Source organism: Salvia miltiorrhiza, chromosome 2 (assembly GCF_028751815.1).
Source record: "Salvia miltiorrhiza cultivar Shanhuang (shh) chromosome 2, IMPLAD_Smil_shh, whole genome shotgun sequence".
Classification (NCBI taxonomy): domain Eukaryota; kingdom Viridiplantae; phylum Streptophyta; class Magnoliopsida; order Lamiales; family Lamiaceae; genus Salvia; species Salvia miltiorrhiza.
The window spans coordinates 47,500,679-47,572,767 of NC_080388.1; the positions used below are offsets into that span (position 1 = coordinate 47,500,679).

Below are 72,089 nucleotides of genomic sequence, written 5' to 3' on the forward strand. Positions count from 1 at the left end.
TGACGTGTTCCGGCCAAGTGTCATGTCAGTAGTACACGTGGAATTAAAATATAAAAGAAAAATAAATATAGAAAACACTTCATCTTTAGATATTTCAAAACTACACCTTCTTCATCACACGTAATTCTTCTATCGTCTTCAATCTTACCTCCGATCAACACAGCACCACGACTCCTCCTCCGTCGCTTCCTTCTCCACCGTCGATTCCTCCCTCCCCCGCCATCTCCTCCGTTGATTAATCCCTCCGTCGCTATCTTCCTCGCCCCGCTTGAAAAAGAATCTCGGCCGTCACTCCCCGCCATATACAATTGCTCAAATCTCTCGCCGTCACTCCCCGCCAGCAGGGGGCAGTTCGAGTGGTTTCTGCGAAACCCTTTTGTGCTTCTCACTTTATCTTTGCTCTTAAGGGTGCGTATGGATTCTTTCTGTAAAAATATTGGTTTCATGTTATTGTTCACTGATGTTTTGTGCGAATTTTGGTGTTTCTTGAAAGATTGAATTTTGTGTTCTTATTATGTTTGTGTTCAGATTCAGCTTTAATTAGCTGCATTCCCTATTGATTCTGAATATATGTTTGGAGTTGTTCAAATGCCACTAATTCGTTTAATTAGGGAGTAAAGGATTTACACACAAATCAAACCAAAGCCTAGATAAAGGGAACAAAATCCAAATATACATAAAGCAAACTTCAAATTCTGCAGAAGAGCCATACAATTCGAATTGGCAACCCTCTCTGGCATTTGGCTTGAGGAGCTTCTGTCTGAACCATGAGGGTATTTACAGTCCTTTCCATATTTGCACCCCCTTGATGTTAGATAATACTGTATATTGCATCAGATAAGAAATTTACAGGAAATGGATAGAGAATGACAAAAGGAGAAAAATCTATGATCCGATAATAAATAGATAAAAAATTATGCAGGAGTTTATTCGAACAAGGGCTTTGTCTTGGTAACTAGATGAAAAGACTCAAACCATCACACTATATCTACTGTCCATTTGCTCACTCCTTTGAGTATTGGTGAAATTATGTTTTGCCGTGTTTGATTTGGTGGATTATTGGTGAAATCTGTTATGCCATGTTTGATTTGAGTTAGGGTTCATTCGTGAGGAAGAAGAGGCGTGATTTCTATATTTATTTTTCTTTTATTTTTTAATTCCACGTGTACTACTGATATGGCACTTGGCCGCAACACATCATTTACCGATAGCCGGAAAATTTTTGCGGGCCATAAACGAGAAGAAAATGAAACGATGGGTATTGTTTTGTAATTATGTTTAGGGTTGAATATATTTGAGAAAAACTGATATTTACCCTTTAAATTAATAGTGCGTACCCATCTTCCAAAAATCTTAAAACCGAATAAATTTACAAGCTACAACGCCTTCAAACAATCCATTAAAATCCCAAAAATTAATACTCGCCATCTTCAACGGTATCATCAAACACAAAAGTTCCAAAACCCTAATCACAATTCGCTTAATTAATCAACTTTGTTTATATAGATCAGTAAAAACCCTAGCAATTTCTCTTCATCGCGTTCATTTTCCATGTTTGAGTGTTCTATCGTATTGGTTGAAGCAACTATATGAATGTATGTTTGGCAAAATCAAGCTATAAAAGTTGTTGAGGATATTCTCATATAAGATAAATCAGAAATTATTTGATTTAAAAGAGTAGTAGTTGGAAATGAGATGATAGACAATAGAGAGGCGAAGAAAGAGTGAGCTCTAATTTGTGTGTGGTTGGGATAAAATGGCGTTGATATCCTGCGATATAGCCTTGGCATCCTTAGCAATGCCAGCCAGCCCTGCCCTCGCAAATCCAGCACAGTAAACACCGTTTTCTCCTTTCCAATGATTTGGAGGTTTCTCCTTCGGCATTCCATCTTCACCAAAAACCCCTCCCTCATCATCCTACACATCATGCATTAATTAATTATAGTATAAGAGAGAGAGAGAGAGAAAGAGAGAGAGACCGTTTTAATGTCACACTATTTTTTTTTATATTTTCTTTTTTTGAAATTAAGATCAGTAATGGTTCCCCATTTCCCCCTTGGTGACTTGAACCCCCAAGCTGTTGGTTGGAGGGGAAGTGTCTTACCAACTGAATTGCACTTCATTATCTGATCACTTGTGTGTACACACAGTGTACTACACTCAATTTTCAAATAATTAATTGTTGCTATTAAATTAAAAATTAATTATAATAGAACCAATCCTAATATATATTTATCAACTAAAAAATTAAACTTTAATTTTTTATAAATCTTAATTATAAAATAAGCAGCCATAATAAATAAAATTATTAATTAAAAATAAAAATTAAGCACTAATTGGATATAATCAATTCTAATATAACAATTGCAAAATTAAATACAACACAGAAGTTAAAATTGATGGAGAAACAGTGGGACACCATAACTTGGGATAGAGGATCGTCTCAAGTGGTCTTGTCACTAGTTAATATACTCTCCTGTTGTTTATTAAGTGTTCTATTTTAATATTTTCTTTATTTTATAATATGTATCTCATTTCAAAATTTGAGAATATAATCATAATATTTTTTCTATTTTATTTTTATTTAATATTTATTAGAACATAGTAATTAATTGTACATATGCATTTATTATGATACTTAATAAAATTACAAATGTAAATTTCTTATTTTATTGATTGTGTAATTTGACGGCTGGAAACACGTAATAAAAAAATGGAGGAAGTATAGTTTTGAAGAAAATTTATATGCATTCGAATGTACAGTGCATTTACCTATAATTAGGATTCACAATCCCAATTAAGATATATTAATCTTTACTAATACTTTGTTAGAGTTTATTATGATAATTAGAATATTTGTGTTTTGATTAGTAATTGTTTGTACCTGCAGCCATGTCCTGACGGTGCTCTTGTAACCAGTGGCGAAAACGATGGCGTCGAAGCTTTGAGTGCGCCCGTCACTGAACGTAACTTGGTTTCCTTCCACCATCTTGATGGATGGGAACACCTGCAAAATGTGTTGTTACGTTTTCTATACAACTAATCAAATTTATATATCACAACAAAAACTTGGAAAATGGAGAATTTGGTGTCGATGTGTCATTAATTTATAATTTTGGTTTGAGGGAAAGATGAACATAACATGAAGCTTAGTTATTTTTTAAAGGAAAAATATATATGTAAAAAAATAATTGATGCTTAAGTTAATTACTTCAAAAGGAACAATTTCATTTTTCTCTAGAAGGGATATAATAATTATCAACAATAAGATTTATAGAAATCTTGAGGGAAATTGAGTGGATTCTTTAATAAAAACATATAATATATTTGATTTTCTAAAAAAGAAGCATATAACTTGCATTTTTCTATGAATCATTGGATCGGAAATGCTCCCTCCGTCCACGAAAGAACTTCATATCTTTCCTTTTTGGGACGTACACAAAAAAACTTACTACCTATTTTTGGACTATACCTACCATTATACTTACTTACTTTTCACTTTTTCACAACCCTCAATATTAATTATAACACATTTTCATCACTCCCAATACACTTAACAACTTTTTCTCTACTCTCAATACACTCAACAACATTTTCTTAAAATTCGTGTCACCCCCTCCTAGGAAGTTCTTTCATGGACGAAGGTAGTAAATTTTATGTTAGAATTAGTTACTTATTATTCTAATTTCAGGCACATTTGCATTTATGGAATAAATTTATTGTGTCCCACTATTAATTTCACTATATTATAACTATTTATTAATTACAAAAAATATATCTCGAATACTCCTCCATCTTAAAATAAGTGTCATATTGTAGAGTTTTTTTTTGGGGGGGGGGGGGTCCTCTTTTAAGTGTCATTGTGGAATTTTAGAGTAAAATTAAGCTAAATTTTCAATTCTACCCATGTCCTTAATATTAGAATTAAATGTATTGTCTTCATTTCTTTCCCACTTCATCTTAAAATTAGGAAATATAATTTAGGGTATGCATGTAAGATTATATGGCATATGACACTAATTAATATTTATGTCACTAATTAATATTTATGTCACTAAAAGTTGGAATTTAAAATAATTATATGCCCTATTTTTGAATTAATGAATCCTAATAATCAATTAAGATTAACTAAAAAATTAGAAAGTATATATATAAGAAAATCCTAATTAGATTAGTGAATCTTAGTTTATTATCTTAACCTTGTGTTAAAATATAGTACTAATAAATTAAAATTGATGAAAAATTATTAAAGTGTATAAAAAATGGAAGAACAAACACATTGGGGTGGGGGGAGCAAAATGTATGATTTTATGTGTGTCGACTTATGCATGCAGCACATAGTGTATATATACTTGGATTTCTCCTGCTTTAATTTTGGCGATGGTTCCGACATCGATGACGGCGGATCTCCCAGTTGCCATTTTTAGAAAGAAAGGCCCCTCCTTGGGCCTCCGAATGCCATATTTGGAAAGATTACCATGTTTCATATTACCTAGAAACACTACCAGGTTATCCACCAGATTCAGCGGCAGATACGAAAGTAATGTCATGCCCAACCTTACCAAATTCTCACTAAGCACGTGCACCTGCAATAATTAAACCAATCCAATATTAATCCCCTCCAAATTCCAATCCCTAATTCAAGAAAACAAGATTTATATGTCTGTTGGTTTAGTTGCACAGTGATTAATGTTTTTGATTAAAAATCTCAAGTTTAAGTTCGAATTAACCGTGACGCTGGATGAGATCTGGTGCTTGATAAATTTTTGTGTGTCATCGTGTCCCACTATATTATCTATTATTTTAATAATATTTTGTATTAAAGTACTATTTTATTTTCAAAAATTTATGTCCTAATTTTGAATTTCTCAACTTTAATAATGAATTATTAATTAATAAAAATAAATGATTGAAAAATATTTATATACTCTATAACTAGATGGAATGAACCCTAGTTAGTAATAATAAAATTAAATTATACTCCTACTATAAGTTAAAATAAAATAGAAAAAAAATAATAAAAAAAAATTGAAAGTAGAATACAAAATAATGTGGAGTAGTACATTAAATCTCAAGTGTCATCTCCGCATTTTAAAATTATTTGTTTGTCCGAGAAAGAAAAAAGAAAAAAACATTTATGACACAATCTCACCGGACTCCGAATGACGACCGACGTCCGGGCACCCCAGTTGGCCAAATCGAGCGCGATCTCCATGCCGGAATTCCCGCTTCCGACCACCAGCACCTCCCTCTCCTCGAACCTCTCCCCATTCTCGTACATGCTGGAATGCAGCACCTCCCCTTTGAAGGAGTGGAGCCCTTGCAGCGGCGGGATAAAACCCTCGCTGTTCTCCCCCGTGGCCACCACGAGGAACTCCGCCACGTACCTCTCCGTGGCCCCGGAGCGGCCGTTCCGGGCCACCACGACCCATTTCCCGCTCTGGAGCGAAGCGGACACGACGCTGCGGCAGCAGAGTGGGCTGACCCCGAAGCGGGCCACGTAGTCGTCGAGGTAGCGGATGAAGGCGTTTCTGGGGATGAAGGTCGGGGAATTGGGCGGGAAGGGCATGTGGGGGAGCTGGCAGAACTCCTTGGCCAGGTGGAGCTTCAGCCGCTCGTAGGCTCTCTTCCGCCACAGCGAGGCGGCGCAGTCTTCTCGCTCCAGCACAATGTTGGCTATGTTTTGGAGGTTTAGGCATGCCGAGGTTGCTAAGCCTGCGGGGCCTGCGCCCACGATCACCACTCTGCTTTTCTGCTCCATTTCACTCTCTTTTTAATTTCTTGGTGTGATCAGCTATGGCGGAAGGGCTTCCGATTTATAGGAGGGGAAAAGCATGGAGTGACAAAACCGATTGCGGAAATCAGGTTACAAGGGATCGGTGCGGCATTAAATTTTATTCAACAAACTTGTAATTTGGAGATCAGGCTTGAGATTTTTTGTTTCTCGATATCTTCTATGTTGCAAACTATATTACATTTTCTTCTACACGTTTAATTTCATATGTCGCAATTCGTGTTTGGAAGGTTGTTACTATAAACGAAAAGAAAAAGGAAAAAAGCTTGACATACAAAATGTACGGCGGCTTCGAAAATTTTAGGATCCAGATTCGGAAAAAAGTTTATATGAAAAATATACCGTCACTACCAAAAATTGAAATACGGAGGGAGATTCGAATTGGGATAATAATTGTGGAATAGAGGAGATCTCAATTTTGTTTTGTATTAATTATAGGCTCTACTTGTGTGAGAACCAAATAAAACCGTTAAATTAATCTTCTATTCAGAGCGTAATCTATCTCTTAAATTTGTAATCATGACATAGTCGAACTCGAACACACCAATTAAAGCGATATATAGAATTGAGTAACTAATTGATCGCTTTTTTTTCGTCTTTTGATAGTTTTAGTAAATGTATGGTGGCTTGGAAAATTTTGATATATGGAAGGAGACCCGAATTGGGATAACACTTGTCAATCGGAAGACTTCGTTTTTGTTTTCTTGTTTTCTTTTTTTCTAGATTAATCATAAGTTGCACGTGCATCCAAACCAGACAAAACACGTGAAATCTTCTATTTCAGAGCGCTGCGTTTTTAATCATGACGTAGTCCGACGCACCAATCAAAGCGATATATAGAATTGAGTAATCAATTGGTCGCTTTTATCCGTCTTTTGATGGTTATGGTAAATGTATGGCGGCTTGGAAAAATTTGACATATGGAAGGAAATCTGAATTGGGATAACACTTGTGAACTGGAGGACTTCGTCTTGTTTTCATTTTTTCTTCATTCTATATCATAGGCTCCACGTGTATCAAAACCGGATAAAGCACGTGAAATCTTCTATTTCAGAGCACGATTTTGTCCAAAGACGTGACTTATCTCACGATTGGAGCAAGGTCGACGAATGAGAAGCTGAGCATTCTAGAAGAGATATACAAAAAACCACCAACGACAAACAATGTACATCTGATAAGATATTTATTTACTCTGAGTATGGCAAATGGTACACTGGTGCAACAACATCTAAATGAGTTTCACAATTGAGCTCGGTTGAGATCAAGTTCGATGAAGAACTACATGTCCTAATAATACTTTCTTCTGTGCCAGAGAGTTGGACTAAAACGGCGATTGCAGTTATTGCCCAGGAGGTTAAACTGCGATATGACTATGTTCAAGATATGATAATTGGTGAAGAAATTCGCAAGAAGGAATCTTGATCTAGTTCGGGGTCAACATTAAATGTGGAGAGCACGGCCAGAGCGATAGGAAGCAGAACCAGGGTAGGTCAAAGCAAGAGGAAATAGTCAATCCAATAAGAATAAGAGTTCAATCCAGTGCTGAAATTAGGATAAATATGGACACTACAAAACTCAGTGTCCAGCACCGAAGAAAGATAAGACGTAGGAGATGTGTTGGTCTTGAGTGTAAGCAGTCTGTTGGAGTCGTGGGAGCTAGACTCTGGAACATCGTTCCATTCGTGCAGTAACGTTGGAATAATGGAAAATTATGTTTCTGGCGATTGTGGAAAAGTCTTCCTTGTTGACGACGAGCCTCTGGAAATCTTAAGAAAATGAGACGTGCGAGTTAGTACCTCCAACAGATCGGTGCTAAAGTTGAATGAAGTCAGATACATTCCTGGCTTGAAGAGGAACTTATTTTCGATCGAACAAGTTAATGTTGAAGGATATACAATGACGTTTGGCTACAGCAGTTGGAAAATTAGCATATGAGCTATGATTGTAGATCGAGGAGAAGAGAAAGGTATGTTGTACGGTACAACGAACTTTAAAGATTGCATTAATATTGCAGAAGTAGTGAACGATGCAGATTTGTGGCATTGCCGGCTTGGCCACGTAAGTGAAATGGAGGAAGGAGATGTGTTCAAAGGGTAGGTTGTCTGGCTTGAAAACTGTTGAAGTTGGCCTGTATGAGGACTGAGTACTCGAAAAATAGAAGAGGTCATTTTCTCGAGAGACGGCAGAACCTTGAAGAAACAGAAGTTGGAGTTGGTCCTTGGTAATCTACAGGGACCAGCGCCTATGAAATCCCTAGCCGAATCAGAGTATTACATGACCTTCATTGATGATTCCACACAAAAGGTATGAATTTTTATTTCTCAAAACTAAATCAACATATTTGATGCCTTTAGGAAGTGGAAAACCCTTGTAGAAACTGGAATAGGGCTGAAAGTGAAATATCTGTCGTCTGATAATGGAGGAGAGTATACCGCAAGTTCAAAGAGTATAGTGTCGAGAATGGGATTCGCATAGAAAAAATCGTGAAAGGAACTCCCCAGTAGAACGGTGTTGCTGAACAGATAAATAGAACGTTGAATGAGTGAGCAAGATACATAAGATTGAAAAGCGACTACCCAAGATATTCTGGGCAGATGCAGTAAACACAACTGCATTCCTAATCAATAGAGGTCATCAGTTTCGTTGTAGAATCGGATAAATGAAGAAGTTTGGACCAGAAAAGAGGTAATCTTGTCTTTCCTATGCATTTTGTTTGTGTTTCTTATGCTCATGTCAATTCTATTGATAGAAGTAAGTTAGATGTGAAGTCTGTTAAGTGCGCGTGTTCATTGGTTATAGTGGTAATGAGTTCAGTTTCAAGCTCTTAGATAAGTAGAAACTGAAAGGTTATCTGTAGTCGAGATGTTGTTTTCAATTAACAAGTGATGTACAAGGACAGATTGGAGGCATCGAGTTCTGGAAATTATGGCTCTAAAGTGGTCAAGTTAGACATCTCAAACTTGAGTGGGAGCAAAGAGAGTCAGAATGTACAAGAGGCTGTTAAAGAAGCGCCAAGGACATGAACATCGAATACTCTACTGCTAATAGAGCCTAGAGAGCGACGAGCGCCTAATAGGTATTCGCCCTCTAACTTTTACTTATTATTTACTGACGGTGGTGAGCCTAAGTGCTATGCAGAGGCAAGACATGGAAGTAATTCGAAGGTGGAAAAATTGTCATGGATCATGAGTTAGCCTCTCTTCTTCTAAATGGCATTTGGCAACTCGTTGAGCTCCCAAATTGGAAGAAAGCCTTACACTGCAAGTGGGTCTACAGAATAAAGATTGAAGTTGGTGGTAGCAAGCGCTAGGCTCGACTAGTTGTCAAAGGGTTTAAGCAGCACCACTATATTAATTATACTGATGTGTTTACCCCTGTTGTGAAACTAACTAGTATTCATATGATGTTGAATATGATGGTTGCAGAAAAGTTGTTACATATATAGATGTAAAGACAACATTCCTTCATGGAGACTTGGAAGAGGATTTATATATAACACTGCATAAGGGATTTGTATTTAAAGGGGAGGAAATGTTTGTATGTAAATTAAATAAGAGCTTGTATGGGTTGAAGCAAGCTCCAAAACAGGGGTATAAGAAGTTTGACAGTTTCATGATTGAGATTGGTTATAACAAATGTTATGTTGACCACTATTGCTACTTTACGAGGTTCGACAAAAGCTATCTTATCCCGTTGTATACGTTGATGATATGTAGATTGTAGGATCCGATTTAACGGAGATGGATAAGTTGAAAAAGCAAAACAAAATTTGGGTATAAGAATCGAGCGGAACAAGTTGGCAGGGAAGTTATATCTTTCGCAGGCCAAATACATTCATAAGATGTTGGAAAAACTTAACATAAAGGATTCGAAGCATGTGAGTATCCCATTGGGTAGTCACTTCAAGCTTTCAAAGAAGGATTCGCCAACTAGCAAGAAGGATCATGCCCAAATGAAGAATGTTCCATGTGCTTTAGCAACTGGTAGAACCATGTATGTCATGATATGCACGAGACCGAATATTGCGCATGCTGTGGGAGTTGTGAGCTGGTTCATGGGTGATCGGGCCAAGCAACATTGATTTATATATTGGTCTCGTTTACTCAAGAGTTGATTGATTTGAACCTATTTGTTAATTTTGTAATCTTAGGATTTTATGCTCGAATTGATTAATAAGTGGACAAAAATGGAGACAGAATTGAACTGAGTGTCCTGAACAAGAATTGAAGTTCATCTCGATACGAGTTCGTGGGCGAAAACGGATCTAAAATCAGACTTCAAACAAAAGAGACGAACCAAAGTAAAAAGATTGTGCAATGCAGCGGCATAGCACACAACGCTCACCGAAGAGGCTGCGCCCGCCTCCTTCAGAGGCCATGGGGTGTCCACGGCGGCCGCCGTCTGGCTGCCACCACCGCCCCTTTACCATATATATATATATATATAAAGGGAAGGGCTACCGTGAAAATACTTTTTAAAATAAAAATAAAATATTTTTTAATGTACGAATTTTATGTAGAACACGTATGAATTCATCCAACAAGGTTACGAATCAACCGTAGATCTTGATAATCTAAGGCTGAAAATTGTTTATATTTTATATTTTAAGAAGTGTTTTTATTTTAGCCCTCCCCTATATATATATATATAGAGAGAGAGAGAGAGGTTAAAGAAATAACCATAAATAAAAAAAGAACAGAGAACCATTTTCAGCCATTCGATCATCAAGATCTACGGTGGATGCATCATCTTGTTGGATGAATATAGAACCTGGGTTCGAATCATGAAGGGAGCATTTTTTTAAATTTTTTTAATGCATTAATTTTAACAGCGAATGCATTAATTTTTACAGTGAATGCATTAGATTTTATGGTTCTCCCATTCTCACAAGTAATGTAGTTCTCTCTAGAACCACACCCTATATATATATATATATATATATATAGGGTTAGTATCTAGTGAGAATTTAATATTTTGTGACACCTAAGAACCATCCTACACCATTGATCTTGTTCAATCCAAAGGCTGGAATAATTAGTTTTTCAATTAAAAACGCTTCCCATTTCTTAATTGTTTCTGCCGGATTGAGTGAATAAGGATATTTTAGTAATTTGAAGATGCACCAAATCAGATGATTCAATTAATGATTTGACAAAATCTCTTAATTACCCTATAGAAGATTTACTCTCTCTTTTAACTTTTCTCATTCACCCATCTCTCCATCGCTACTCTTTTGTCTTCTCTCTTTCATAAATCTTCCATTGAAGAACACTCAATTGTATAAGATTTCTTTGGTCATTGATTTTCGGAGTTCTTCGGCGAACATCGGCGGGGTGAGAATCTTGGAATAAGAATGTGTGAATAATTTATTGTTTAGTATGTTATTCATTACCTTACTGGTGTAATTCTCTTTGAACAAGAAAAAATGGATATTTGTGTTTTTTTAAGTTTTGATATGTTTTATTTTTTGCGGTGTGACGTTTTTTTTTTTTTTTTTACTGAATATCAAACATATGATAGTATATGTTCATATTTTGGTGCGCCCCTCCAGTTTATTGCCTCGCACCTCTAGTTTATTGCCTTCTTGTTTGCTAGTTTTTTTTTTTTTTTTTGATTAATAAGATTTGTTCATAAACATAAAGAAAATGCTATTGAACATACAATTTGAGTTCGTGAACAATCCAATTTGTGTGTGAATATGACAATCTTTGTGCATTTCGGTCTTTGTCGCTGTGATTAGTGTGTGTAATTCTACATACTATTGTTCATGTAATATAAGTATTGTTCATGAAAGTTGCATTGTTCATGCCATTTGTTCGTGTGAATATTTTAAGTATCACTAAATACAACATTGTTCATGCATGTCTGTTGTTCGTGTGAATATTTTAAGTATTATTAACTACAACATTATTCATGTCACTTGTTCGTGTGAATATTTGAAGTATTACTGAATTTAACTTTGTTCATATCTTTGTTTGGATATGAACATGACAAGTGTCTACGGGTAGTTGGTATGCTCATGTATGTTTTATGTGAATGTTTTAAGCATTACTACATATAACTTTGTTCATGTATTTTGTTGGATATGAACATAGCAACTGTTTAAGAAATGTGGCATTGTTCATGTTTGTTGTTTCTTGTTCATATCACAGCAAGACCACCAAATCCAGAAATCATCTTGCAAAATAAGTTAATATAGGCAGAGTAGAAAGGTATGTATTAAGTAACTCGATGAGTGAATACACTTTGTATTTTGCAAAACTAACTTATGAATATTTCCATCTACAAAGTGGAGGAATATAATGCTACAAAAGGCAAAGTTATATCGTGCATACATGGCTAAGAAAGCAAGACTTGAAGCATGTATTTTTTTGGACTTTTTTTTTGTTAATGGTAACATTTTTGGAAGGTTAATCATCATGTGAACATAATTCTTATTCTATGAACAGGAGACGGTTCGACTAGAAGCAAACATGATATCGTTAAAGATCCTAAGGATGGAGGTGGAGAGGCTGCGACTGCTGAAATGATGTGAGAGGAGGACTGCTGAAATGTGCATCTACACATTATCGCGAGTTGTGCAAGAATAGTAACTTCAAGGCTAATTATGTCTTGCTTAGATGAGACAATTCAGGAATATGAACAAGTTATAGACTTTCAACAAATATTATATTATATGTCATATTTCAATAGACCACAGATTCATGATTACATTTGATAATTGGAATCCAAATTTATGCATTTTCATTGTTCTACTTTGCTGACATATGTTTATGTAAATTTATATGTGCAAATATTTGGTTATATATGCACTGTCATTCAACAATAACAATTAATTGACAAGTAAATAATTTTTAAAGTTTTATAAATGATGTGCCATTTTCAAAAGTCATAATAACACAATGAATGAACACACAGTAGTTATACGCAAAACATGATATAATGTTGTTGAATATATGGAAAACATACATGAACAAAAAATATGTTCATTGATTGAAAAATGTTTGTTCATAATATAATATAGTCATGAATAAAAGGATATGCCAACAGTACACAATGCACACACACGACCTGTAATGTCAAAACTGTTCAAACCACAAAATAAGGTAATGAATAAAAACATAACTTCGTCGAACATTTACCTATTGTATGATCAACACTCACATGTAGAAAAAACATAAACAAAAACATAACTTTTCCTAACATTTAACTAGTATATGATAAACATTCATATGTAGAAAAAATATGAACAAGAATATAACTTCATCTAACATTTATCTATTATATGATTAAAACTAATATGTAGAAAACGCACATTGAAAGGTATGATGCGTATCGAACATTGAAAAATAAATTAGAAATAAATTCGAGAACTCTCCTTAATTCAACATTATTTATGTCAACAATTCTGACCACAAGATAATGAATAGAAAAATCAGTAGACGTAGGAACATAAATTTTAGTATAAATGGTGAATGTTGATGGAACTTCTCACGTGAGTAAAGATTAGATGTGATTTGGTCAAAATCATAATTTCCCTAATTAAAAGATATGTGAATGCATGATTTTAGGATAGTCACGGTTACTTGATTAGATAAAATGACTACATTATCCTTTATACCGAAAATAACACATGAATACTTCAATGGATTTGAGCCGTTAGATAGATCAAATCTATGGCTTTGATTTGTTCTTAGGTGTCACAAAAATATGGAGTTCTCACAGGACCCTCCCTCTATATATATATATATATATATATATATATATAGAGAGAGAGAGAGAGAGAGAAGGGTTCAACAGAGAAGCTAAATATTGTGGAGAATAGAGAATTCGCAAAATAAAAACGAACAGATCTATAGTTTTAATGAACAGATCAATGTACCGCATGAACAACAATTTGCCCCGGGTTCGAATCCTGCTGGTGGCGAGTTTTTCTATATTTTTATTAAATACGTCTGTTCATTACTTATGTTGATCTGTTCGTAAAATATATAGATTTGTTCGTTCTCTCGAAAAAGATAATTTTCTGTTGAACTCAACCATATATATATATATATATATATATATATATAGGGGGCGGTTATTCAATAAACCACCCTTATTTTAAGAATTACGAACCAACAAAAATGCATGAATTTTATGTATAACACGCATGAATAAACTGTATAAAGGCATGAATTGCGAAAAATAATTTTTTGCTACCTTTGGGATTCGAACTCAGGACCATGAATTTATCCAACAAGGTGATGAATCAACCGTAGATCTTGATGATCTAAGGGTTGAAAATGGTTCCTAATTTATATTTTAAGAAGCGTTCTTATTTTAGCCTTCCCCTATATATATCATCAAGATCTACGGTTGATTCATCACCTTGTTGGATAAATTCATGGTCCTGAGTTCGAATCCCAAAGGTAGCAAAAAATTATTTTTCGCAATTCATGCCTTTATACAGTTTATTCATGCGTGTTATACATAAAATTCATGCATTTTTGTTGGCTCGTAATTCTTAAAATAAGGGTGGTTTATTGAATAACCGCCCCCTATATATATATATATATATATATATATATATATATATATATATATATATAGGGAGAGGTTCAGGAAAGAACCATAAATAAAAAAAGAACGGAGAACCATTTTCAGCCATTCGATCATCAAGATCTACGGTGGATACATCATCTTGTTGGATGAATGCAAATCCTGGGTTCGAATCCTGAAGGGAGCAATTTTTTTATTTTTTTGAGTGCATTAATTTTAACAGCGAATGCATTAATTTTTACAGTAAATGCATTAGATTTGATGGTTCTCCCGTTCTCACAAATAATGTAGTTCTCTCTAGAACCACACCCTATATATATATATATATATATATATATATATATATATATATATATATATATAGGGGAAGGCTAAAATAAGAACGCTTCTTAAAATATAAATTAGGAACCATTTTCAGCCCTTAGATCATCAAGATCTACGGTTGATTGATCACCTTGTTGGATAAATTCATGGTCCTGAGTTCGAATCCCAAAGGTAGCAAAAAATTATTTTTCGCAATTCGTACCTTTATACAGTTTATTCATGCGTGTTATACATAAAATTCATGCATTTTTACTGGTTCGTAATTTTTAAAATAAGGGTGGTTTATTGAATAACCGCTCCCTATATATATATATATATATATATATATATATATATATATATATATATATATATATATATTGCGAGTCAATTCAATTGGTGTTTTAAGTTGAGTCACAAAGCATGTTGAGTTGAAGTATCATAACATTTGTCACCTATTAAAAAAAAGACCTTACAACTAATGAGGAGGATATTGTGAAGTGAGAATACAATTGACATGTTCACTAAAGTAGTGACCTTAAAGAAATTGAACCTATGCATAGCTTCAATTGGCCTTGGAACTTGAAAATGAGCCTATAGGCGATGCTAGGCGGATACGGAAGGAGAACAAGAATAAGAAGATATGGATACTTGGAGTTGAGTCTCTAAGTGGGAGATTGTTGGAATATTGAAGTTTTTTCAGCTGATGTATAATCCGTTAATTAGGTCCGAATGATTAGAGTTTAATTACTCCTATTATAAATAGTTGTGTTTTCTCTGTATCTTGTATCTAAAATATCATAGTGAAAAACCTGGTTTGATATCGCCCCCGAATGTAATTACATATCGTAATGAATTAGATAAACAATTCTCGTGTATTCTTTTAATTGCTTTCATGATTTTTGCTTGTGTTATTTCCTAAGAAATTGAACCGGCCAAATTTTTGTTCAAATCAAACCGAACTTCACTTTAGTTACAATTCAGTTATCAATTATTTTATAATGAAAATTATTACTCAAAATAGCCAAAAGCTATAATAAATCAAAATAAATTCAACATCAAACAAATAAATATGAGATGTAATTTAACATATTAAATATCTTAGCATTTACTCCATTTGACCACAAAAACTAGTCCTAGAAGGGGACAACACGAATTAAAAATGGTTAATGTATTGTGATGGAGAAAGAGTCTCACTTAAAAAGTACTTCATACGTTCCAACTTTTAGTATCCAATTTTCTTGTTTTGGTCATCCCATATTTTAGTATCTATTTCTATTTTTAGTAAAATTATCGAGACCCTTGCTCCACTCTTATTATTTTGAATTTCCATTTTAGTGTCATAAGTGCCAAAATGACCATTTTACTTGGTTTTATTTTGAATTTCCATTGGCACTTTTGGCACTAATAGTGCCAAAAGTGCCAATGGAAATTCAAAATAAAAGTGCCAAAAGTGCCAACGGAAATCCAAAATAAAACCAAAGTAAAATCTTGGCACTTATGGCACTAATAGTGCCATAAGTGCCTAACCCGACTCGGCACGCGACTCGCGTGCCTGATCCTACCTGGTCCGCCTCATTAAGGATAAAAACGTCCAAATCAATAAAAATGACCAAATTTTATGTTTTTTCAATGTGTGACCATAAATTGTGTTTTATGCTTCATTTTGGCTACTTCAAAATTTTACTCTATATATATATATATACAGTACTAGATCGAAAATAGTTATTTGGAGAAACTATTCTATATATAAAGTTTGGTAATAAACATTTGAAAATTAAGCATACAACCAAATAAGAATTTTGAGATCAAGTAGTACATATAACTACTGACAATTTAAAGACGGGTTCATGTGCGAGTTAAATGATAATTGTTTTTTTTTTTTGGAAGGGGAGGTAATTAAATGATAAATGTTATAAAACTTATAAACTCATCTAATTTAATTGTTAGGATATAAAAATTAATTAAAATATGAGAAGTCCAAAAAAAGAATCTTTTTAGGATTGAGCTTCTCAAATCTTAGCCTAGTCAATTGAGTCGAATGTTTTAAGTCAAACAATAGATTAATTGATTTAATTCGACATTCAAAGTTCAAGAGAATTTGTCAAAAGAACGTTTTACGTAGTATTAAACATAAAAAATTACTCCCCTCCGTCCCACTTAAATTGACACACATGTCTTTTTTGTTTATCCCACTTAAATTGGCACTTTCTTAAAATAGTATATAGTTCTTATTTTCTCTACACACATAAAATAAGTGGATCTTACATACTTTACACTCTTAACCATGTATTCTTAATCTTCGTAGCCCAACTCAAAAGTGTCAATTAATTAAGTGGGACGGAAGTAGTAATAACTATTTATCAATTAATATTTAAAGTGTTTAATTAGTGATTCACTAGGAGATATCTGAATTCATTCCGAGCCAAAACAGTCCACCACGAAATAGGGAGGAATTTCATGCACCTGATTTATGTTGGTAAGAATATTTTGGTTCGTAGCTACACATGTCACAGACTTCACCACATATGCATCACCAGAATACATCTATCAGTTACAACTTTATTTTGTTGCTCTTTTTTTATTTATAAGGAAGAATGCATGAAGGTATATATGACATATGCATTGTGACGAAGGGATTGCGAAAATCAGCAGGTTACAATGGATCGGTGCCGCATTGAATTTTGTTAAACAAAGTTAAATTTTGAGATCAAGTTCCGATTTTCATTTGATGTTGCAGTTTATGTACTTCAATTTATAGAAAAAATAAAATAAATCAAACTTAGATTTTTATATAATTTGTATTAGCGACGCTAATAATAATTTTTTAGGTATTAAAATCAAAATAAATGTATAAAAACAAAAAAATGCTATTGGTAGACTAAACAAGAATTATGCTCACGAATAATGTTCACGAATGTTCAAATCCTATGACTGATATTAATTTATTCAAATTTATCGTGTAAAATTAAGTAAAATAACAAATAACCAACTACTCTAGAGCTCAACTTTGTAGCATTTTCCTAATTAAGTTTATCATTCCTATTACAACGAATAGCAATTTGAACTTAGCAAATGCGTATCAATACCTCATCCGCTCTTGCTCTTTGTTGAAATCTTCTTGCATTCCTTTCAAGCAAGATGTGATACAGTGTAGTAGCAGCAGCAACACGATACATCAATTGTTTCTCTGTCTTTGATCCACATTAACTGTGTCTAGCATGTACACTTTTTCATTTTCTCAGCTTCTAATGCTTCCATTAATCAAACCACACCATGTCATGATCTGACTCCAAACTCGAACAGAATAGCAACATGTAAAGAACATATATATTTTTAAATCTCGATCTGCTTGTCAATTTTTTTGAAGCAATCATACTTTTTTTTATATAAATTACACAAGAAAATAAAAAAAAATTAAAGATCGCACGATGGTGAAATCAAACTCAGGACCTCATGCTATCGACATTAACCACCTACCGCTAGACCAACACACACTAAGATTTGTTCATTTATATTAACCATTTTCTAAAAACGAACATCGAGAGATATGCTGTCATCGATGTCGGAATCGTTGCCAAAAGAAAAATAGGAGATCGATATCCAAGTATGTGTATGTTATGTATTTTACTTTAGTATTCCTAGCTCCCCTTTATAAAGGTGAGTAACTATGGTACAAATCTCAATTTCTTTCTTCCACAATTCAAAAGAGGAGAACAAAAAAAAGAAAAAAAGAAAAAACATTTTCTTATTATTTGGAGGAAATATATATTTCTTTATTCACCAACTCAAAAAGAAAAAGGAAAAAAAAAAAGGAAAAAACATTTCTTATTATTTGGAGGAAAATGACTATCCTAATTGGAAAGACAATACTAATCATATGTGCAGTGGCGGATTTAGAGGTGCTTAAAAAAAAAGAGGAGAAAAACATTTTCTTATTATTTGGAGGAAAGATTTCTTTATTCACCAACTCAAAAAAGAAAAAAAGGAAAATACACTTTCTTATTATTTAAAGAAAAATGACTATCCTAATTTGAAAGACGATACTATATATGCAGTAGGATTCAGAGGTACTGTTAAGGTCAGCTGAAGGCTGAAGCACCCCCAAACTAATATTTTCTAATCTTTTATTATATTTCTTATTTAAAAAAAATATTTTATTGTAATACCCGTGCTTTTGATGACGTGTTTAATTGCTTAAGTTTGAGTAATTAGGGTATAGATCCCTTGTTTGATTACTTTGTAAAGAGATGAGGAGTTATATGAAGTTTTTTTTTTAAAGATGTTGAGATGTTCTTTTGATGATGTTTGGATGATGTGAGATTTTATATCCGAAATTGAGTTTGAGTATTCGAATAATTCGAGATAATTATTTGAATGAGAACGGTGAACTCGGAAGTGAGATCTGAGTCCGTTAAGACGTTTTTGAAAATTTTGACTTTTTGACGATGAATAGTAAAATACTGCTATTTCGTCTTTTTGTCGACTTTCAAAATCTTACGTGCACGTCGTCGAAAAATATTCTTAGTTTTTCGATACGAGTCCAATAATGAAAGTTTTTATTTTTGGACGACGAGTGAATAGTGAACTAGATTTTCTCGATAAACGAACCGAGCTCGTTTATCAGAATTTCGAGAACGAGCTTGTGTTTTCTATATTTATATAGAATTACGAGTGCAATGAAAGTGAGTAGAGGTTGAGAGGGCGAGTAACGAAGAGTATGGGTAGTTAATCGTTAAAACGAGACGAAACGAGATATTTAACGACTAACGGGTTAATATCCTAAATATCTAACCTACCCTACCCCTAACCACCCCCCCAACTGCCCACTATCCCTCTATCTCACCTAACTCACGCTGCACACACAACACACACACTAATTTGTGCTGCACACACACTAAAACACATTAGAAACACACACACACTTCACGTTAACACCATTTCTTCGGTGTTCAAGCTTTTGACTTCCGATTTGAGCACCGAGACGAACGCCGATCATCTTTTCGATCACGTATCTAAGTAGGTAAGATCTCTACCTACGTTTTGATGGTTTTCTTTTCGATTTTCGTCGACGTCGAAAAACGTCGATTCTCGACTTTATTTTGAAACGACGTCGGATCGTCGTGAAATTTTAGTATGTTGTTCTTGGGTAGATGTTGAGCATGTTTAATGAAGGGAGTAAGAACGGAACGAACCGTAGCTATGAAACCCATGAGGGCAGCCCCGTTTTTCACATATTAGCTTGTCTTTCGATTTTTGTTTGATCGTTTTGACTTGATATTTGTGCTTAGGGGTATGCTAGGATCGATATATATTAAATTCGTATTTTTCCAAGCACGAAAATTTTATAAGTTTTTAGAGTATGATTATTTAAATTCGTGAAGTTTGGGACGTTGCATAATGAATATTATTGCGTATATGTGTTCTACGATATCACATGAGCATGCTAGATTAATTTGAGAATTTTTGAGAAATGTTAGAAACGAGAAGCATGAGGACCGAATGGTTTGATGCCCGGATGTGAATATTTGATTTTTATTTGAATGATTTGAGTTTATATATGTGTTTATATTTATTAAATATTGCACGTATAATTTACTTAGATTAATTTGAACACCAAGGTTCAAATTTGATGAAGGCCGTGAGTCATAAGGCCAAAGACGAGCGATGCTCGATTTTAATTGAGTTATTTTGAGCATGCCAATGTGTTTAGAATAATTAAAAATATTTGTATTTAAATTTTTGGAATTTATTTCCATTAAATACAAATTTTCTAATTATTCGATGATTTATTAAGTTGAGATATGTGGAGTATGTGAAGTCATGTAAGTGAACTAGCAGTGCATATGAGTTAATGCTATGTTAGTAAGACTATATGAATTATTTGAGTATTTATGAGATGAGCATGATTAGTAAGTTTTTGAGCTTTTTGAATTGCATGATAAATGCATATAAAATGGCTAAGTATGAGAAATTAGCATGGATTAGATTTATTAGTTTAAATGAGATAAATAAATTAGAGAAGCATGTTAATTAATTAAAGTTGGAATTTAGTATTTAATTACAAGGTCCGAGATTTAATCGAGAACTATGAGCATGATAAATTGTTAAGATATAATTTATTATTTGAGTTTGATATCGATTATGTGTCTAAATGGAGTGAGTGTGAGAGTTATGATTAACGCACATAAATGTTGGTATCTGACACTCGAACAATTGGTGTCGAGTATAAATGATAGTTTACTGATAAAGAGTTTTGATGATTTTGAATTATTTGGTTTGCGTTGAAAAGATGTCAAGATGTTAAGTTTTGAGTCGAGAGACGAGTTCACGTAGTGAGATTCACGCGTTGAAATCTCGTGGTTGACATTATATATGAATAGGTCATGCCGAAATTTTTAGTGAAATTAGGATTTGAGCATAGTCAATTCTTGTTGACCCGTGACTCAAATACATGCCTAATGGATAGTTTAACTTCTAATTGGTTAATTAGACGAGATGAGAGCGAATAGATCTGCTAAGAAAGTGGACTTTTCGATGTGTTAAATATTTCTTTTAATTGAAGAGCTGCTAATTATAACATAAGGATGTTATAATTAATGAGTAATGACGAGAGATAATAATTGTTATATTGATTAACAATCAAGAGAGATGAACATTAGAGATACTAATGTTTCATAAAAGAGATTAGATTATTGATCGAGGTTTCTTTTATAACTTCTCATCAATTCTTCATAACAATGAAGGTCCTTTTGGGAAGTAACGACTTGAGGGAGAGAGTGACGTTACTCATTGATACAGAGACACAACGAGGTGGGCATTACTTTTACTATACGTATATAGAGATCCCCTGCGTGTCGTAGGCCTCTTATACGAATGAATGCATGAGATGAATTAACTGTTAATTTCAGTTTTATATATCTATCAAACGAGTTTAATGCTACCTTGGAACAAGTTATTTCGTGACAAATCTTTGAACTGGAAAATATTACAACTGTTGTCTTGCCATAAAATGTTTAAATTTTAGTATGATATCTATCTGCTTTGGCTTTGCCAATGATGCAATCGAATTCGGGTCCTGAGCAGTTGATAGCTATCCTGCCAGGGCTAGTGTACACCAGTGACCGTGAGTCATCTAGCGGGTTGGCCGGTCAAGTGACCGTGAGAGGTGGCCACCTCTCCGGCACACAGTTCCAGATATGATAGATTACAAGAGAACTTAGTCTGCAGACGAACTTTAAGAATCACAAATGAATTTAGTAAGCTTGGGTCTTTTTAGCGAAAAACTCCCTTGCTGTACTGTTTATGATGGCATGACAATTTACAGTTTTGAAGTATGTATTTTTATACCTAGGCATACGTGCCCACTGAGTGCTTTTGTACTCAGCCCTGCATATGTTTTCTAAATGTGCAGGTTGAGCTGATGTGATGATGGTGCTGCAATGAGCGGAGTCTCCAGGGTTGTTAATAAATAGTTAACCTGTCTAGAATATGTCTTCATACATATGTCTAGCTACTTTCCGCTGCAAGATGTTGTTGATGTTATAGTATGCTATGTCATACTTTGAGTCTTAAGAGAATGGTTTCATATGATGTATAACTTAATTAATGATATTAATTAAGTTTTATGTTGTCTTTCATAGACTGTTCAAAAGAGTATTAATGAGTAAATACGATGATTTTTCTTAAGTTAAGTAAGATTTACGGTTTCAAATGATGCCCCTTTCTTTCCCTTATTCTTTAACCCCATCCCTAGTCGTAGATCACTCGGCTTAACTATCCTTAGTTAAGGCGGGCTGTGACATTTATTACACATCGTTCTCTTAAAAAATTAATTTTAGCTCTCTCTAAACTAATTTTTATGCATACCCCTGCATATATGCATATAGATACTAATAAAATTATGATTTGAATACTAAATATACATTTAGATTCCAACATAAGTACTGTCTCATAATCTATATATTTATTAAAGCAAAATAAATCCAATTTTATGTGGGGCCATATAATTACTCCAATATAACATTCTTAATTTTTTCTAAATTTTAAATCAATTTCCATATCTAAAAAATATTTATGCTTGCATTTTATTTTATTATATAATATTAGTTTAAGTTTATCACTTCATACTCATAAATATATATATATATATATATATATATATATATATATATATATAATACGTTTGTATATAGATGTTTTAAACAATTAACTATATATATATATATACACAAAAATTTGCGTACACTCGGGCCGTACCCGACCCTATTTCTGACCCGGATCCGATCCAACTGGACTATCCTACCCGAATGTCAAGTGTTAGTGTTATTTCGATATAATGTTAGTGTCATTTACATGTAGTGTTAGTGTCATTTCAATATAATATTTGTGTCATTTTACACGTAGTGTTAGTGTCATTTCAATAGAGTGTTAGTGTCATTTTTGAAATAGTGTCATTTGTAAAACAAAATAGTGTTAGTGTCATTTTCGAAATAGTGTCATTTGTAAAACAAAACAGTGTTAGTGTCATTCCAAGATCGTGTTAGTGTTAGTGTCATTTCAAGAAAAAATGGGTCAGGATAGTCCAACTGGGTAAGGATCCGGGTCGGGTACAACCTGGGTGTACAGGAGACCACCTCATATATATATATATATATATATATATATATATATATATATGCAAATAGTTTTAATTTACTAATTTAAATGTAAGATATAATAATGAGTAAAATTTTGAAGTAGCCAAAATGAAGCATAAAACACAATTTATGGCCACACATTGAAAAAACACAAATTTTGGCCATTTTTATTGATTTGGACGTTTTTGCCCTTAATGAGGCGGACTGGGTAAGATCAGGCACGCGGGTCGCGTGCCGGGTCGGGTTAGGCACTTATGGCACTATTAGTGCCATAAGTGCCATCGAAAATCCAAAATAAAACCAAGTAAAATAGTCATTTTAGCACTTATCGCACTATTAGTGCCATAAGTGCCAACGAAATTCAAAATAAAACTAAGTAAAATGGTCATCAACACAAATACAGAAACAACAACATTATTTAAACCCTAAATGGAACATCTAAACCCTAAATGGATAATTTAAACCCTAAATGGAACATCTAAACCCCAAATGAATAATCTAAACCCTAAATGGAATATCTAAACCTTAGGGGGAAGTGTGCACTTATGGCACTATTAGTGCCATAAGTGCCATACGTGCAGCACAGATCAGATCAGATCTGTCGATGGCTGAAATCGAAGGAGGCGGAGATCAGATCTGCCGATGGAGGAGGCGGCGCAACGATCAGATCAGATCAGATCCACCGCCGCTGCCGAGGGAGGAGGGAAGCACGCCGCCGGAATTAGAATCACGATCGATTTCTACCAATTTCTGCTCTTCATCGACGTGGAAGAGAGAGTGAGAGAGGAGGGAAGCACGCCGCCGGAATTAGAATCTCGACCGATTTCTACCGTTCATCATTGACGCGGAAGAGAGAGAGAGCGCGAGAGAAAGAGAGTAGGGAAGCTTGGATCACACGTACTGTACTGGGTTGGAGATGGATTCAAGTTAAAAGGGTAAGTTAGTCATACCACCCAAAAAATGGCCAAAATTTAATTTTTTTCAATTGAGGGCTAAAAATTGAGTTTGTAAGCTCAATAGGGCCATCCGACCCTATTGTTTCTATAATAATTGTTAGATATTTAATGATTTTTTAAGACATGTAAGCAAAATAAATCTTATCCTATGTGGCGTTATATAATCACTCCATTCTAATTTTTCTCAATTATCATTCATTCTTTTTTTTTTCTAAAATCATTAATCAATTTGCATATCTAAAAATCATTATAAAATGAGAATAATATCACTCCATGCTAATTTTTCTCAATTCTCATTCATTCTTATTTTTTTCTAAATTTTTAATTAATTGTATATCTAAAAACAATTAAATATCTAAAAATTATTATAAAATGAGAATAAAATAATTGAGTGTCACTACAAGAACTCAACATATAAAACAAATATTCCCTTAATTACGATAGTGTTCATTCTAATTTGAGGTGTTTGACTTATAGGCTTATTTTGGAAATCTAATAAGCTCTACCATTTAATCTTATTTAATAAGAAGTTTTAAAATTTTATAAAATTTAAAGTTGTAGAAGTTTATAAATCGTCAAAATATTTTGATAATTGAATTTGTACTCTAGATAGTGAATGATATATGTTGAAAATTATCACAAAATATAGTAAAGTTATTTTTACAAATTAACTGTTGCTCATAAAATCATTAAAAAAATATTGTTGTAATAATTCTTGATTTCGAGGATGTCAAAACCAAAATCTTCAATTCTCTAATCAATCTCTACTTCTAATCAAACTCCACCCACCTACTAAAAAATTTATAAAAACAAATTGTTATTTTATTGTTTCATCTTATTATGAATTTACATATATTTTATGTTTTTCAATTGTTATTTAATTGTTTTATCTTATCATGAGTTTAAGTTGAGAATGGATTAAAATTACTTTTTTAATCGGGTTTGACAAGGGTAAAAATATATAAATGTTAAATGAGTGTATAGATTGTATAGCTTTTATTATTTGTACTATCTATTATTAACACGTACATATAGATGTTCATGAATCCACGTTTATTTTTTCGGGTGACTTCACTAATGGTAAAATCTAAATAAAAGATTATATACATGCTTATGTGAAATTTTCTATATTGATAATATTTTACTATTTACTATTTATTGTAAATGATTATTTTGAAATGTTCCGAGTGTTAGTTGAGATGGATAATTAATTATCGTAACAATTTATATGGATGATTTAGAGATATTCGATAAATTTAAATATAGTCAAGTAATTATGAATATTACTATTATAAATTTAAAATGAGAAAGAGTAGCAAAATTATTTTTAATTAGATATTTCAAAGTTAAAATTATTAATAAAATTTATATATAATAATTAATTTCCGTCAAATTTAGTCTTGTCTAGTAAAACGATATCGCACAAATCTCTTCTTTTCTTTTGCCTCTTCCCTCCTCGTCATCTCCTCCTTTTGGATCCGACACTTCCTGAAAAAGTATTTATGGATTTTTCTCACTAAATTTTTAGGTGATTTCTAGGGAAGGAAAAAGACGAGAGTCTGAATTTTGAAGTCATGGTATTACTCTATAATGTCATAAATTTGTGTTGGCAATTTGTCTTAATTTCCTTTTTCCAGTCAGTATTCATAGCAAATCCCTACTTCAATTTCAACGACTTGGCGCAACCGCAAGAAAATTTTCAACATAATTTACTATAGCTATATAGCCAACAAAATTCATTAATTACACACAAATTAAACAAGTTTCATACACAATTTCGTAAATTTTAAGGACATTTATCAATTGGAATTTGGAATACACAAGATATAACTCAACTTCATGGGTCAGTACGGCTTCGTGAATTGAGGCTTTATTTGTTTACTAGATTTGTCATCCTGTGCAATGCATATAAAATATTTTATATTTTTAATTTTAAAGTTTTATATAAATTTGAATAGCTTCATGGTTTGTAATGAACAATTAAAAATGTGACATTGATTTAATTGTTAAAAAATTATTTAACTGTAGTCATATAATAAATTAATATATATTTTATAATTTTCTATTTGAACAAGAATATTTTAGAACTATTTTATCATACTATTTATATAATATAAATGGATTTTAAAATTCATATTCCTTAAATAGTTAAAATATTATAAAAATAATAATTATTTCATTGCAAGAAGATCAAAAGAAAATGTAACATGTTTCACAATTTAAACATACATAAAAAGTAGTATGTGTGGAAATATGTTTCACCACCAAAATCCATTCATATAATATATAGATATACATTTTATGTTGTATTTATTAAAATATACTTCCTTTTGTAGTCATTTTATGTTAAAATGATAAGTATTCCCCTAATGGTCTCCATTTACTTTTTAACTTATTCAAAACATAAATAAATATTTATATATAAAAAAAAAACCTCAAATTATGGGGGAGAAAAAAACGGTAGTTTCAAATTTAAAGAATGAAATTAGCCGTTTCTCTTTCTTGTGAAAGTTTCGAAAAAGTGAAAGTTGGTCATATTAAAATTCTTCTTTCATTATCAATATATTCTCCTTTTGTTTTAAGCACGAGAGTATTCACTGAACACATGCGTAATAGGCGATTTTTAAATAATATTAAGCGTAAGATAGGGAACGAAAGGGGCACAAAATTTTGGGAGCATTGGTGGAAGAGCACAAGACCTCTTAAGCTTGAATTCCCTAGACTATTTCAATTGAGTGCAAATAAGGAGGCAACAATTAGTGAGTACAAAAAGTGGGAGAATGGAGGGTTGGTTTGGGAGTTGAAGTGGAGGCGGGACCTCTTCCAGCGAGAAATCGAGGCTACTAACGAGCTGCTTTCTTTTATCTCTAGTGTTGTTCTTGTTGCAGGGAATGATGATGGGCGGTGTTGGAGTGCAGCCAAGAATGAAACCTTTTCAACAAAATCGGCATACGAGCTCATCAAGGCCACAAGGATACAAGATTTGACACCGCATCCAAAAAAGGATTTGATTGCCACTACTACAAAAATGCACACACATAACACTTCATACATAACGGTTTTTTCTAAAAACCGTTATGTATGTGCGCATTTTTGGAAAAGATAACGTGACGAAAAACCGTTATCTATGTAGTGTTGTCTAAATGCTTAGATAACGGTTTGAGTTAAACCGTTAAGTTTGAGCGTTATCTATTAGTTACATACATAACGGTATTACAAAACCGTTAAGCCGACCGTTATCTATGATCATCTTTTTATAACGGTTATTCCGACATTACGAAAAACGTTATATATGAGTATTATTTATAACGGTTTATTAAACCGTTATGTATAAGCGCTTTGAAAACTGTTATGTATAAACATTATTTTTAATTTTTTTTATTATATTATATTTAAAAATAAAAACTAAATTGATCATTCTATAATATGAATCTATTTGTAAATACAGACTTTAAAAAATTAAAACTCATAATTTTTTTTTTCATTAAGTATCATATATATAAAATCTAAAAATATTATTAAAAACCTAAATATCAAGAATTGATTAATAATTAATAATAAAAGTGAAACAAATGAAAAAAAAATTGAGTAAACAAAGATTCACCCTATAACCTTTACGCACCAAAATAAAGAAACACACAACAGCTAAGTCCCGCTCAAATTTTCACACCTAAGTATTCCCTCTCAAATTTTCACTCCTAAGTATCAATTCCCTCTTAAAAGAGGAAAACACAGCAGCTTCGCACCGCCACCTGCCGCCCCACCCGACCGTCGCGCCACCTGACGTCCCACCCCACCCCACCGTCTCTCCACCTGCCGTCCTACCCCACCCCACCGTCGCACCACCGGTCGTCCCACCCCACTATCGCACAACTGACGCCTCCGCCACCAAGCCCTCCGCAGCGCCGTCCTCTGACTCCCTCTGCTGTCGTCGACGACGAGGTCAGCGTTTCAGGTGAATTTTTTTACAATCCTCTCTGTGTCTCTGCATATTTCTCTTCTTACTTATTGTTTGGATATAGAGAGAGAAGGGCTTCGAAAGAGGAAGTAACTATATCAGCCACCACGAACAGAGTTGGGCGGAGGAATAACAGTGGTCGTCGGAAAAAGAAAAAAACAGGTAATTCTTTAGAGCAATTTCTTGAATTTGAGCACCTTTTCTCTCTGTATCTGCGATTAATCATGAGGGTTTGAGGTGAAGAATTGATTTTTTGTTGGGAAAGGGCTCTGATTTGTGTTGAAAAGACTCATTTTTTACCTTTGATTTTGAGGGTTTTGCCTGTACTTGATAATGGGGGTTTTGCATGTACTTTGATTTTGAAGAATTGTTTTTTGTTGGGTAAAGGATCTGAATTTCATTTTTTCTTTTTCACTTGCCAATTTGTACCGATTTAGCAGCCCCTATAACTCGATTTTATACTCGCGTGTTGGGTTTTCACACCTTGTCCAACCGGACATTTACTGATTTGGTTTTAAGGACTTGTTTTCACTAATTGAAATCACCTTCGTGTCTCGAAGATACAACTATTGAACCACGAAAGAAGGTATAAATACATACTTGGATACGAATATGATTATTGACACAATAATTAATATACTTATTTGACAGATTGATGGTCTAACCATGTTATCTCTTTATTTGTGTTATTTTTTTTTTCCTCAGTTCCAATTAAAATTTTGATATACTAAAACATTTTTTTTTCCTATCATGGTTAGCTTCTTCGTGCATGATCATACTGTATTTAACTTAAATGAGAGTTTAGAGTTGAAAGTGTATGGTTGACTTGTAGGGTAATCTGGATGATTTTTTCTTTCTCCAAACTCTTTGTTTTTGGCCCTTTGTTTACTGCATAATGATACTTTAAATTTGATTATGTAGGAAATATGCACTTGATAGTTTTTCATATATGAATCAAACTTTCCTCGATCTATTTATAATTGGATCAAAACATGTTAACAGCAATGAGGCTAGCCTCGATAATTCGAGTCTTTTCAGCCATATGCTTTGCCATAACGTCAGCTCTTGCAGTATCTTTTCGAAGACTAACTGTCAAGAAAAGTGTGGAAAAGTAACCATTCCCTATCCTTTTGGAATTGGTTCCAAATGCAGTGCAAATCCCTTTTTCACTGTCATCTGTCAAAATTCAACAATTCCTCCACGGCCGTTCTTGAGCAGCATCAATTTGGAGATATTAAATATTTCTTTGGATGGTGTAGTGATAGTAAATCTGCATGTGTCGCCTATGAACTGCTCTGATGAGCCGAGAACAGAATTGATAAATTGATTATTACTCTGAGTACTTTAGTATTACTATTCTTAATGATTGTAATTTGAAGGAGTTGGTCTTATTTATAATATGTCAAGTAAGCATGATGTTTGCCGTATATTAGCCTCTCCTCATATTGAGATTTGGTGGTGTTTAAAGTCTGCATTTCACAGTATATTTGCTATAAATGAGGGTTACGAACACCTCCATATTGCAGAATCTAGAATTGCAAGTTCGTTTTCTTTTCTTCTTTTTCTAATTGGTTGTTTCTCATCCTTGAGATTTGGGTGTACCCAACTTATCCCCTGTTTAGTTCTTTTTAGTTTTCTAATTGTCTAGTAGTATTTTGTTAGAACCTCACATTTACAAGGATATGAGATTTTCAGTTTACTCCATGACTTGAAGAATGACTCTATATTTTTTGAATTTAATTATTATTTTCATTTGTATTGTTTTAGGTTGGAAGGTAAACGGTGATAGAGAAATTGGCGCAGAGATTAGCTTGAAGGTTAGTTTTATATCCTCTTGCTTTTAGTTTTGCACCATGGCTCAACTGGCAGCCATGGTTATGTAAATATCATATATAGATAAACATGTATCTAGGTGCTTTTAGTTTTGCACCATAGCTCAACTGGTAGCCATGGTTATGTAAATATCATAGATAAGCATGTATCTAGGTAGTCAATATGGAGAGTAGGTTGGGGAATGGCTTGTTCCATTCCATTTGTTGTTGTGGCGATGGCTTGGAGCCGATTATATGTGGTATGTGTGTTTGTGTTGTGTGTTTTGATGCTTACCATTTAGTTTAGTTTGAAGATTTATCATGAATCATGATCTTTTAATAGACTACAGTTTGTTGTCGAAGAAACTGACAGAACGAGCATGTAAGCCTAAGTCAATATTTTAGGGTAATGAGGCCTAGCTTTTGAAATGTTCATGAAATCTCTAGCTCAAAATCATAATAAAATATCTAAATCACAAGTTTATAAGTTTTACAATAATCAAAGTTTAAGTTGAAAAGAGTTAATGAGTTTATAGGTCTTAAATTTTGGAACTGAACCGAGAGAGGCTGAGAAAGCTGTTGTCAAAGCGAGGAGATGGACGATGGCTTCTGCCCATTTCTCTTGACTTGTCATGCAAAGTTATATATACTTGAATATATAATAAAGATTAGGTGATGCATTTAATAACGGGGAGTAGGATCTGTTGTGATGCTCTACAAGAACTTGCTTAATAAATTGATTATTGCTATCTTCCAACTGTTCTTGTAATTTAGCAAAAGAGGTTCTAGAGAATTGCACTCCTGTTAAAATGTACATCACAAATTTCTCCTCAATTTATCAAAAAACAGGTACTTAGCGATATTAAATATCTTAAGTTCTTTTGATGGATAATGTTGGCTACTGTTATCTGTGGAAATTTAAATTCTTGTTCAATCCTCTGTTTGGCTTGGCATTAGTTACTTTATCTGGGGGAGCAGATAACGCAGCCTTACCTATTTATTAATGTAATAATTGTAGGGCCCTACACAACCTGATGATAAGCAATGTGGCTACTTTGTGATGAGGTTTATGAGAGATATTATCGAAGGGTCTCAAAATACGGCAGCCTCAACTTTTCACTTGTCATCACTGGTATTGTTATATACATTATACTTTAATATTGTTTAACGTAGTATTAGTAGTTATTAATAAAATATATTGGTGATTGTTTGTATTCGTAGTTTAAGGGTGTTACTACTTATTCTCAAAACCAACTGAATGAGGTTCGTGAAGAATGGGCAAGGTGTCTGATTAAGAATGCATTGGCTGGAATGTTATGTACTCCCTCCGTCCCAGCTGAAATGTCTTGTTTCTTTTCGGCACGGAGATTAAGAAATGTGTATAAAGTAGATAAAGTGGGTTGGTGGAAATTATTTAAATATTAAGTACAGAGAGAGAGTGTATTGCCAAAAAATGAAACATGACATTTCAAGTAGGACAACCCAAAAAGGAAAACAGGACATTTCAGCTGGGACGGAGGGAGTATAACATTATACATAACGGATTATCAAGCGTTATGTATTTATTATCACCGTTATGTATAATGTAATAGATAACGGCTATATCTCCGTTATGTATAAATTTCACATACATTACACCACTATACATTACAGATGTTTTTACACATACATAACGGATAAAATCCGTTATGTATGAGCGCTTCTGGCGTAGTGTGCCAAAGTGTGGGTTACACCCGCACCACAGAAAGTGAGAGTTACGGCATGGAGAGCGTTGAGGAATAGATTGCTGACCTGCGACAATTTGGTGAAGAGGAAAATTCAGCTATAGGAGTCGAGGAGGTAATGTGTAATGCGTGCTTCCATCAAGTTGAGTTTGCAAATCACTGGTTCTTGACATGCCCAAAAGCGTACGTAATTTGGAACAGAATATATCAGTGGCTGGGCATCACCGATGTGAGACAGCATTGTGTCGTCGCACACCTGGAATCTTTCGCACATTTGGGCAGGAGTAAAAGGAGTCGGAAATTCCTAACGGCACTTTGGATGTGCACCATTTAGCTGATGTGGAAGTGGCGCAATGAGAGCAAATTCGAAGGCAACACCGGAGACATAAGAGCATGATCGGGGAGCTCAAAGTAAGAATGTGGAGCTGGATTAAAACTTTTGGTCTGATAGATAATGATATTAGTTTCTCCTCTTAGTTTGCAGGAGAAATTCATACTTTTGTACTCTAAACTCTTGTCGGTACCTCTGGTACATTGGTGATTTATAAAAGCCATTTTCTGATAAAAATAAAAAAAATAAAAATTCACTGAACACATGCATGCTTATATATAAATTGTAAATTATCATGCCATTTCAACAATACAACAAAGGGGTTTATAGCTAAAAAGACTTAAGATTACTAAATTCTTTTGTGCATCTAAAATTTGTCTGATTATATATAATAAATTATTTTATAATCTATCATATTTGAGGTTGTGTACCAAAGAGGTGCCCACTTTTCATGCACAGACACTTGACCAACCCGTTCGGCTACGTACTCACAGTCATTTAGTGTACATTAATCCTAGCAGTATAGCTATCCGTTCAAGATTCAATTTCGATTAAAATTGAAAAAGTTAATGCAGATAGATATCATACACAAATATTAAAATATTTATAGCAAGACAATAATTAAAATATTTTCTGTCCAAATGCTTTTGAAAAAATATAAATGTGTAAATGTAATTTTTAACTTTGTTTAATATTAAAAAAAAAACCCCACCTAGTTACAAAGTTTGCTAGCAGGTGCAGTGAATTTTCATCCTAGCATTCACTTCTACACTTGCATCTGAAAACAAAAGCTAATTTTTAATTCATGAGAAACGTGTGATTTATCCATGCAGTGTATATTTATCAAATAATTATTATATTAAAATAATAATTGAAACAATTATGTAAATATAGTCCAAAATATAGGACTACTAATAAAATTAAATTAAAGGCACAGCCGCACAAGTATTGGATTGGATTAATTATTCAAATTAATAGCTGATTTAGGACTTTGTAGTCCATGCACTTAATAATCCAATCTAAATTAATCCACAACCTGAGACAATTAAGTTGAATTAATCAATTAATTAATCCAAAATTTATTAATAAAACTGGTCCTAATTTTGTGCCTTAGGAAATAATAATACCATTATAGCCAATTTAATTAATAAAACCGGTCCAAATTATTTAAACTAAATGAAAGCCCAGCAAAATTATTATTGGGTCAATAAATATATAATAACAAGCCCAGTTATTAATATAATAAGTAAACCCAAAGCTAAAAGAAATAAAATAGGATGGGCCCAAACTGTCTCTCTCTCTCTCTTCCATCTCTCTCCATCTGCACTCTATCTCGACAGATACACACACGCACAAATCTTCTTCACCTTCGGTGATTGTGAAGTCGCCGCCGTCGTCTTCCTGTTGAATTCGCCGGGACGCCGTCGTAAGCCGCCGCCATCCCTTCGCCTCTCTCTATCTCCATCACTTTTACTCTCTCTCGTTCTCTCGACAATACACGCAATAGCCCTAAATCCCCCCTCCCCATTCCCCTTTTTCGAACTTGCCGCTGCTGCTACGAATCCGGTGAGCGGCCTACGCCCCGCCGCGTCTCCTTCGCTGAGAATCGCCACGCCGCCGCTCCTTCTCCTTCGCCTTCTCTCTTTGGCTGGTCGGCGGTGTATGGTGTGGTCGTGGATTTCGACCTCTGCGTTCAACAACCACCGCCGCTGTCTCTTCCTTTGATTGGAGCCCAGGGCTCTCCTCGACCCGGACAGCAGCCATGACCGCTGCCAAGCGCACAACTCCGACGCCACCGACGCGCCTCTTCCTCTGATACTCCGGACGGATAGCACCAGTGAGGAGAGCCGCACCGCCGCCGCTTCTGGGGACTGCCGCTACGCGCGCAGCTACGGCAAAACAGGGCAGCAACAAGGAGCCACTCCCACTGCCGCTTCTCTCCACGCTCGACGCGATCAGAGCAACGGAACAGGGCTGTACCACCCTCGACTCCCGACTCGACAAGTTTCAACGGCGTACACAAGTTCAAAATTCAATTTGTGCTACAAGATTGTAAGATGCTAGTTTTCCTGTTATTCATAATTTTAGTGAATTCTGATTTCAAGTTGTTGATAAGATGCTATTTTTCCTGTTATGCATGTGTTTATTCTCCTTCTGTAACTATATGTTGTTGTTTAGGAATAAGTTTTGGTTATGCCATGCTGAGTTCTCTACATTTTAAAAGAAAAAGAAAAAAAGCATGGTTCGAACAAAATACAAGATTGAGTCTTAGAGTAAAACCTTGATGAGGTGATCTGGGGTTATGATTCTGCAAGTTGATGAGAGGAAAGGCTCTGCCAGTGGAGTTCAGTTAGAGGCTGCCCATTTTTTTTTTTTTTTTTGGGTGGTGAATCTGTGGTGACATTGAGAATGAATGGATTTCTATTGATATGTTAAGTGCAGAATGGGAAAGGGAGAGAATTGTGTTTGTATGCTGAAGGTATGGGTGTGTTTGTGTAAAGGTGTTGTACTTGAGGCATGGAGATATGTAAGAGAGGGTGTGGAGTAAGCAATACGTATATCTCTGAATGTGTGATTGTTTTAGTAGATAGCTAACTTGATATTGTGTTTTTTATGAAATGCAGAATTGTGGGAATAATATTTAGTTATGTCAATGCAGATTGTTTTAAACAGAGTATAGATAAAATAATTCATCGAGATTTTGTACCAATTGTTTCATCTATAGATTTTGCAGCTCAGTCTGTAAGTTGGTTAGTCATCATTGGTGGTTCTGTTATGATGCATTAGTTTACACAATGAGGAGGAAAACTGATATTCTGATTGTGGTCTTTCTTCACCCGTATAAAGTGATGCGTTTGAAATATAAGAACTCTTTGTTTTTTCAGGATTCTCCCTTGTAAATGAAGGTCCATGGACTCTGGCCTTGGTTCTGGGGCAAGGGATTGTTCTGAGGATGACATTGTAGGGGTAGGTGATCCTACTGCAGTAGTGGATGCCTGTATAAATCAGATAGGTGAGGTTTCAAGCTTCCTGTATGATGATGAGGAGGTCTTTGTTCATGAAGATGCATCGTTGAGTCGCGAAGCTTCTTCTACTGAGAAAGATGGTATGGATGTAGATAGAGAGAGCACATATAGCTGCCTTAATTCTTCTTCATCAGAGGAAAAAAGTTTTGACAGTGATGGTAAACATGAGTCTGCCAGCCAAAATGGTTGTTTAAACAATGATGCTGAGTGTCAGAGTCCTAAGGCATGCATCAGTGGCAATAATGGGCCAGATATTTTGGGCGAGCAAGATGACCGTAGTCCTGGTATTTCCTCTGACGATCAGCTGGGAATGGATGCTGATGATAAACAAGTTTCTATAGCTGAAACCCCTTCTAATGCCTCGTCTGGATCCATTAAAGATGAAGCTGAAGAGTACATAGTGCCGGAACTTGGGGTGGAGTTTGAATCTGAAGAGCATGCATACAAGTGTTACAATAGATATGCTCTGATGGAAGGTTTCAGCATCCGAAAAGATTTTGTGAATAAAAGTAAGGTTACTGGCTTGGTAGTATCGAGAAGGTACACCTGCCACAGACAAGGCTATGGATCCAGCAAGCGTGATATGAACATGAAACCCCGGAAAGAAACAAGAACTGGTTGTCAGGCTCACATGACCATTACGCGTCAAACAAATGGGAAATATCGTGTCATCCATTTCGAGACAAGGCACAATCATGAGTTTGTGACACCATTCACAGCCCATTTGTTACCATCACAGAAGAGGATATCCTTTGTTGAGGCTGTTGAGGCCGAATCAGCTGCTGCTCCGGTGCCAGATGGGGTCCCAAAGCTGGGGATGGGGTTTGATTCGGAAGATCATGCTTATGAATTCTACAATGCATATGCTGGGCGACTGGGTTTCAGTATTCGGAAGGATTACGTGAACAGGAGTAAAGTAGATGGAGCTGTGGCATCTAGGAGGTATACTTGTTTCAGAGAAGGCTATAGGCAGAACGACAAAAGAGGTTCAAAAGTGAAGAGACCACGAAAGGAAACCAGAGTTGGGTGCATGGCACAGTTAGTCATTTCTCGTCAGGCTGATGGTAGGTACCGTGTCACTCACTTTGAAGAACGCCACAATCACGAGCTTGTACCAGCATGTAAAGTTCGCACACTGCGATCACAGAGGAGGTCTTTGACAAATCAAATTGTGGAATCCCAGTGCATCCGGAGCTTCTGATATGCCGCCAAAGTCAGTTGCTGAGTTGTTATTAGCAGGAGCGGGAGGTCAGGACGATCCCATTTTTGATCCTATAGATCACGAGATGAATCTTACATCCAAACGAGCTTGGAACATGATGCAGGAAGAAGCTGAAAGTTTCCACCGGTATTTCCAGAACAAGAAACTGAAGGATCCGTCTTTTGTTTATGCTGTACAGCTTGATGTTGAAGAGGAAATGACCAATTTCTTCTGGGCTGATGAGAAGATGTTGGTGGACTATGGGGATTTTGGTGATGTGGTTTGCTTTGATACAACATACCGTCTCAACAAAGATTGGCGGCCTTTAGTCCTGTTTTTTGGAATAAATAATCATAAGCAGATACTGGTCTTCGGTGCTGGATTTCTTTACGATAACACAGCCCAGTCTCTTAAATGGATACTGAGAACCTTCATAAAAGCAATGTCTGGAAAAACCCCAAAGACTATCCTCTCTGATAAAAATGCTATTTTATCAGAAGTAATAAGCTCTGAATTGCCTGAAACTCAACACAGGTTATGCACATGGCAAATATATCAAAATGCGCTCAAACATCTCAATGAAGTAGTCGTCAGCTCAGATTCTTTTTCCAGTGATTTATGTGGCTGCTTTCTCCACCTGGATGAGGAAGACTTTGTTAATTCCTGGAAAGTCATGCTGGATACTTACAGTCTGTGGGAAAATGAGTGGTTGCGCGGCGTATTTGAAGAGAGAGAGAAGTGGGCTTTGCCATACAGCAAGCATATCTTTTCAGCTGACATAGAAACTGCTTTCCTCTCTGAGTGCTCTATCACTAGCCTGAAAAAGTACGTGAAGCATGAATCACATATTCTCCAGTTTGTCAAGCATTTTGGAAGGGTGGTTAACGACTGGCGCTACAAAGAGTTGGAAGCTAACTATGACATGGGTCAGCATGTGCCAAGATTGATGGGTGATGTCATAATGCTGAAGCAGGTAAGGGAAATATACACGCCCATCATCTTTAAAACGTTTCACCAAGAATACGAAATCTCTCTGAACATTGTGATCAACCAATGCATTGATGCAGTGTCCTCAGTCGAGTATAAAGTCAGTACATATGGTGAGGTTCGTCATTACACTGTTTTATACAGCTTAGAAGATGATTTAGTTGCTTGCAGTTGTATGAAGTTTGAGTCTGGAGGAATTCTGTGTAGCCATGCACTGAAAGTGCTGGACTATAGGAATATAAAGATAGTCCCTAGCCGATATATATTGAAGCGTTGGACCAGAGATGCGAGGGCGTAACATTTATTTTTCCAGCTTGTATTTTGGCAAGGAAATGTAACTATCATGTAAGAAACTATACAGTTGTAGATTGGCTGATTGTATATTTTTGTGGAAATTAATGAAGGTTTTATTGATTGGTCAGTTGACTACTGATTTTGAGAAATTTTGTTGCCTTTTTATTTGGAGTTTCTCTTTCCATTTGATTATTTGGAGTTTCTCTTTCCTTGTCTTCTCAGAATGGCGTATATGAGGTGCTCGAAGTCGTTGTCGGCCTACACTTGTTTGGGCTAGTTTAAAGTAATTAAATGTTGGTTGTAATTATATTAATCCTTAGGCCCAAATTGTGGATTAATTTAGAACTGAATTAATTAATTAAGTGGACTAATTTATTCTAAGTTGAGATTTAATTAATCGAGCTAGACCTACAGATTAATCGGGCTGTAGTTAAATAATTTGGTCAGTTTATTTAAATCCATAAGTTAAACCTGTAAGCTGGATTCATAGAATTATACGAATTATTATTTCAAAAATAATAATTTCTTGATAAATAGAAATTGCATATAAATTACACCCTTCTCATTAATTGAGAATTACCCTCGTTCCCGACATCTTATCTTTTATTCTTGTTATAAAAGTCAAGCATGGAAGTGGAAATTTGTAGAAGGATCATTGCACCCGTAGAGAAATCTTGCAAATTAATTGGTGGGCTTTCTTACGTATTAAATAAAATTTAATATTACGTTTGAATAATTATATTCTTTTCACAAGTATATGAACTAAAATATTTATAGTATTATCTTGCCATATTTTTTTTAAGATTTATGTATGATATTTATCTACATTAACTTTGCTAGTTATATAGTCGAATTTGAATCATGAGCGAATAGCTATTCTATCAAGGTTAATGTACATCTAACGACCATGAGTTCATAAGAGGACGGGCTGCTAAGTGTCCATGAGAGGTAGCCACCTCCCGGGTAGACAACTTCAAATATGATAGATATTACAAAAGAACTTATAGTGTGTTTGGCTAAGCTTATAAGCTCTAGGATCTTATAAGATATTTCAAGAGCTTATAAGATGTAGTTTCTTAAGAGCTTATAAGGTGTCAAAGTGTTTGGGTAATTATGTTTATAAGCTAGAGAGAGAATTTTTAGTTACTGAGAGAAAATCTTTGTTACAGAGAGAAAATCGAAGAAAAATGAAACTATAATGATATATGATGAAAATAAAAAATCAATAATTGAATTATTTTTTGTAAAATGAATATTGCTTATAAGATAATGAGAAAAAATAAGATGAGGTAGATGAACTTATTTGTCGGGGAGCTTATAAGCTCTTAGAGCTTATTTTGCCAAACACTTTGAAAGGACTTATAAGCTCATAAACAACTTATAAATTATTTTAAAGAACTTATAAGATCAACCAAACACCCTCTTAGTCTGATCAGATTCACAAAAAAATTTAATAAGATTAGACATTTTTAGTTAAAAACTCATTGCTCGAAAGAAGGAAAAGTATTGATTGTAGGCGGATGAAGGAGAAAGAGGATTATTTCGAGCTCAGTGGTATAAGGTACAAGGTGAGGCTTGTGTGGCTAATTAAGGGGTTTGCACGTAAAGAGGAGAGTTGACTACAATAAGATATTATTCTCTCCATTGGAACACACTTTCATCATGATGATCTTGAGCTACAGAACAACTTGGTGTCAAGACCACCTTCTTGAGTGGAGACTTGGAAAAAGAAATTTATATGCATCAGCATCAGGGATACAAGGTTTTTTTTTTCTTTTTTTGATTACATAATTAAGAAATTTAAAAATCGTGCGACAAAAAACTCGAACCCAAGACCTTAAATCTTGAATATTAACCTCCTACCGCTAGACCAACACACGCACAAAGTTAAAATCGCGTAAGGAGGATCATGTATATATATCGCCCAAGGAAATCCATATATCAGGCTTGGGATACAAGATGCTAATAATATAATTAATTATTACTCCTGTTAAATGTACACTAACAATTTTCATTCTATCGAATCATTAATTTTTACTTAAAAATTACATTTAATATTTATATTTATTTATAAAAAATATTATTTAATTTTTATGATTATCATGCATCACACGTATTAATTACAATTAAAAATGAACTTTGAACTATGCTGTTGCACACTGTATAAATTGTCCCTTGCTAGACAAACATGAAGTTAACTAGATTAAAGTATTAATAACTTAATTTATACTTCTCAGTTAGAACATCCGCATTGGGATTATATGATAGCTTACTTGATGGGGGATAATCACATTAAGTAAGAAGGCCGTATTGAGATTACATGATAATCTACATAATTTTTTTAGTTTTGATTTTTATACTTTCATTTAAATTTAATTGCTCAAATTTAAATAACACATTTTACTAATAATTAAACTTCCATTAAATAAAAATCCTAAAAATTACATAAAAAAAAATTTAAAAACATAATTAAAATTACATAAAAACTCTAGATCAGTCCACGACGCTTGAGCATTTCTTAGACCATGTACTCGTGTCCCATCCTTTGTGCATCGCTCATATGCGTCGTATCCAAGCTGAGTAGCTGCATATCAAGCTCCTTCTCCTTGAACTCGTTCTCCTTCTCCTTGAGCTCGTTCTTCTTAGCGTACTCGGCGGTGATTTTTTTCAAGCTCTGGTCGGACTGCTCCAATGCCTCTTTGTATTCCGATGGTTGCTTGGAGCTTGCCGCCTTCCCCTTCCCCTTCGCCGCCTTGTTCCAAATCGGTCGGGAAGACGATCTCCTCGCCTGACGCCGAGGTGGTGAAGCCGCCCTCCTCTGTAATCTTTGTCCTCTTAGAGGAATGTACTGTCTTCCTCGAGGTACATCGACTTGAAATTGTGGTTGACACGGAGAATTTTCCACGCGTTCCAATAGTTGAAGGCGGCATTATTTGGGCTCCGACTTTTGAAGAAGATTTGGGCCATGTCCCGGAGCATATCGTCAGGATGGCCGAAAGGCCACCGGGTGCGCATCTCCACCCATATACTCTCCCAGATCCGCACATCTTGGGCCACTCGAGCACAGTGCCCTTGAATTTGGCGGTGCTTGAGGTTGGCGCCGATGAGGGGATTGACACGGTCGACAATCCGTCTCCAGTACACCTCCCCTTTTGATCGGTCCCACGGATGGCGTCGTTGGTCACCTCTATCCAAATTTGGACGATGAGGTCCGTCTCCTCAGGGGTGTAGGTATGACGAATAGTCCTTCCTTCCTCCGCCGCCAATGGCGCCTACTTGTCGTGCTTGACCTTGTAGGCGATTTCCTTCCTCCGGCTGTCTTTCTTCGATTTGACTGCACTATGGGCTGCCGGTGGCTCCTCCTCGCCGGTTGGAGGATCATCCCCCAATTCACATCCCTCCATATCGGGATTATAGTCGCCGGAGAGATCGGGACACCAATTTAGATCATAATAATTTGAGTTGTGTAAATCCATAAAAATTGTAGAGGGAGAAAGAAGATAGAAAATTAAAGTTGAAGGAATAAATTGAGAAAGAAGATAGAAAGTTGAAGGAAGAAAGTGAGGAAGAAGAAGAAGGAAAAGAATAGATAAAAAGGAGAAAAAAGAAATAAAAAATAAGAAAATATCAAACGGCCAAAAAAAGACAGCAAATTGAGGCAGTCAAAGCTGCCACATTTTTCAAATTTCGAATTTTTGTTTTGTTTTTCAATATGGCGCGTGTAAAACACGCGCCGATTTTTTAGGGCTATCAGGCATACACGAAAGAACGTGTAGCCCTCGAGTAGGGTGGATCGTGTAGGTGCGTTGCTAATGCTCTTATTAAATTAACAATTGCCGCTTGCTCACAAGTATAGTAGCAAATTAAAACCTTAGACGCAGAAACATCACACGAAGCAATATTCCATGTAGTAAAATCACAGAAGAGTGGCAATGTAATCCAATGCTTCAAGAAGATGAAGACATGCAGAAAAGTGTTCCAAAGTAGACTACGGATTTTACATACAACTGTTCCGGTCCTATCTCGACTCAGTGTGCAAGATGGGGCAGGGCGGATGAGGCACGGTGCGCCTGGAGGGCACAGGCACAGTGCACGGATGTTAAGTTGAGGCAGCCGCTGATTATGAGGGAATGTCGACCAGGGCACGTGTGGAGGGCAGGGAAAGAGTCGCACAGGGCCTGTACTGCCGGGGGCGTGAGGGCCGTGCACTGGCTGATATTGAGGTTCGTGAGCCCCTCCTCCACGGATGCCCATACGTCGTGCTTGTTCCTCACCCGGCTCTGTGCTAGGGAGTACATTGCCCTGTCTGTAATATTCTGGCAGTAGTACAACCCAAGCGACCTCAGGTGGAGGCAGTTGTTTGCCAATGCAACGACACTCTCGTCTGTCGAAATGCAAGTTAATCAGGCCAAACCAGAAGAAAATAGCAAATCTAACTATCCAAGAAACTCAAAGACAGCAGATGAAGCTATAACCACAGATCAGCTCGATAGTCGAGCTTAATAAGAAATGGTTGAAACAAGAAAAACTAACTGGCCTTCCCCCAAATCAAGTTTAAGTATGAACCCTAGCTCGTTACTATCATTACGTAGAATTCATGCAAGAGAGTACTCTTTGCACCTCCCGACATTCTGAAATTAAGTAAACGAATGAACGAACTAGTACCTGTGATAAGAAGGCATCCGCACAAGTCAAGAGCTCTAAGATTAGGGCAACCATAGGCCAAACTCTTGACACCTTCATCACCAACCCGGTCGCACCATCCTAGATTCAACGACTGCATTTGATGGCAGTTGTACGCAATTGCCTGCACAAAGCATATGCAACATTTGATATACTAACTTATGCATTAAGAGGCGGAAATGTAAACGAGCCAGCAATTCTCCAGTACCTTCAACGCCCTATCAGTCGCAGTCCTAACACAACCACAAAGATTCAAGGTTTTCAGTTTCCTGCAGAAGCTGGTCAGATATCCGAGAGCAGTATCACTGAAGGCTGTACATCCACTAATATTCAGCTTCACGAGCTCCGGGCAACCATGTGCCAATGCATACAATGAGCGATCAGTGAGTCTGAAGCTCTTACTAAGATCCAACTCTTGAAGTTCATGACAGTGAGCCGCAATTTTCTCAACAGCATCGTCCTGGAGCTGTGGTGTGTCCTGCCTCAAGACGATACCCTGCAGCTTCGTGAACTTAGGGGCCAGTGATAGCACTAGATTGTTCATGTTCTTCTTGCACCTGGCCATATGCAAAATCGATAAAAATTCATATTGTAAGTTCCAATGAAAGCTAATATAGGTCATGAATCACTTATTCACTTCATAACATCTCAGCTGAAGTAAAAACTCTGAACTTTGTAGTTTATCTTCAAAACTGACTTCATAAATCAAATGAGAGGAGCTCAACATGTTTAGTCAGGAAATAGACTTCACCCACAATTTACAAATGAGAAACTGAAATCTATATTGCAGGCTTAGTATGTTTTTATAGTTATGCAAATCAAAATTCAGAAAATCAAGAACATAGCACAAATTCAACACTGTCCCAAACAAACAATCAAATAACAATATAATTCGTAAACAGAAACTCTATAAGAACCAAAGCAACAAGAAAACGTAATCAAACAATTAATCTCATATAAAAGAGAGAAAAATCCCAAGAAGTCAACAAAAAGAAAAGAGGACATCAAAATGCAGCATTTGCTATAACAGAGTAAATCAACACAAGCAACAGAAAAAGGATCATCCGCAAAAATCACACTTTTAGGTATAAAAATTCAGCAAAAATCATTTCCAAACTTCAGCAAAACCAACAAGGAAATTTTCAACCTCAATTTTTCTTCATCCAGAAAACAGAAGACAGAAATCCAAGGGATCATGAACAACAGTTTTCATATAATAGGGCATAAATGAGAAAGGAAAAAGAAAATATGCATATACCAAGAGAGAGAAAGATGGGTAAGGCCCCAAGAAACTGCATCCCTCCATCCATGGCAAACCCCAGAAGCCACAATCACCGTCTGATCATCCACCAGAGACAAAATCCTGAACAACAGCTCTACTGGAATATCCTTCCACTCAGTTATCCTCGCACCCCCACCCAAACCACCCCCCATCCCACCACCACCACTCATGCTCTCAGCAACACCGAAAACCATCAATTTCTCAAAGCTCGAATTCAGACCCTCCGTCTCTTTCATCCCTCTCAAGTCGCAGCCTTTCAATCTGAAACCGAAACAGTGATCGGATAAACTCGGAATTTTTCAATAAATTGAATGAGAAAAAGTGTGATCAGTTTCTACTGCCACAAAGGCGCTGAAAAGCTCAACAGGTGTCAAAGCATAGAGGTTCTCGTTTGCAGAGCCAATTCGAGAAAATTCACTCTCGTTTTTCAAGTAAAAATATAATCTTTATTTTTTCCTTTTCGTATTGACCCAAAAAAAACGTCTTTTTATTTCCTAGTACTATTTTTCAAGAGAAACGCTTGATCATAGCGATCACAGATTATTACTGGTATCAGAAAATCAAAAGGGGAATTGCTTGTGTGTATGGAGAAGCAGAAGAAGATTACTTTACCTCGGAGGTTTTGGATGATGTGAGGATTTTGCCTTTGTCAAACCTTATAAGCTGTGGTCTTTAAAATTTTTAGAGCGAGAGAGACAGATGAATAGCACAAAGAAGAAAAAATAGGCCGATGAGTGATTGGCCACGTGTCATGTCAACAGATACGTTTCATTGCAAAAATCTACTCACATTGAATTAACACTTTCATTAATGTCTTTTGAAATCAATAATTTCCACTTCAAATAAGTGAATATACATAGGTGTATAGTAAGCAATTTAGTAGTTCATTTTATTTAATTTTTCAGAATGTTAGTAGCAAATAACGTATCTTTTATAAAGTTTTAAAAAAATTAGACATCTTTTCAAAATAATTACTTGCATAATTACAATATTACATTTAGTTTCTTTTACTTTACAATTAGGGTGTTCGCTCAACTTATAAGTTCTTTCAAACAATTTATAAGTTCCTTTAAATTGTTTGATAAAATAAGTTTTTAAGGAATTTATAAGTTGTAACAATGAACTCTAAGAGCATGTAAGCTTCCAAAAAAATAAGTTATTCTGTTTCAAATTATTTTCTCATTGTCTTATAAGCAACACTTATTTTACAAAAATAACTCAATTATGATCTTTTTTTCTCATCATATATCATTTTAATTCCATCTCTTTTCAATTTTTTCTCTTTAACAAAGATTCTGTCTCTAACTAAAAACCCTCTCTTTAATTTATAAATTTAATTATTTAAATACTTTGACAATTTATAAATTCTTAAAAAATTAAATCTTTTAAACTCTCGAAACTTCTTTAAATTAATATTGGGCAAGCACCCTCAATATTCTGAATCGGCAGTACGCAGTCAAAGTGTCAAACAATGCATTGTAGGGTGGCAAATCGGCAGGTCGTCGCTATCGGTCGACCTGTATCAACCGACTGATAAGGCCACTCGACCCGACTGATAAGGAATGCTAAAACCACGAAACCACCTGTTACAGCTAAACCCTAACCCATAACACTGTATGAATCGGGATTAAAAACATACCCGATAGCGCACACACTAAACAACATCTCATCTGTATTACTCTTAAACATTCACCATTTTTTTTGACACATACAACGATAGCGGACGATCAACACTAGATAATACACGAATTTGCATGATGATTTAATTTACTGAAAATAATATAAATAAAAATAATATATTCATCGACAATAATAGTGTCGAACAAATGCATATTCACTAATTCAATACTAAAAAGTTATTCAATCAATATAAAAACATTGAACCACATAAGTTAACACAATTTACTAAGTTCAAATGAAAAATAACCAATTCAATCACATATTAAGAAACAAACATCCATACTTGTATTTTAAAACAAAAGTTGACGCTGATTACTGGAATTAAAAAAAAAAAAAAAAAGACAAATGGAATACTGTTTCCAGTTTTGAGGCCATATATAAAATATTTGATGAAATCAATAGGGTCCACATCATAATTTTTTTATTTTCTAGGGAGTATTTCATTTGATTGTATATCTATAAGTTTGATGTGACGGGGAATTTGAATTACGGCCCAAGTCTAGGAAATACAGAAATTACTAAAATGGATACGTATATGATATGATAGGCGAATAATTGATGGCACCATTGAAATTAACAATTATTTCGTATGCAACTTTATTAAATGCAACATCAATAAACCAAATTGAATGGCTCAAATCAAACTCTAGAAAGTTCGACCTTTTGTATGTGCAAAAACGAAGCCGTGTGTGTTTCAAACAAGTGTGACGTTCTCTTCTAATCTTAAATTTATGTAAAGTTGTAAAAGCAACCAGTGAAGACTCAGTGCTACAAAGTTGAGAATAATATTATCACTACATTTGATTTTCTAAATTTCCGGTGCATATTTTATTGGTGCTATCTAATTTCAATTTTGATGTTCCTCTCATATTTTATATTCTACTTTTTAAAATGTCTCAGCTTTATATATATATATATATATATATATATATATATAGGGGCGGTTATTCAATAAACCACCCTTATTTTAAGAATTACAAACCAGCAAAAATGCATGAATTTTATGTATAACACGCATGAATAAACTGTATAAAGGCATGAATTGCGAAAAATAATTTTTTGCTACCTTTGGGATTCGAACTCAGGACCATGAATTTATCCAACAAGATGATGAATCAACCGTAGATCTTGATGATCTAAGGGCTGAAAATGGTTCCTAATTTATATTTTAAGAAGTGTTCTTATTTTAGCATTCCCCTATATATACATATATATACACTTGTTGTTTCAGATCCCCATCTCGTTCTTTAGTTTAATTTTATAATATTATTTAAGACTCGCCAATTCAACTAAAATTTATTATTAATTTTAAATATTTATTTTGTAAAAACTTTAATTAATAATTAATTTATTAGGATTGGTTATTTCATATTTAGGATATGTAATTTTTTTAATATTGCCTTTTAATAATAAATACTCACTTTGTCCCTAAAAACGTGCATAATTTTTTATAGCACGAGTTTTAATACATGTTAGATGAGTATGTTACGAGTGGAGAAAGATACCTAGTTCCCACTAATAATTAACTCTCATCGTTGTATATTAATAAGTGTTTCATTTAATAAGTATTCCATTTCAAAAATTTAGAGTAAATTATTCATATTCTTCTTATTATATCTCTATTTAATACTTTTCTAGTATTTAAATAAAATAATAAATAAGATTACAAACGTAAATTTGATTGTTTCCTTAAGAGTTAATATGTATTTTTTCCAAAGAGTTAAGGCTTTTATAGTATTTTTTTTTAATTAATTTTCCAAAGAGTTAAGACTTTTCGCTCTGACTTCCCTGTCGGCTAGGGTTTCATGTGCGTTGTTCTCCTTTCTCTCTGGAAAGGTTGTAATCCCTTGTTTGAAGGGAAGTTTATAGTTCTCAACCACTTTCTCAGTGCTTCTCGGTCATGGACGAGGTGGAAATTGCGAGATTGGTTAACAGCCTTAAACTCACGGCAGAGGCAAAGGAGGGAGCCGTTAAACTAACAAAGGGCGAGGCGGAGCGAGGTCAGAAACGGATTGAACTTGTGGTGGTCGGTAAGATCTTCTCTAAGCGAGTTATCAGTAGGGAAGTTCTGCGCACAAATCTCCCTAACATTCTACGATCTGAAGGACTGACAGAAATCGAAGTTGTGGGTAGGAACCTTTTCGTTGTGACTTTCTCTAAAGACTCTGATAAACGCACGGCCCTTGAAGAGGTGCCTTGGCACTTTTTTTCGGACTTACTGCTGCTGAAACAAACGGAGGCTATGCAATCCCCCACTGAAGTTGACTTCACCGAGATCTCTCTTTGGGCTCAATGTCATAACGTCCCTATCGAATGCAGAGAACCATCTATCATTCGGCGGCTGGGAGAAAAGATTGGTTTTGTGGAGGATATCGATGTGTGTGAGAACGACTTATGCGAAGGTAAATTCGCCAGGGTTAAGGTCACGAGAAGGATTGAAACGCCGCTTATTAGATGCGCCCCTTTGGTTCATGAGCAGATCAAAAAAGAAGTTCTTGACTTTTTCAATACGAAAGGCTTCCGGACTTCTGCTTCGCTTGCGAACGCATTGGCCATATCTCCAAAGACTGTACAGATATGGCAGTTGACTCTTCTAAACAGAATTATGAAAGCTGGCTCAGGGCGGGCAGGATGCAAAAAAGCCAGAAGTCACATACTCCCAATAGAGGTGGCAACGCTACACCGTCGTACTCACGCATTAAAGAGAACGTGAATGACGAAACAGGGGATATTAAGGGAAAGCGATTTCAAAACCAGATACTGATTCCACCACTGAAGGGGATAGATTTTCCTTGATCCAGAATGCTGGTGAGGATCGAGGTGAGAAGGCCGATGCTGAGATGGCCCAATTGAACAATATGACTGTTTACAAAGGGAGTTTGGAAAATGAGAGCAGAGGGGCTATCGCAATAAAAAATATATCATCCCCCAATTCTAAGGAAAAGAATAGCAAGAAACCTTGGAAACACTTGGCACGTGGAAGCGGAGAGAATAATAATCCCACCACAGGAACGCCGAGTAACATTGATGAAAACCAAAACAGGGTGGGCACCAAAAGGTCTGACAGGCCACCTATTGATGCCAATGATGAAGGCCCTTCCCCTAAACTTTTGAAGCATGAAACTGAAGGACATAAAAATGGACCAGCTTACAGCGGTCCGAAGGCGGAGGCTGCGTCGCAGCCCCGCCGGGTATTATGAATTGCATAGTCTGGAATGCAAGGGGGTTGGGGAGCTCCCATGCATTCCACGAACTTCGCCGGTTGGTCACTGGCTTCTCTCCAATGTTACTTTTTATCTGTGAAACAAAAACAAATGACAAAAGAAGTTCAAGATGGAAGTCTATTTTGGGGTTCGATGGACATTTTGTGGTGAATTCTAACGGAGCGAGCGGTGGTCTTATGTTATTTTGGAAAGAACCATACTCGGCTAACATCAAGAGTTACTCTTCTGGTCATATTGATTGCGTGATTTCTATGCCCGACTGTACTTGGCGTTTTACAGGTTTTTACGGCAATCCAGAGGCCTCGAAGAGAGAACATTCATGGGTCTTGATGAAGCGACTTGCCTGTTGTGGATTGGATGATCTGCCATGGATCATGGGCGGGGATTTTAATGAAATTATCAATCAATAAGAGATGAGAGGTGGAGGAAGAAGGCATTGGGGACAAATGCAAGGCTTTAGGGGAGCAATGGACTACTGTGGGCTTAAATCTATCATTTGTGACACCCCCTTCACGTGGTACAACCAAAGGAAAGAGAGAGCAGCCACTTTCCTCCGGCTCGATCATTTTCTTACTAACCGCGAAGGATTGCAGCTTATCGGTGACACAGTTATTAAAGGCTTGGATCCGTTTGGCTCTGATCACATTCCCTTAATGCTTCAAGTTCAGGTTCAAAGAGAGAGAAGACAAGAAGGGAGTCGTATGAAAAGATGTCATTTTGAGCAAAAGTGGATGCTTGACAAGAATTTCGCCGCTGATCTTATTTGCGATTGGAGAATGTCCGACACACTGCCACTTCACTCGAGACTTCAGCACAGTCAATCTTTTCTTAAAATCTGGTCTAAGAACATCTTCGATGCGCCTACTAAACTCCTTGCCAAACTGCGAAAGGAACGAGCTGCCCTTCTGGCCCGACCTGGTTCTGAGCACTTCCACTCGAATCTTGCTAGAATCAATAAGGAGGTTGAAGTTGTGACTGTAGCGGAAGAGGTGCACTGGAAGCAAAGATCTAGAGCTAATTGGTTGAGTTTGGGAGATCGTAACACTAAGTTCTTTCATGCTTTTGCGAGTGAAAGAAGGAAACGAAACACGATTAAAAGGCTGGAAAACAGGTTTGGTATTATGGTGGATAATGAAGAAGAGATTACGGGGATTATCCTGGAACATTTTGCGGGGCTGTTTACTTCATGTTACCCCAGCGCCGACCATTTTTCTGAGGTCACCGGCTGCTTATCCTCTCACCTGGAGGCGGAAGATCAGAACAGCTTGCTTGCCGATTTTTTGGACAGAGATGTTCGCAAGGCTCTTTTTCAAATGAAATCACACAAATCCCCGGGCCCTGACGGGTTTCCCCCTCTGTTCTTTCAGAAATTATGGCCAGAAATTGGTACATTAGTCACTAAAGAGGAGTTGGCCGTGATGAATAGAGGAGCCAGCGTGAAAGATTGGAACAACACTCTTGTCGTTTTGATTCCAAAAATTAAGAAACCCATCACCATCAAAGATTTCCGTCCTATTAGCCTATGCAACACTACATACAAAATTGTTGCCAAGATGCTTTCTAACAGGCTCCGTTCCTTCTTACCAAAGATTAGAGCTGTCAAACATTGCGGGCCGGGCCGGCCCGGCCCAACCCAGCGGGCCTAGGCAATTTTTTGGGCCGGGTTGGGCCGGCCCAAAATTTCAGCGGGCCTCGAACAATGAAGCCCAGCCCGGCCCTATACGGGCCGCCGGGCGGGCCGGGCCAAAATGGGCCAAAATTAATAAATTAATATATATATATATATATATAGTTCCAAAAATTAATAAATTAAATCAAATTTAAAGAAAAAAATTGAAGACAAATTCGATGAAATTAAAAGGGCCTTAAACAATCTACATCTAAATTACGTAATTGACTAAAACTAAATGTAAACAATATGAATACAAGTAAAAAACAAAAACTAATTGCAAAAACAACAAAAACTGAAAACGATTTATTCACAAATGAATTAATACAGTAATCAAATCAATTGGAATCAAATAACAACCACAAAAAATAATCAAAAATAAATAAATCTTTCAAGTAAAAATAATTTAATATTGATTGTTGATTGGTAATTTAAATCTTAAGTTAGACTTTGACTCGTCATTGTCGTCAATTGAAGAAATGGACTTAGATTGGGTTGGGTCCATTGAGATTTGTAGGGGTGGGAAGTTCGGGATCGGGTATCGGGTACCCGATTACCCGACCCGAAAAAATCGGGTATCGGGTACCCTATACCCGAAAAAATCGGGTTCGGGTTCGGGATCGGGTATTTAGGGTGTTAGAAAATCGGATATCGGGTATACCCGATCGGGTATCGGGTATACCCGAAATACCCGAATTAATTGAGTTAATATATCGGCAGCTGTAATCCAATCTCACCCATTCGGCCTTCCCATTTCCCTTCGGTCTTCCCATTTCCCAAGTTCCCATTTAATTGAAATCCAATTTCGCAAACCCCAAATCCCAAATTCCCAATCCCAGCCCGCCCCCAAATTCCCAATCCCAGCCCGCCCGGCCGCCCCCACTCCAGCATCGTTTCCGTTTCCGGCGACCCGGCGACCCAGCGGCGCCTCGCCCTCGCCCAATCACCCAATCGCGGCGACCCAGCCCCCGCAGTTCCACCGCGACCCTCGCCCTCGCCCAATCGCCTTGTTCTTCTTTTTTTTTTTTTTTTTTTTTTTTTAAATACAGATCTGTATGTGTTATCGAATTTGGTCTGATTTGGTGTATGAATTTGGTCATCGAATTTCGACTGAATTTGCTGCTGCTGCTGTAAAATTTATTTGGTTCCTGGGAGTTTAAATATTTAGAATTTAGAATTATGAATTCACGCTGAGTTGGGGATTATTTGTTAAAAGCTCATATGTTCAAAACCTCACCATTTACGTTGGATTATATCTCTTTCATTTTTTTTAGTTTTAATCAAATGGAATTCACGCTGAGTTGGGGGTTCATGCTGAGTTTTCTTGTTTTGGATTGCGCTGCGTTGAAAATTTGAGCTATCGGGTATTTCGGGTACCCGAATACCCGAATCGGATACCCGACTCGGGTATTAGGGTACCCGATTTCAGAATCGGGTTCGGGATCGGGTGGGGGTTTTGGTAAATTTTCGGGTTAGGGTACCCGATTTTTTCGGGTAGGGTACCCGAACCCGACCCGATTCCCAGCCCTAGAGATTTGGGAGGAGATATAAATTTTTGAAATTTTCACATAATATACTGACGGGCCGATTTGGGCCCGAAAGCCCGGCGGGCTTTTTGGCCCGCGGGCCGCGTGACCCGGCGGGCCGCATGGGCCGGGCCAGGGAGGCCCGGATTTTTTTGGGCCTTGAAAATCCTAGCCCAGCCCGGCCAAAACTACGGGCGGGCCGGGCGGGCCTATCGGGCCGGGCCATTCTCGGCCCATTTTGACACCCCTACCAAAGATCATCGACGAGTCTCAAAGTGCATTTGTTTCGGGAAGATTGATCTCAGATAATATTCTCTTGGGATATGAATGCATGCATTGGATCCGACACAGGAAATCGGGGAAGGATGGATTTGCGGCTGCAAAACTTGACATGAGCAAAGCCTTTGATAGGGTGGAATAGGGGTTTTTTAGAGCAATGATGCTGGCCATGCGCTTCCCTATTGCGACAGTGGATCTCATCATGCAATGTGTGACTTCTGTACACTTCTCTTTTGTGGTTAATGGGAAGGTTTTCGGATCTTTGGTCCCAACTCGGGGCCTTAGACAAGGTTGTCCGCTCTCCCCCTTCCTGTTCGTCATTTGTGCTCAGGGTTTCTCCTCGCTCCTTAGAAGTTATGAAAGACAAGGCTTGTTTTGTGGCATCAACATTGCGAGGAATTGTCCTTCCATTACTAATCTATTTTTTGCAGACGACAGCTTAATTTTTTTCAAGACTGATCCCAGAGTGGTTGCCAATTTCAAGAGCATTCTCATCAAGTATGAAAGGGCTTCCGGACAACAGATTAACTTTGACAAATCTGCCATCTCCTTCAGTCCAAGTTCGACTCGCCGCAACATCGATGAAGTTATTGGCGTCTTGGGCATTAAAGAGACTCAGGGGCATGCCATGTATCTTGGGCTGCCCACATTCATTGTGCGACAGAAACGAGTCCAATTTGAATATATTCGGGATCGCATTTGCAAGAAAGTCAGCAGCTGGAAACACAAGCTCTTCTCGGCGGGCGGTAAAGAGACTCTTGTTAAATCTATTCTTCAATCTATCCCCACTTACGCCATGTCTTGCTTCAAAATCCCGTACGGCATATGTGATGATATTGAACGGATTTGTGGAAAATTCTGGTGGGGTGAGAATGAGGAACGAAACTGCATGCATTGGTCTGGATGGAAGAAACTTTGTGAACCGAAGTCTGTTGGAGGATTGGGCTTTAGAAAAATTTCTGATTTCAATCAGGCTCTTTTGGCGAAACAAATTTGGAGGATTATCAAGCATCCTGATTCTTTCGTGGCCCGTATTCTTAAGCAAAGATATTTCAGGAATTCCGATGTTATGGAAGCCAAAATCACATCGAACTGCTCCTATTTGTGGCGTTCCTTATGCTGTGGTCGTGACCTTTTGCGACGAGGAATTAGGTGGAAGGTTGGCGATGGGAATCACATCCGTTCATTTCAAGATATTTGGATCCCGGGGACCTTCGCAGCTGCACCAAACCTGATCTCTGCGTCCATGAACGACTCTAAGGTTGCTGACTTTATTGATGCTGGGAACGTTTGGAACGTGAGTTTGATTCGGGAAAATTTTCTTCCACACCATGCTAATGGTATCTTGTCTATTAAACTCAATGAAGGAAGAGGCGTGGACGACATATTCTGGGGTTTTGACGAGAAAGGCAGGTACACCGTGAAGTCGGGATATTTATGCGCTGTTGGATTCTACTCACAGCATGAATCCACATCATCGCTTTCTTCACGTGCCTGGTGGAAAACCTTATGGGCTCTCAACCTCCCACCTAAAGTGAAACATTTTGCTTGGCGAGCTGTAAAGAACTTAATTGCTACTAACGCAAATTTGTTTCGCCACCATGTTCCAACAGATGGAATCTGTTCCTGGTGTCGTATGGCTTGGGGTTCCACGACACACTGCTTGATTTTTTGTAACGAAGTCAGAGATCTTTGGAAAAGCACCGAGTTCTGGTTCGTGATTCGGCGTCTTAGGAAGCTTTCTTTGGTTGATTTGTGTCATGCTATTCATGAGAATGGTGGAGTGGAGCTTCTGGAGCGCTGGTTTATTCGGCTTTGGGAGGTTTGGCGTATCCTTTGTGAAGCTAAACATGGCTCCAAAGTTAAGGATGCCAAGGCCAGGGTTCATGGGACTGATCTTTTGTTGTTAAACTACCAAGAAGCTCGTCAAAAACTCGCCATTGTGCAACGCATCCTCCCTCCTGAGGGAGAAAGTTTCTGGACTGCGCCCCACATGGGTTTTTTGAGGGTTGATGTTGATGTCGCATGGCGTGATGAAGGGCAGCGCGTGGGAGTTGGTTTTGTGGTGCGTAATTCTTTGGGATCGATTGTCGCTGCTGTGAGCCGCCCCGCAGGGTATACCACTTCTGTTCTCATGGGTGAGTTACATGCCATGATGCTTGCCATTGGTTCACTACTAGAAAAACGCTCATAGATAACGGATAAAATCCGTTATCTATGAGCAAAAAAACTGTTGTGTATAGTGGTGTTATCTATGATACGTATCATAGACAACAGTTAAAAAACCGTTATGTATGTGAGAATAGATAACGGTACGAGACGCTCATACATAACGGTATGAAACCGTTATCTATAGTGATTATACATAACGGTTTATACCGTTATGTATGAGGAAAAAAAACCGTTGTGTATAGTGGTGTTATCTATTCTATACGTCATACACAACAGTTTCAAAACCGTTATGTATAGTAGCATAGATAACGGTACGATGCGTCATACATAACAGTACGCATCCGTTATCTATAAAGGTTATACATAACGGTTTTTCACCGTTATGTATTAAGATTTTTCCGTTATGTAATAATTTTTTTTTTTTTTTTTTTTTTATCATAGTTAACAGTTTTTTGCACTTTTTATAACGGTTTTAACCGTTATCTTTGATAGAATACATAACGGTTTTTCACCGTTATGTATTAAGATTTTTCCGTTATGTATTAGAATTTTTTTTATCATAGTTAACAGTTTTTTGCACTTTTTATAACGGTTTTAATCGTTATCCTTGATAGAATACATAACGGTTTTTTGCACTTTTTATAACGCTTTTTTGCACTTTTTATAACGATTTTTGCAATTTTTATAACGATTTTAACCGTTATCTTTAATTAGAATACATAACGATTTTTTGCACCTTTTATAACAGTTTTTATAAAACGACAAAATGATAAAATCAACGATAACAATATTATATATCATCCAAAAAATTCATACATTATTATACAAATGAACCAAATATCAAGTATACCAACTACCTTATAGCTAAAACAAAAATCTATCATACAATGTTTCTAGCACCAAGTCCTCAAGAACTAGTTAATCAACCTGCTATGATTCTCTGGTTGTCTTTTGATCTCAAGCCATCCCAAGCTACCATAAATTTATTACGCATTCTTCTAGTTGCCTCATGCTCAAAAGCATCGCCACCGGCGCCAAGTATGCTGTTCCAAACTCTTCTTTACTCTTCAGTGCTAGCGCTGAAGAGTAAAAGGTTTTACAGAATGTTTTACAGTATTACATAGTCACTCAACTCTAAATTACAAACAGTAAAAGCTGATAAGTTTCCATCAATAAATAAAAAGCCAAAACATTTTCAAGTTTACACTTATTTGTAACACATACAACAAGTATAGAGAAACTTTAAGAGTAATTCAAAATAATAGAAACCCCAAAAGAGACATGAAAATACATGTTACCTTTAATATGATTCCAACATGAAGCAGATACTCCCTCCCTTGTATCCTAGCACAGAGAACAAAGTTAGAAATGAAAGCCAAAACATCAAATACATACCGAGAGAACTGAGGGAAAGGCATGGCTGAAAGGAGTGAAAAGAGTTGGAAAGAGAAGGGGAAGCAGCAACATCAGGGCTCCAGCCATGGTTCCTCCTCTGTGGTTGTGACTGGGAGAATGACAACCCTCCCTCATACTAATAATAATGGCTCTTGATCTTTATTGCAACTATCTGCACATGTATTTTTTTAATTTTTTTATTGTTGTAAGTAATGAAATTCAACTCCAAACCTTGGAACACTCGACTAAAGTTACTTTCATGTGAGAGAAAGGGAGAGGAGGGGAGAGAGAGGGACTACAACTACAATTTAAGAGGGCCATTTTCATTATCAGTTCACATGCCTATTTATTACGCACACTGACATACACACAGTAATGGTAATGCACCAAATAAAATACACACAAAAATACGGAGTAAAAGATCCTATTTTTCACTAATATAATCAGAAATGCACACAACTAACATTAAATAGAATGTCAACAATTAAAGTATCTTACAAGAGGCTAACTTACTTAAGATGATTCCCTTTATTCAAGCTGCATTGTCACCAGACCATCATTCACTAAGTTAACCTTCACATCAAAAACAAGAATATAAGCACACCAAGTTAATAACTACTGACAATGTTGATACAAAGTGATGAAAATGCATATAATTTTTAACTGCATCAGCACTATAAACATTCTGAGAATCCATGAGTTTTTGGTCTTCTTCTGCACTTTGAGGTAAAATCCATTAATAAGGTGCAACCCAAAAGTCTTGAGAATGTTATATGAAAATGAATGAAGCCTAAAGTAGAAAAAAAATTATAAAAGATTACAGAACTATATCCACAAAATGAATTGCAGATACTCAATTTTTTACCTTCTCATAGAAAATGTGGAATGTCCATGAAACTGTTGTGCAGGTCCTGGTCAAGAAAATACAAGTTCCCTGAATCACCTTTCACAACTTAATATATTATATTTCTGAAAACTCAAATGGTCACAAATCACTGTCTAAGCAATGGTGATTAAGTATCAAATAGATGGAATGTGAAGGTTCAAGGTATTTATAGAGCACATATCAACCATCTTTTCTCTTCCATCTCTTCCTTGAGGGCTTCGTTACTGCACCTTCCCAAGAAGTCGAACATAAGATCCGACATAACAGCAAGAGCAGCTAGCAAAGCCTACAAAAACAGTTAAGAACTTGCTAATGTATTTGCATAAAAAGCATATGCCAATTTTCAAACTCACACTAGGACAGTCATATGGTTACTCGAACATTAGTAGACAGTGCAGATTTGGCAAAGAGTAATTACCTCAAAATCACGCTTTGCCGTGTATATCGGTATAGAAGGCTGAACATTGTTCGTCCAATCACGGAGATCATCCATCCCTGGAAAAACAAAAGGTCCTCTTATGAACATACTCATGCATTTGACGATGTCAATCATACACAAAAACTGTACAAAGTAATCATGTCAGAGACCTCCAATTGCATCAGCATGAGAATGAGTAATAATAACCGCATCAATTGTTCTTATCCTGACAGAAATTAAAGTAGTCACGAAAAGAAACTTGCATGACAATATAGAACTTACACAATAATTAATAGAAGTATGTCACAACACGTTTCTTAAAAAGAAGAAAACAAGGAAAAAAGAGAAAAATCCATGGCAGAAGATTTTGGCAGAAACTGGAAATATGCATATATGCAGACAAAATTTCTTTTCATATGATCAACTGTAGGTGGAGAGATACATTCTCCAATTTAAAACAGGGAGACTAAACAAGAATGGCAGAGAAACGTGAATAAGCATTACTCGTTGTCTATACTATCTAAGCATATGCTACGTGTCTCAGCCAAGACCGGGAACTTATTGATTCCTGGCAGTACCGGATGTCTAGGGAAACAAGCCACATGAGGCATTGGTATAAACACCAAAGATTCTCTAGGCAGACTATGAATCATGAAACCACAAAAGGAAGAATTTCCGAAGCAAATGCAGTATATGGACAAACATCTAGTAATATAAAATGAGGCCAGCCATTGCGTGCACATTAGCAAGTAACATAAAATTTGGTATCGCTGTAGCAGTCCAAAGATAATGAACTTAAGCTAGCTTACCCATAAGCTGGGAACCACCTCAGAGCGCTGTGATAGAAAAACCTGCATTAAGCATGATGAAAACTTAGTAGATAGCATATACACCCTCCGTCACAATTATATAGTCCACTTTGGTCTTTTATAAATAAGGACTAAGAGTTGCATCATAAAAACAAATTATATAAAGAAGTTTCCTATAATTCCCGTATTCAATGATCAAAGATGTACAGATATAAGAAACGAGAAAGCATTGTTTTTTAAGGGTCAGAACAGGGAGAATCTTTAACATACTTGCCAGCATCAATAAGAATGTTCCATTTTCCAGATGGGTTGAGATAGCGAACAAGGAGGCTTGTGTTAAGTCTCCTATTCTTGCTACCCGGTTCTGTAGCCTTTGAGCAAACCTATTGATTTAAGTAACAAGTTGCAAATTTGAAATCTTATGGATGAACACATAGCCACCAAATCAACTGAAAAAACTAAGTAGGTTCGTGCATGTAAAGGAAGTCTTTTGGCTTACTGGACAGGTCTTGATAGGATTAGTGAGGCAGCTCACACGTGGAACAAACTTAAGGAACATAAAAGAAGAAATACTAAGTACTCACCAGATCACAAAACTGTTACCATGTGTTTGCTAGGAACAAACTTAAGGAACATAAAAGAAGAAATACTAGTAAACCTAAAGGTTGCAACTACACGAGCATCAAGTAAAACCTCACAATGCAGTAGAGTTTTTAGATTCAAGGAGAACACACAACATTCGATTACGGTAATATGAATCCTACATTAGTAAATAGTAAGAGAAATGTGAGCTTTGCATAAAATGGTAATAAATCCCAGGATAAGATTTTCTACGTACCCTTCTTGAGCCTAGGGGAAACATCATCTCCTCTAAATACTAGAGGAACATCAACCTTCAAGTTTCAACCAAGCACTAGATGGAGCCCTTATGAATGTAACATTAAGCATTGCATCTGTGCTCGGATGAAGATGGAGCCGACAGGATGAAGATGGAACCGACATTTATCAAGAAAGATTATATCAGTGCATAACCTAAGAATTTCCAACCAGTGCTGTATGAAAACTCAATAGCATTATAGAAATAATAAAATATTTTTTAAATTTATGTAATCCAGCTCGCATTCCTTCCTATCTATCTAAACCCCTTCGCTCATTTCACTATTTAAATGCAGAATTATTTTCATTTCATGTCTACTGATGGAAAAACAAAAGCAAAAGTTCAATAGCCATTTAGAGCTAGCTCAGCCACATCTCACCACAGAAAACCCCAATATTTCACAAAATCAGACCAATATTTCACAAAATCAGCCAGAGAAAGAAAGACTGCCCTAAATGGTTCACGAGCTTCTTAACCTGATTGCTCTGCACAGAAATGATGCGCTTGTTGCCGCCGTGCTGGCCATCCTCAGCCTCGAAGACGATGCTCGGAACGAGGCCGGCCTTCCTCTCCTTAGCAGAGATGCTCTCACCGGAGGCGTTTCTGGGGTAAAGCAAGGTAAACCAGCAACTGGAAACAGGGGCGAAGAACAACACTAGGGAATCTGGAAAAATTCTCACAGCAGCGTCGATGTTCGTTGCTTGCTGACCGGCGGAGATCGGGTTGGCGGCGGCGACGGGGACACCTAGGGTTTTAAGATTGGAGGCCAAAAGGAATGTGGTTTGTGGCTGCCTCCACGGTTGAGACAACGGGGAATAGAGATCGACGCCAGGGTGAGTCGGCGCCGGAGCCTTTAGGGCACTGAATCGGGGTAGAAGATGGATTTGGGAACTGAATCGCAGATTCGGGGGAGAAGATGGAAGTGGGAAATGGAGAATTCTTTTAGTGATAATTAGGTTTAATTTATAATATTATTAAATTTAAAAATAAATACTATAAAAAATAATACATAACAGTATTGAAGCGCTCATATATAACGGTTAGAAAAACCGTTATAAAAAGACGCACATAGATAACGGTCGGCTTAACGGTTTGTAATACCGTTATGTATGTAACTAATAGATAACGCAAAAACATAACGAATTAATTGAAACCGTTATCTATGCATATAGACAACACTACATAGATAACGGATTTTTGCAAAACCGTTATCTATTCCTAAAAGTGCGCTCATAGATAACGGTTTTTGAAAAAACCGTTATCTATGCACTGTTATGTATGTAAACTTTTGTAGTAGTGGTTTTTGTTTTGAGAGCGACTTGGGACCGATTGTCATCTTCTCTGATTCCATTCTTGCTATCCACGTGCTTCACAATACATACAATGGATCTGAGTCCCTTAGTGATGAGCTTTGGGAAGTTTTTGAGCACGCCAAGAACTCTCTTGTCGTTGATTTCTTTCACATGAGGCGTTCCGCTAACACGGTCGCCCATGAATTAGCTTGTTTAGCTATTTCCTCTCAGAATGTAATGATCTGGAGAAATGACTTCCCGTCATGGCTCCTAGATATTGCTCATTCCGATATATAATATAAGAGTTTACCTCTCAAAAAAAAATATGTATTTTTTTTTTATGATAGCAGACGCTTATTTAGAAATGGAGGAAGTATATATTTAGGGATTTGGGAATATTTTGGAGTTCAGAGAACTCAAAAGAGTAAAATGAAGTTAAAGAATAATTACAAAAAAGAAAAGAATAGAATAGAAGGATAACTTACGAAGAAATTAATGAAAAGACGCAAAGAATATTAATTCAAATTGTCGACTACGAGTATTTAACTACACGTATTTTACGAGTATATGAAACTTAAAACACCTTCATTTTTTGTAATGTTGAAGAACATAACCACCGGTAGATTCAAAAATTAAGATGCGATAAATATTTAGATAAATATAAATATAAAAAAATATTTAATATTAAAACTGGAAAATCATCTCTCTCCTTCAAAATACCAAATACTCATCATTCAAAACTAGATGCACCTTGATTTTTTTGTAATGTTAAGATACATTTTTAGTGACGATCTAGAAATTCATATTTGGCGACAAATAATTATAAAGGCAACTTCCAATTTAAAATTGAGTGACAATTTTGTAGTTATAATAAAATTAAATGTTTATTTATAAATTATATTTTTTTTTATTTCTTTTTCTTTATCTTCTTATTTTTTTGTTTTATTTCTTTCAAAAAATTTAAAATTCAATTAATTATAAAATAATTCATATGCATATCAAATTAAAGATCACGATAAGAAATTTAATTTGATATTATATTGATTTAATCTGTAAAACTTATATTTGTCTAAATATTATAAAAAAATCACTCTCCTCTCTCATATTTTTTTGAATATTTCTATTTTTTATTTCTTTATTTTATTTTTTAACCATTTATTTTTGCCCTTTTTTGAGAATATTATTTTTGCCTTTTCATAATATCTATTTTTAATGTTGTGAATTTTTTTTTAAAAAAATTTATTTTTTCAATATCCAGTTTAAATGTATTCAGTTAAAATTATTTTTTTATCATATTTATATATATGATAATTGAGTTGGTATCGATTTTATATTAATATAGAAATAAAAACATTTTTTTTAAAAAAAGATTAAAACAAATCTTTTTTTTTAGAATTACAAGAGGATATCGAATAAATAATCTAATAAGCAACCCGCACGCAAGCGGGACCTCTACACCACAAAAGGGTGGGAAAACAACCGCACATAGGCAGAACCACTATCCACACAAAGGTGGGAACATTACCTACACAAAAGTGAGAAAACTACCAGCACGTAGGCGGGAATTGAACACAAGACCTCTCACAAATGAGAGTCTTTGGGTGCCTTAGTTTTACCACTATATAAAAATATTTTTTATGCATTGCACAAGATGCAAATGCTAGTAAAAATAAATCTAAAACATATTTAAAATTATAAAATCACCTTTCTCATTCAAAATTATCAACAATCATTTAAAAATTGTTCGCCCATTATATTTAGCAACTTACTCTAGACATAAGTCATTTCATAAAATATTTTCTCTACACTTGTAATAGCAATTGAAAGAATCAACACCAACATGATGAGTAAAATATTAGAGGATAAGTCATGTATATGTCAATTGTTGCAACCATTTTCATTGAAAGAGAGCTAACAAAATTCAAAATGACAAAAAAAAAAATAATTTTATACTATCCGTCCATAAAAAATAGTTCATTTTTTGTCGTTTTGGGACGTTCTAAAAAATTAGTCCATTTGCATTTTTGGGCAATCTCTATCACATGGTGGTCCCTTTTCTCTACTCACAATACAATTAATTATCATTATTAACATTATATTTTAAGTGGGACCCTTTCTCCAATCACAATACACTCAATATTTCTTTATTAAAATTCATGGCGTCCCCTTCTAAGACTATTTATTGTGGACATAGAGAATAATATTTACATATACTAATAATCTTTTTAATTTTTGGGGGGTACAGTTGTACCCCGAATGTACTACTCTTGATCCGCCAATACATGCATCCGCTATCTTTTTTTTTTTGGTTTTTTTAATTAGGCAAACCCCTAACATGTAAATAAAGCATCAATCAATATTTCATACATGAGGATGCCCAAAAGTAAACGCCCAACAGAAACCACATGGAAAAATGAAAATTAGGCATATCAGAACCATACATAGATGCGTGTGAGTTTATGAATCACACATGACTGAGTAAATCATAATTAAAAAATAAAATGTAGCAAACTCAAATTTTTTTTAGTTGGATTCGACTTGAAGGCATTTAGCCTCATGAGCGTCATTCAACCACTAAAGACAAAAGCTCTAGTGTGCTGATTGGATCGGTCCGGACTCGACTTAGAGCACCTTCAATGGGAGGTGCTTAAATGGTGGTCTCCATCTTGAGCACCTCCCCTCTCCAATGCATAGGTGCTTAAATCCTCATTTCCATAAAATCCCTAATTCTACACTTTTATTTTAAAATTTCAAATTTTCATTAAAAATAAAATTAAACATTACATTACCTAAAATAAAATATAGGATTTTAAAATTAAAAATATTACAACAATTAAAAATTAAGTGAAAAAAAAGGATTTTAAAAGAAAAAAAAACAAAAATTAAAATCAAAATAAAAAAATAAAATTTTAAAAGCCTACCCACCCCACCCAGCCGACATCCCCTCTTTCTTCCCCAACCCACCTTATATATTTTTTCTTCTCTTTCCCCCCTCGACTGCAACTGTTTTTTTTCTTTTTCTTTCGCGCGTGACTTTCACGAATTTGCCCAAATCCTTCTCAGGCATCAGTTCTCCGCTAAGACATGTGGACGCACCACCGCGGTGCGCCAACACCCGCGCTGCGGATGTTCTTAGAACAAATCTATACTCTAACCCATTATTGGCCTCAGGAATCTCACTTAACCACTGAAGACAAAAACTCCAATGCATGCGGCCACATAGCGTGCGCGGATCGGCCCGAATCCTACCCAAATCCTGACCCATGACTAATTACATAATTTGACAGTTATCAATAAAATTAACATTGTTTTCAAATAAAAAAGTGAAGTGACACTTCTTCTACTTAAAAGTAACAATTGCAAAAGTGGCGGTTCCTATGAATAAAAAAAAAAGTTCCAGTAAATAAAAACAATAGTATTCCAAATAAAAGTGACCATTTTATGATTAAAATTAATAATTACAAAAGTGATAGTTATTTTTAATAAAAAAATAACAATTTGTACACATAAATATAAATGAATAAAATTCAATAGATTTCAAATAAGGTTAGAATTAGGGCTGTCGATCGGTTCGGGTTCGGTTACCCATACCCGAATTTTCGGTTACCCGAACCCGAAATTGCCATATTTCACTAACCGTTCCCGAACCGTTTTAGGTGTTCGGTTATCCAATAACCGCTTCGGTTACCCGATTCGATTATTTGGGTATCCAAAATACCCATTTAAAAAATTAAAATTCAAATAATTTGCTAGATAGAGGATTTGAACCTTAGTCTCTAGAAAATACACAAAGCAACTTATCCACTAGACTAAAGCTTATTCTTAAACTTTAAACATATCATAATTTTATTTTAGCTAAGACTCGATTTTTAAATAAAAAATAAATAAATTAATGAATTAATAATTAAAAAAATATATATAATATATATATTAAATAATTTATTAAATAATTTTCGGTTATTTCGGTTAACCTGTTTCGGTTATTGGGTTAATCGATACCCGAAATTTTTCTAAAAATGATACCCGGAACCGAACTGATACCCAAAAAATTCGGTTATTGGATACCCAAACCCGAAAATTTCGATTCGATTAACGGATTATCCAAAACACGATAACCAATTAGACAGCCCTAGTTAGAATCATACGCGAGCCGAGTCCGATCCGCACACACCATATAGCCGCATGTATAGGAGACCGGCCCTCCATGCATTAAATACCTTGTATTTAATATTTGGAAATTCTTGATATCTAAGAATTTGTATATTTTACATTTCCAAATATTTAAACATATTTTCAGCTAGACTATTCAAAAATATTTAGACCAAGTTTCGTAAGCTCAAAATGTGATTAATTATTAAATTCACCTTTCAAACTAAATGTACATAGAAACTACATAACTTTCATTGAACAACTTAATTAAATTGTAAGACAACGATGGTATTCATAGATAACACTGCAAGTTTTATTAAAAAATTTAAAAAGAAAGTCAAAGCAACTTTATGTAGGAACGTGACCATTAACAAGGTATGCGTACACTTATGAACTTTGCAGAGTAGAAAGATTAATAAATTTGAATTATTAATTTCCTTCTGATTATAAAGAGTGTCTTATTTTCCACTTTGAAGCAACTTACAAATTACACTCAACTCCATCTTGTTTCCAAAAGGAAAAAAAAATAAGCTATACCTTTTACCTAAATTTTTCCATATTTTATCTTCGATTCCTTGTCATAAACTTAAGGAGAAAAGGTGCCAATGTACGTGAGATCAAAATTAATTGAATTATAATATTCAATATTCAAGCATAAACTATAATTTGCCATTATTTTTTTTATTTTTTTTTTAAATCTTGATTTCAAAGTTTTAATGCATGTCTCTTTGTATGATGGTGGTTGATCAATATTTGGTGTCTAAATCCACTTGTGTAATGTGAAAAATGATAAATATATGCATCAATAAGCAATATATTTATAAGTTTGATGTTATTTAATAATTGTTAGATACGAATCTTAATCCGCGAGACAACATTAATCTTTAATAGATATATTTGGAGTTGTTGATGTATTGCCATTGTATGGTGTTTTGAATGTCGTTTGTGGGCTAGTGTTTTGGACTAGTATTTTCGCACACAACACCTTCTTATCATGTTTGCCTTCTCCCTAACTACTTTTTTTGAGGAATCTCTCTAACTATTACTACTAAGCTTTTCTTTTCACAAACATTTGTATACGCGCGGCTACATGATATGTGCGGTGGGATGGATCGGTCTAAATCTAGCCCGGACTTGAATTGAAATCAAATTGAGATCGAATCCAAATTTTGATCAAGATCTATTATATAAAAGTGATATTGTATTCGTCTCAATTCAATGAATCGTATTTTCTTATTTGAACGTCATAATTCAATAGGTCATTTTCTAAAATGAAATATCAATACATAACAAACATGCTCATTCAAATCTTTATCTATACCAAATGTTGTTGTGATCCACAAATAATTATTTCTCTTTTCACTAAAAAAAGGAATATCTTCATTATCTCTCATTTTTTTTTAACAAATATACTCTGACTGCAATTTTGTAAAGCTCCTACCTAATAGATAGTCAGTTGCTTATTATGTTGATTGCTCGTGAACTAAATAGTTAGAATAGAAATTGAAGTGTGTACAGAACGATGTTGATTTGTACTCGCTTAGAAAATCTTATGTCTTCTCAATTTAGCATAAGTAGAATTCAGCTTGACTATCAGTGACGGGAGTCATACGAGTAAAATCATGAAAATCAGTTTAATGCTTATGTGTAATAGCCACATAGATACAATATTACTAAGTATTATGGACTCAATTTTGTTTAAAGAAAAGTCCAATAATTAGCATTTTGGCCAGCAATTTTATTTGAATGTGGAGTAACAGAGCCCAAGTTATGTACATGAATGCAGTTTTAGTGTAAAATTTAGGAGCCAAGCCCAACTCTTTTAATAACTTGCAGATTAGTCAGCTAGCTTTATTAGCGTAAGTTAGAATATTAAGTTGATTAATCATAATTAAGTATCTAGCCAAGACGTAGCCTTCAACCAATTATGACAATCGTAAACATACCAACAATCATTCATCCAAACACAAAAATCTGCCACAATCAGTTATTCCAACAAGCTTTCACAGCAAATCAGTTCATCAAGCAGGTAGTATTCCTTTTCATACAGTACAATTCAATAGTTAGAGCATTGGCAACGTCTACACGATAGCAGCTTACTCGTGTAAGTCTGCTATCGTGTAAGCGTTGCGGGCGAGAGTTACACGAGGGCTACACGTTCTATCGTGTAGCCCATTTTGATGATAGTGTAAGGCGCGTGTGATGCACGCGCCGATAAAAAAAAAATTCGATTTAACTGTTGCTGCCTTCATTTGCGTGAATTTTGACCGTTCAATTTTTTTATTTTTTTTTCTCTTCTTTTTCTTCTATTTATTCTTCTTCTTCCTCATTTTTTCCCTACACCCTCACTTCTTCTTCTTCATCCTTACTTCTTCCTTTCTTCCTCTCTCTACACCCTCCATGGATCCACACAACTCAAATTACTATGACCTAAATTGGTGCCCCAATCTATCCGACGAATATCATCCCGATTTATTGGGGTGTAATTTGGGGGATGCTCCTCAGTCCGGTGAGGAGATGCCTTCGGCAGTCCATAGGATGGCCCACGAGCACATGATCCAAGAAATGCTCAAACGTCGTGATCTTATCTAGACTAGGAGTTTAATTTATGTAATTTAAATTATGTTTTTAATTTTTTTTAATATAATTTTTAGATTTTTTATTTTAATGAAATTTTAATTATTAGTAAAATGTGTTATTTAAATTTGAGCAATTAAAAAGTATAAAAATCAAAACTAATGTTATCATATAAGCTATCTGTAAGTGTGTACCCCAATGCAGCATCTTTACACCATGTGATCCCCTTGTAAAGTAGGCTATCATGTAATCCCATTGCGGATGCTCTTATGTACAGAATAATAACCTTCACAAGTAGATAACAAGCATAGTTGCAACAATCAACAAATATGCTCTACAAAACAATATGCTTTTTCCCCATCAAATATCGATTTATCGGTAAATCAACAAAAGAGAATAAATTTACAGAATAAGAAAAAAATAGAAACTTGAGCTGCACCATCAAGAGACGGACTGCCTCGCCGGAGTTGAATCAACGATTCCTGAAATAAGGAAATAGTTAGGGATCTGCTAAACAAGCTATTAAACTAGAAAAGAAAGAAAAGTAAGAGAAACAGAAACAGAGGAGGAAGAAAAGGCAAGCGGCAGTAGGAGAGAGAGAGTTTGAGCGAGGGAGAGGGAAACAGAGAGTAAAGACAGAGACAGAGGTTGAACGAGGGAGAGAGAGTGAGACGCGAGAGGGAGAGGGAGGCGGAGCAGGGGAGGCGGCCACCGCCGGCGCGGCTCGCAGCGGCCGCCGCGAACAGGAGAGAGAGAGAGATCGAGAGGGAGACCGAGAGGGGGCAGAGAGAGATGGAGCAGAGAAAGAGATAGTTCGTGAGAGAGGGAGAAAGAGAGCTTACCTGAGACGGAAAAGGCGGCGGCGCGACGAGCTGGGCGGCGGCGGCGGCGTTATTCGCCGGAGGAGTAAAATTGAAGGGGGAGATTATAAAACCCTAGGTTGATTTGATTTTAGAATTTGGGGAATTGGATGTAGGAAGAAGAGGGAGGAAAGAGGAAGGGAAGCAGATGCATCAGCCTCGCCGCGCCGGAGGCGGCGAGAGCCGGCGACAATCGCCGGAGAGGTAGAGCGGGAGAGAGACGGCTGAGAGAGGGACCGAGGGGAAAGGAGGGTTTGACCGTTTGAGCATGTCCGCGTGAGGAAAATAGAAAGGAGAAAGAGATGTATTAATCTGACAATATTTAATTGGGCTTACAAAATACTTGGGCCAGAAATTCTGATGGGCATATTAATATTTCTAATGGGTTTAGATAGTCTAAGATAGTTGTAGTGGACAAATTTTGTATAGTCCATTTGAATAAATATTTATGGCCCAAACATCTAGCCCAATTTAAAAACACTGAATTAATTCCAATTAATTCAGCCTGTACTCTCGGTCATCAAGGCCCATCGACCCAAACCCTAGAGAGGGTACCGACTTGGCGAAGGAGGCAGAAGACGGATCAGGGATATCGACCCCACAAATATCGAAACAACTAGGGTTGAGGGGGACGTGTCAGCAAAACCCTAGCCGTCAGGCCATCATGGTATAAATAAAGACCAATTAGATCAATTGACGCAGACAATCATTCGCACTCCAACACGTTCTCTCCACCTTCTCTCCCCACTCGCACTATTCTGCCTCCACGCTCTCAGCCTTAGGTTTTCCGGTGATCAGATCAACCGAGACGACCCAACGGCCCTCGTTCATTACTCACTCACCTTCAACTCCGTCGACCAGATCGACCCGATTACTCTTTCATTTACTTTCAATTGCTTTCAATACGATTTTTATTAATATTGTTTACTAACTTGAGCGTCGGAGGCCCTTCCATCGACAACCCCACCGGTACTCCAAGAAGGGCTATAATGTTGTTCATGTTTCAGGTTGCTAGTGTCCATCGTATCTGACAACCCCGACGTCCTTATCCGTAATCGTTGGATTCATCCCCAACAATTTGGCACCCACCGTGGGGCCCTAGCAATCAAGCATTCCCAATAAACAATCACCGAGTTCTACCATGAGTACCCATAACGACACACGCGACATGACCGATGCTCCCTCACAAACCGAGTTGTTGGCCCAAGTGGAGATAGGCGCCAAACTCAATGACCTGATGGACCAGATGGCCCAAGAAAGGGAGAGTCGGTTGTTGTTGGAGAAACAAAACCAGGAGCTACTCGCCCGACTGAAAGCTCTCACCTAGATCCAAACGCCTCCGCCAATTCAAATGCAACGCCCTAATCGATTTCGGGTTCCTATTAACCCCATGATAGATATTGAGGATATCCCGCTTACACCCAATGGAATTGAGATCAACCCAGATGACTCTTCATCCTCGGTAAGAAACAATAGATATTGTGATTATTATTGACCGTACCGCCCAAATGGGGTTTAGCTTTTACTTTCCATATTTGAAGTATATCAACCAAATCACCCTTACCGGGGCTTATCATGCGTTATCATACATTTAAAGTATTGGCTATGTTATCCCTATTGCCCTTATTTTAGTTGATATATGTTAAGCAAGTATATCAAGTTGCCCCTATTAAGCATTGTTGTTGATTGTTAATTTACATTTGAGCAACAACCTAGTAGCCCGTATCAGGCGGTACTCTTAAGTTTCATACATGAAAATCATTGAATCTATCGCCTCAAAAGGGCCAAGTTTCAATTTTTTTATGCACAAGGGTTATCACCCCTATCGACCTGTTTGGACCAATTCCTAAATTTTTATCTACAAGGGCTATTGCCCCTATCGCCCTGATGGACCCAAATCCTAAATGTTCATGTACAAAGGTTATTGCCCTTATCGCCCAATTGGGTCCAATTTTTTAAATTTTCATATATAAGGGCTATTGCCCCTATCGCCCTGATGGACCCAAATCTTAAATGTTCATGTACAAGAGTTATTGCCCTTATTGCCCTGTTGGATCCAATTTTTAATTTTTCACACATAAGGGCTATTGCCCCTATCGCCCTAATGGACCCAAATCCTAAATGTTCATGTACAAGGGTTATTGCCCTTATCGCCCTGTTGGGTCCAATTCTTAAATTTTCATATATAAGGGCTATTGCCCATATCGCCCTGATGGACCCAAATCTTAAATGTTCATGTACAAGAGTTATTGCCCTTATCGCCCTGTTGGATCCAATTTTTAAATTTTCACACATAAGAGTTATTGCCCCTATCGCCCTAATGGACCCAAATCCTAAATGTTCATGTACAAGGGTTATTGCCCTTATCGCCCTGTTGGGTCCAATTCTTAAATTTTCATATATAAGGGCTATTGCCCCTATCACCCCGATAGACCCAAATCATAAATTTTCATACACAAGGGTCATTGCCCCTATTGCCCTGATGGAGCCAAGTCCTAAATTTTCATACATAAGGGTCATTGCCCCTATCGCTTTAATAGGGCCAAGTCATAAGTTTTCATGCACAAGGGCTATTATTGCCCCTATCGTCCTGTTGGGCCCGAGTAATAAATTTTCAAATATAAGGGTCATTTCCCCTATTGCCTTGATGGGGCCAAGTCTTAAATTTTCGTGCACAAGGCTTATGAGCCCAAGTTATAAATTCTTATGCACAAGGGCTATTGCCCCTATCGCCCCTAATGGGCGTCTTAGTTCTTGTACTAAAAAAATTATACATAGTTGAATACAAGGGATCAACACCATCACCTTGGTCAACCCTATTGACCCCATTGTCCAGATATAACTTTTCTTCTATTTGCCTTGAAATGATTTTTGCGGGAGAAAGAAAAATATGAAATGAGCAAATAATCGACCCAACACCTTCATGTTCTTGTTTAGCCCGTCTGCCATAAGAAAATATCTAAAACTCATATGCTCAACCGAGCATCTTGCTTCCACGGACATATTATAAAATTGATCTTACTGACCTCTTCGGCTTGTTAGAGATTATCATGTATTGTGTTTTAATAATAGGAATACAGGGGAAGTCGAATCAGCCGACCCTATCGACCTGATGTTTTTGTATTATGGGAAATAATTAAAATCTTATGGCCCCTACTGATTTCACATACAAATAAAATGGGAAGGATTATCCCCATCGCCCAGGTGGCCCTATTTAATTGTTTTGATATGAGTTAGAAGACAGTTAACCCATAACGACCCGATCAACCCAAAAATACTCACGGGCATTACACCAAGCCGAGGGAATATCATAGCCCGTCAGGTCGCAAAGGGCCTCATAGTTCATAAAAAAGTATTTCTTTTTCCAGGCCGAACCAGAATCCACAACACCACAAACCAATTCGGGAAGCTTTCTTTCCCGTGATAACTGGTATCGCCCTCTCTCCATGTTGTTTTCTTGAACCGTGTAAGTTGTCTACACATCTTCAAGGTCGACCTTGAAGCCTTTCAACTCTCCGAAAGCTTGCATACCCATCAACACCTGCCAGACATTAGGCATAAGTTGACCCGCGCGAGATATGATGATAATGTAAGAACTCAAGGACCAAACAGGGAAGATGAAGTCGTAGACCTTCTTTGAAGGTCTTCTCATACATACACATCCAACCCGCGACACTATGATCAGCCCTAAGGACCGTACCAGGTGCGTGAAGGCTAACCCATCTAGGTATATTGTATAATATCAGAAGGTTATACATCTAGTTCGTGTTGGTAAATTTTGACGGATGATTTTTACCTAACAAAAATGTCTCATCAACCCGGACTCCATAAAGTCCGTCAGCACCATTAATCCCTAAGCCTATCTCTTGAGATGAATCACCCGATTCACCTCGCCAGACCTGATCTCCACTCCAGTAGGAATTTCTAACACGTTATCCTCATCCTCATCAACCAAACGTCGAGTCCTACTAGACGACCCGATTGATCCTTCCCGTGCACGTGACATAATAATCAAAGCCCCTAAAGTAGCAAGGATGAAGGCCATGTGAGCACAAGGACCGCCCCAACCTAGTCAAGTAGTGTTGAGAATAATAAGAAGACGTTCATGCAAGGGCGATTTACTCACATAAACAGGTACGACTCCATTGCCCAACATCATCTTTAATTTTTTAAAAACATGTTTGACCTTTACACTACAGTGGATATTGTGATATCATTGATCGTGTCACCCAAATGGGATTTAGCTTTTACTTTTCATATTCGAACTATGTCAACCAAGTCATCCCTATCGGGGCATATCATTTGTTGTCATACATTTAAAGTATTGGATTTGTTGTTCATGTTGCCCTTATTTTAGTTGATATATATTGAGCAAGTAGATCAAACTGCCCCTATTGACCTAATGGGGCTAAATCCTAGCTTATCGTGCATAAGGGTGTCGCCTTCATCGCCCTGTTGGGCCCGATTCCTAAGTTTTTATATGAAAATTATTGTCCATATTGATCCAATGGGTCAAGTTTTAATTTATTTACACATAGGGGTATCACCCCCATCGCCCTGTTGGGCCCGATTCCTAAGCTTTTATATAAAAATTATTGTCCCTATTGATCCAATAGGGCCAAGTTTTAATTTATTTACACATATGAGTATCGCCCCCATCACCCTGTTGGGCCCGATTCCTAAGTTTTTATATGAAAATTATTGTCCATATTGATCCAATGGGGCCAAGTTTTAATTTATTTACAC

General features: G+C 36.1%; 4 protein-coding genes, 3 long non-coding RNA genes and 1 pseudogene across 8 annotated transcripts; 3 read left to right on the forward strand and 5 right to left on the reverse strand.

Annotated features, from left to right (window-relative positions):
- Window positions 1-1,731: 1,731 nt before the first annotated feature.
- LOC131009630 (probable indole-3-pyruvate monooxygenase YUCCA11) lies at window positions 1,732-5,761 on the reverse strand. Its single transcript, XM_057937044.1, has 4 exons — window positions 5,153-5,761; window positions 4,353-4,586; window positions 2,885-3,007; window positions 1,732-1,917 (listed from the first exon to the last, which is right to left on the reverse strand). Exons 1-4 carry the CDS (start codon window positions 5,759-5,761, stop codon window positions 1,732-1,734), a joined length of 1,152 nt encoding a protein of 383 aa, XP_057793027.1.
- Window positions 5,762-27,246: 21,485 nt separating this feature from the next.
- On the forward strand, window positions 27,247-31,313 carry LOC131011780 (uncharacterized). Of its 2 annotated transcripts, none has more exons than XR_009097110.1 (5): window positions 27,247-28,188; window positions 28,256-28,353; window positions 29,959-30,008; window positions 31,021-31,134; window positions 31,224-31,313. It is a non-coding gene; the product is annotated as an uncharacterized LOC131011780 (long non-coding RNA). The 2 variants fall into 2 exon arrangements; XR_009097109.1 differs by having other exon boundaries at window positions 27,942-28,175.
- Window positions 31,314-33,331: 2,018 nt separating this feature from the next.
- On the forward strand, window positions 33,332-37,714 carry LOC131011781 (protein FAR1-RELATED SEQUENCE 7-like). Its single transcript, XM_057939621.1, has 2 exons — window positions 33,332-34,109; window positions 34,943-37,714. Exon 2 carries the CDS (start codon window positions 34,968-34,970, stop codon window positions 36,282-36,284), a length of 1,317 nt encoding a protein of 438 aa, XP_057795604.1. The 5' UTR covers window positions 33,332-34,109; window positions 34,943-34,967; the 3' UTR covers window positions 36,285-37,714.
- LOC131009631 (protein FAR1-RELATED SEQUENCE 5-like) lies at window positions 36,286-37,569 on the forward strand. The gene has a single exon (XM_057937045.1). It carries the CDS (start codon window positions 36,286-36,288, stop codon window positions 37,567-37,569), a length of 1,284 nt encoding a protein of 427 aa, XP_057793028.1.
- A 3,737-nt stretch (window positions 37,715-41,451) lies between the features above and the next one.
- LOC131011782 (F-box protein SKP2A-like) lies at window positions 41,452-44,339 on the reverse strand. Its single transcript, XM_057939622.1, has 5 exons — window positions 44,143-44,339; window positions 43,507-43,791; window positions 42,457-42,805; window positions 42,231-42,372; window positions 41,452-41,949 (listed from the first exon to the last, which is right to left on the reverse strand). The coding sequence occupies exons 2-5, from the start codon at window positions 43,764-43,766 to the stop codon at window positions 41,594-41,596; spliced, it is 1,107 nt and encodes a 368-aa protein (XP_057795605.1). The 5' UTR covers window positions 43,767-43,791; window positions 44,143-44,339; the 3' UTR covers window positions 41,452-41,593.
- Window positions 44,340-55,378: 11,039 nt separating this feature from the next.
- On the reverse strand, window positions 55,379-56,182 carry LOC131011783 (uncharacterized). The gene is made up of 3 exons (XR_009097111.1): window positions 55,989-56,182; window positions 55,476-55,647; window positions 55,379-55,424 (listed from the first exon to the last, which is right to left on the reverse strand). It is a non-coding gene; the product is annotated as an uncharacterized LOC131011783 (long non-coding RNA).
- Window positions 56,183-56,527: 345 nt separating this feature from the next.
- LOC131009633 (uncharacterized) lies at window positions 56,528-59,958 on the reverse strand (annotated as a pseudogene).
- A 6,792-nt stretch (window positions 59,959-66,750) lies between these two features.
- Window positions 66,751-68,072, reverse strand: LOC131011784 (uncharacterized). Its single transcript, XR_009097112.1, has 2 exons — window positions 67,326-68,072; window positions 66,751-66,965 (listed from the first exon to the last, which is right to left on the reverse strand). It is a non-coding gene; the product is annotated as an uncharacterized LOC131011784 (long non-coding RNA).
- Window positions 68,073-72,089: the final 4,017 nt, after the last annotated feature.

Coding starts and splice junctions, on each gene's coding strand:
- LOC131011781 (XM_057939621.1), top strand. CDS start 34,968: ATGGACTCTGGCCTTGGTTCTGGGGCAAGGGATTGTTCTGAGGATGAC.
- LOC131009630 (XM_057937044.1), bottom strand. CDS start 5,761: ATGGAGCAGAAAAGCAGAGTGGTGATCGTGGGCGCAGGCCCCGCAGGC. Junction 4,587..5,152: donor CGGTCGTCATTCGGAGTCCG/GTGAGATTGTGT, acceptor TAATTATTGCAG/GTGCACGTGCTTAGTGAGAA. Junction 3,008..4,352: donor TTAAAGCAGGAGAAATCCAA/GTATATATACAC, acceptor CACATTTTGCAG/GTGTTCCCATCCATCAAGAT.
- LOC131011782 (XM_057939622.1), bottom strand. CDS start 43,766: ATGAAAGAGACGGAGGGTCTGAATTCGAGCTTTGAGAAATTGATGGTT. Junction 42,373..42,456: donor CGACTGATAGGGCGTTGAAG/GTACTGGAGAAT, acceptor TGCTTTGTGCAG/GCAATTGCGTACAACTGCCA. Junction 41,950..42,230: donor CGGATGCCTTCTTATCACAG/GTACTAGTTCGT, acceptor GCATTTCGACAG/ACGAGAGTGTCGTTGCATTG.
- LOC131009631 (XM_057937045.1), top strand. CDS start 36,286: ATGCCGCCAAAGTCAGTTGCTGAGTTGTTATTAGCAGGAGCGGGAGGT.